This window comes from Sarcophilus harrisii, chromosome 4 (assembly GCF_902635505.1).
Source record: "Sarcophilus harrisii chromosome 4, mSarHar1.11, whole genome shotgun sequence".
NCBI lineage: Eukaryota > Metazoa > Chordata > Mammalia > Dasyuromorphia > Dasyuridae > Sarcophilus > Sarcophilus harrisii.
Window position 1 is genome coordinate 100,198,305 of NC_045429.1, and position 69,461 is coordinate 100,267,765.

At 37.9% G+C, this 69,461-nt stretch overlaps 2 protein-coding genes across 2 annotated transcripts; one reads left to right on the forward strand and one right to left on the reverse strand.

Moving 5' to 3' along the window:
- Positions 1-12,805: 12,805 nt before the first annotated feature.
- Positions 12,806-26,439, reverse strand: CTSE (cathepsin E). The gene is made up of 9 exons (XM_003767625.4): positions 26,375-26,439; positions 24,293-24,449; positions 23,190-23,307; positions 20,436-20,554; positions 19,772-19,971; positions 15,273-15,395; positions 13,842-13,983; positions 13,623-13,721; positions 12,806-13,181 (listed from the first exon to the last, which is right to left on the reverse strand). Exons 1-9 carry the CDS (start codon positions 26,437-26,439, stop codon positions 13,017-13,019), a joined length of 1,188 nt encoding a protein of 395 aa, XP_003767673.1. The 3' UTR covers positions 12,806-13,016.
- A 15,396-nt stretch (positions 26,440-41,835) lies between these two features.
- On the forward strand, positions 41,836-65,266 carry LOC111720422. Its single transcript, XM_023501932.2, has 6 exons — positions 41,836-41,942; positions 52,193-52,447; positions 57,725-57,770; positions 58,003-58,109; positions 63,460-63,509; positions 64,479-65,266. The coding sequence occupies exons 1-6, from the start codon at positions 41,912-41,914 to the stop codon at positions 64,653-64,655; spliced, it is 666 nt and encodes a 221-aa protein (XP_023357700.1). The 5' UTR covers positions 41,836-41,911; the 3' UTR covers positions 64,656-65,266.
- The last annotated feature ends 4,195 nt before the right edge of the window (positions 65,267-69,461 follow it).

The following is a 69,461-nucleotide window of genomic DNA, read 5'->3' on the forward strand; positions in this document are numbered from 1 at the left end:
GACTCAAATGAGAATAATCTAAGTCAAGTACTCTGTAATCTTGAAAGTATTTATTATTATTATTATTATCATTATTATATTGTAGGAAAAGATTGCTGTTTCAATTCAGGTTGAACAAAATGGTCTTTGTGGTGCTTTTCAGTTCTAGAGTTCTCTGGTTCTATGCTCGTCTGGTCTTCCAGACGGTATCCTAACTAACCTAGCCTCCCACTGCATCCTGAACCAATGCCACTCATCTTAACCTATGTCTTGACACTAGACACTGATGACTGTGGAGGAGAGAATGATGGTAATGACTTCTTACAGCTCTGTGTCACTTAAAACCAATTCACTTGCAAATCAAGACATCACCACTATGATGTTATTGATCTTCTTCAAGAACAAAGGATGAATAACAACTCAACATGGCTTAGTATAAAGTATGATGCATAAGCAAAATCAATACCATTACTTATGCTAATACAATGGAAATAATAATTAGATTTATGCTTCTCATCATTAACTTTATTAACCAAATGCAAACATTGGTTTACATTATCTCTTAGATAATGTAAACATTAACCACCAAGGAACAAATAAACATTTTGATTTCTTAGGACTTCCCAATAAGCCTGTCATGACACCCAATGGCAAGGTTCCTTTTCTGCCCAGCTGGAGGCCATTTGTCTGTCTCTGAGGTGGTTGCTTGGCAAGTCAGTAAATCTCAATCAGTCAATCAGCACTGCCCTCAGTGAGTTCCAGGGATGCTTCACTCTCAAGTGTGGGAAATAAGGAGACTTGGTTGTGATCTCAGACCATTCTGGGGACAGCTGGATAGCACAAGGCCTGAAATCAGCAATACTCCTCTTCAGACTTCAAATCTGGCCTCAGACACTTGCTAGTTGTGTGATCCTGGGCAAGTCACTTAATCCTGTTTGTCTCAGTTCCGCATCTGTTAAAGGAGCTGAAGGAAACGACAAATCACTTTAGTATCTTTACAAAGAAAACCCCAAATGGGTCACAAAGCGTTGGACATGACTGAAAATACTCAACAATAACAATAAGGTCAGTCTGAAGGCTGGGGGTCTCTGACAGTTTCTTATAGTTTAAACTGTGAATGTTACCTGGTTATATGCCAATTCTGATTAGTGATTAGTGATTTAATTTATTTACCAATTAATTTGATTGGTGCTGGATGAGATAAGGTGCACCAAACCTGATTTTCCCACTGGTGGTCTGTCCAATCTAGGGGTCCCAAATATTTATCAGTTGTTTTTGAACACACACATGTTGTTTACCAACCTGTACCACAAATGCTTATCTTAATATTGAAAAACAAGTTATGAAAGCAAATTGTAAGCACTGATGTCAAAATAACAAACTTATTCTCACTGAGTCTAAGCATATGGGATTTTCATTAGCTCCACACTCTAATTTGGCTATCTTTACCTATACATTCAGCAAGTTCTTCCTCACATCTGGTTTGATTCTTTTTTTTTTTTCCATATAAAGCTAATTTCTCTATTTTTCCAGGAAGAATCTTCTAAGATTTTCTAAGAAAGTATAGTCATATCAGATGACAGACATAGATCCTAGAAAAACTCAGGTACCAGATTTCCCAAAGGGCATTGTGGTTATGTGGAGAGGGCTTTCTATAGCTACCCTTCCCATCTCTACCACAGTCCTCAATCTGTTGTTGGTTTTGTCTTTCAGTGATATTAACTAAAACTTGGTCTATTCTCTGAGGACAGGCTTAATAAAAGGGGTGCTGTCAGTCTACTATAGCCTTTGGGGAATTTCAAGCAAGTTTCTCAAAAAATTGAACATATTAATAATACATAGTGTAATAATTTATTATGGCATAAATTTATTTTTTTTACCTCCTACAAGGAAAAATTCACAGTCCAATTTCAAATCTCTGGGAGTGGAAGCTCAGGATTGGAGGGGAGAGGCTGGAACAAGAAGGTAAGGATAAATGGTGGAGGTATCCACAGCCCCTGGAGGGGCTATCTATAGACTAGCCATATCTAGTGTCACCAGCTCTCTGTTACTCCTTAAAATGTGTGAGATACCTGCACCAGAGAAGCTCTCATGTGATTAGGATACTAAGGCAGCTTGGTTTTCTATCTCTGAATGGGTTAAATTGAGATAAATTTAAGAATCATCAGCCTCCTTGAAAAACATGATATTTTAAATAAAAAGCCTATTTCAAAAAATCAAATGAAAACTCCACCCCCTCTTAGAACCATAGGGTGAAATAAAAGCAGAAAAAACTTACTGAACACTTAAATTTTTTTTTAATTCCCCAATTACATGTTAAAGTAATGTTAAAAAAACATTTTTGAAATTTTTGAGTTCCAAATTCTATTTCTCCCTACTCCCTGAAATGGTACACAATATATAGGTTATATATGTGCGATCATGTTTCCATATTTGTCATTTTATACAAGAAAGCTCAAATAAAAAAGTGAAAAAAGTAAGTGAAAAATAGCATATTTCAATCTGTGTTCAGAGATACTTTTTCTGTTCTTTTTCTGAAGTGGATAACATGTTCCATCATTAGTCCTTTGAGATTGTCTTAGATCATTGTATTACTGAAAATAACTAAGTCATTCACAATTTTTTATTGTACAATATTGCTGTTATTGTATGCAACATTCTTCTGGTTCTGCTCACTTCATTATGTACCAGTTCATGTAACCCTTTCCAGGTTTTTCTGAATTCATCCTGCTTGTTAATTCTTATAACAAAATAATGTTCCATTACCATCATATACTACAGTTTGTTTAGCTAGTCCCCAAATGATGGATATTCCTTTGATTTCCAGTTCTTAGCCAACATTGATTAGGCACTGGAGAAGGAAGGACTAAATGACTCCTAACTTGCCTTGCATGAATCCAGAGTAGAAAATAGAGATTCATTTGAATAGTCCAATAAAGAGTTGTCCCAACAGTCATCTTTATGTGGAGGATGTAAAGAATAGAAGATTTAAATAGACAGGAGATATTCTAACCCTGAAAGTGTACAAATTTTGTAACATTGTCACCCAAGACTCCATTGTGTTTATTCCACAAGTAAATGGCTCATGAGATAGGGAGAAGGAAGCTGGATCTACTTGCTAGAGGAAAGCTGAATATCGGGGGGGAAAGCAAATCACAGAAGATACTATAAGTATAAAAGGTTAAATGATACCTATCAGGAGAGAAGGACAACAACATAAGAGTAGCAGAGGCCTGTATGGGAAGTATGGTGGCAGGAAAATTGCTAACAAAAGAGTAATGCTGTGTAGAATACTGATACTAAGGAGCAAGCTCTGGTTTTTCCCTTTGCTGAGGTCCCACTCAGAACAGTACTCCAAGTACCAGGAACTGAATAGAATCCTATGGGTGAGACAATTCACCAAGTAGGGATATTTCTTGACTTTTTGGAAATTAACGTGGGTCCTTCTATATTTTATTGTGGAAATACAACTTTTCTATATTTTGAAGCCTTGGGAATCTGTGTGCTTAAAAGGGAAACTAGTGTCTATACTTTGGGAATGTCAGATACTAGAGTTCCCAGGTTCCCAGAGAGAAACAAGCTAGAAAAATGAGTTGTCTCCAAAATGTATTTTTTCCTTTGTGTTAGGGGGAAGTCTTTGACACGAGAATTACAGGAGCAATAAGGCTTTTTTGAAGCAGGGAAGAGTCCAACTCTATGGAGGATGTGGAGAAGTTAGAGAAGTGGAGAAGCTTAGCTCCAGCAATTTCCAAGACTAGGTGAGAATCAAAAAGGGTAACAGATCTTTGCATATATCGGATCTTTGCATGTATTAGTCCAGCTTTGCAAAGTATGAATTATTACTCCCTTCAGATTTTCTTGCATTCTTCCTCACAGATCAAGAGTTGTTGAACTTGCCCCCTCTCTTCCCCTCCATTACAACTCACTATTTTGTACCAGCAGCATCACAACTACTCTTATTCTGTTTTATCACTGATCCTGGAGCATCATTCATAATAGTTTCTGAGATAAAATCACAGACTTTTGGAATTGGGAGGGATCTCAGAGACTGTTTAGTTCACTCTATACCTGAATAGAAAATATTCTCTACATCATGCCCTAGAAATAGTCACTTATTCAATCATTCGTGTCCACAATATCACCAAACCCTTATATTCTCCTCTATTTCTGAAAGTCAATCCACATTCATATTCATTATTTCTATGACACTATTTATCCATATCATTCTCTGCCATCACCTTTTTTCTTTTACCTTTAACCTTTCCCAACATCAGAGTCTTTTCCAAGGAGTCCCATCTTCTCATTAGATGGACAAAGTGTTTAAGCTTCAGCTTTAGAATTTGAATATTGCAATGAGTAACCTGAATTAATTTCTTTAAGTATTGGCTTATTTGAACTCCTTGTTGTTCAAGGGACTTTCAAAAGTCTTCATCATTAATGAATGATGACTAGCTAATCTCTAGTTAGAGAACTCTAAAGGAAACATCACTACCTTCAGATGTAGCCAATTATATTTTTGATAGCCCTTCCCATTAAAAAGTGTTTCTTTAAACTGAGTATTAATCTATCTTCCAGAAATTTCTATCCACTTTATTTCTGATGCTGTTATGGACTAGGCTTGACTCAAGCCAGTCTAGTGATTGAGGTCTAAGATTGGAATGGTCTATGAATTTAACCATTTAACCATGGTTAAAGGTTAAATAGTCCTTCATTTAACACTTAGTTAACAAAAGGAGATTTATTTAAGAATAACATGGAAAAGTTGCACGTCAAAGAACTTAGCAGTGATTCATTTGGGCACACCTTCCCAGCCACTCTGTTTGCATATTTCAGGTCCTTGTACATTGGCTTTTGTAATTAGGCAATTGAGAAGCTACATCAGTGTAGTTCCTTAGACTCCTCAACCAATTAAATCTTGAGAATGGTGTCAGTATTTTTAAAGGAAAAACTAGCCTAAGGTATATGGGTATACGTCACTCCTATAGCATTCCATCCCTTAGTGGCAAGTTTCTAAAGGTTTTCTAGAGGATCTTCCACTATTTAAATGACTCTAGAGCTATTATTGGACCTTGAGGATGCAAAAAGCCTGGTATAAGTAGAATTGAAGGAGTAGCTTAGTGCAACTAAATTAAGACTTGCACTTAATTTAGTGCAAGAAAGACACCCCCAAAAGACAAGAAACTATGTAAACACCCCCCTCAAAGAATGACTAAATATGGAGGGGAATGAAGGCCAGAATCCTAGGCAATCCTTTCTTCAGAATGGCTGAATCCTAGATCTTAATTGTCTCTATCATGTGGTGAGTGATGTCAAATCTTTGCAATTTGCTGTGGGTCTGAATAAAGGGGAGAAGATGAGCAGGTGTAGAACCAGGAACATCAAAATTACAGCCCAAATGATGACACTTTCAGCCCAGATTATCATCAAGGTCAGGACCATCTAAATTAAAGTAGCTAAAATGATTTCAATTTAAATTCTGTACAAACTCTAGTAATCCGTTAGCCCCTACAACTCCATTTATCACTTTGTGTCTCACTTCTATACTTGGAAGGTTACATTTTATATCATAGTTATTTATACATTTTGTTTTTGTGTATACTTACCAAATACGTAAAGTCACCAAAAATAGTGACTTAGCACAAGGATCTGCACAAAGTAGGTGTTTAATAAATGTACTTTGAATGAGATTGAAAAGTTAGATAGGTAAGAGATTATTACTCTCTTGTAAATATGCAGCCTTTCTTAGTGCCAGGCTTAAACTGAGACTTTCCCTGTATTACAATCCACTCCCTATTTCCTGGGACCTTCATGTGGGGAGTAGGGGGTGGGGAGAGAATGTCATATCTTTGTCCTTTTAGAGTTAGACTGAGAGACAACTTCTTTTTTTTTTTTTCAGGAGATAGACAGTTTTGCTCTTTCTCTGTCATTAAAAAGCAAGACACCTCACTCTTATTTGCACACCTTGGTCCTCCAAGTTATTTCTAAGAAGTGATCCCTTGAGTGCTGACTACTTTACTGGCAATAATGTGGAAGGATCTTAACAATTCTAGTTTAAGTAAAGAAAGGGTCATTCTTGGTCTACTATAGATTACATGGTTGGGGCCTATGCTATTGTCGACTCCTCCATCCTACAGGAGTGCTTCTCCCTTATGCTGGGGCTCTGTTACTTATTTATGCTATCTACAATCCAGGGCATCATTGTGTGTAGCCTGTCTACTACGTTTTAAAAATATATATATATTTTCCAATTACATAGAAATTAAAAAAAAATTAAGTTCCAAATTCTCTCCTTCTCTCTTCCCCTACCCATTAATAAGGCAAAAACTGTGATATCAGTTATACATACGAAGTTATGCAAAACAAATTTTCATATTAGCAATGTTGCAAAAGAAAACACACACATACATACACACAAAGCCAAGAAAAATAAAGTATTCAGAGTTCATCGATTTTTTTTCTAGAGGTAGATAGCATTTTCCATCATGGATCCTCTGGAATTGTCTTAGATTATCATCTTAATCAGAGTAGCTAAGTCTGTCCCAGTTGATCATCTTTACAATATTGTTGTTACTGTGTACAGTGTTCTCCTGGTTCCCAATTTTTTTTTTGTCATCCTACTTGTCAATTTTCACAGCATAATAGCATTCCATCACAAAAAAATGCTATAACTAATTCAGTTGTTCCCAAATTTATAGACTCTCAATTTCTAATGCTTAGCCGCCACAAAAAGAGCTGTTATAAATGTTTTTGTACAAATCAATTCTATTCCTTTTTTTTATCCTTTTGGGATACATATATAGGAATGGTATTGCTGGATCAAAGGATATGTACAATATTATGATTCTTTGGATATAGTTCCAAATTGATCTTTAGAGTGTTTGGGCTTGTCCATTACATTAATGAGACCAGGAACAACCACAAAGGAAAACGCAAGCAAAATAGAAAATTCTGGTCATCCAGGGCAGGATATAAACTTTTTTCCTCCTGTCAGTGGTTGTCCTCTTCAGTGCAGAAAATTCCTTCTGTTTCTAGTCCATTCCAAGTGAGGAACTTTCTAAGGCAAATTCCTGATTTCATGAACTCATCAGGCTGCTGCTAAGGTTCAAGATATCCACCTCAGAACCACTATTCCCTCACCTGTGCTCAGGTAAACAACCACAAAGCAGAAGAAACAGCTAGAAGCTTACCATGCACCTTGCACTTGCTTTTTCTCCCAGGAAGGGCGGGATCAACTATAGCCTGTTTTGAGCCTCACACTGCTGGACCCTTTTACTGGATATCCCAGCCAGAGAGAGTTATAGTTTAAAGTTCCAGAGTGAGAAAAAAGCCACCTCTCTATTTCAATTGAAGCAACCTCTTTGTCCTTCACAAATTATTTGGGGTGCTCATATTTATCTACATCTCCAATTCTGGAAATGTTCCTTAGTGTGCTAGACCTGGAACTGGTCAGATATTGTGAATATTCACCAATTTAAAAAATACAACCTTAGGAGGGGAGCTAAAGAACCATGTCAGAGTAAAGAGTGGAGCAGCAGCAGTTGGGCAGTGGACCAAGAGAAGGTTTGGCAAGAGAGCTGTGAGGAAGAAGGGACTTCCTGAAGGGTGTTATTGAAGAAAACAAGCTGGCAGCAAATGGTGACAGAAGATAACAAGAAACCAGCAAAGAGTCTATGGAAAGCATAGGACTATGTCAAAAGATGGTAATGACAAAAGACAATTGAGGGGAAAAAAGCAATGAAAACCAAACCAGAGAGAAAGAGAGGGCCAGTTACTAGTCTAGGACAGTAGGTGCCATGGATTTTGGGGGGATTGTGTGACTGAACCCTTGGTATTTTAGTAAAGGAAGGGTACTTATCAGAAGATAGGTTAACTACTTCTCTATTTTTAAATTTTTTTTCTCAATTACATATAAATAAATAATAAAGAACATTTGTTGATTTCAGTTCCAAATTCTCTCCCTTTCCACCTTTTTGAGAAGGCAAGCAATTTGAGGTAGATTATACATAGCTATATCTCTTTTCTTTACATGTATTTAATGAACCTCAATCTATGTTCCATACCTGATATTACTGAGACTTCTAAGTAGAGGTAAATGAGCCATAAAGGTATTATTGGGCTATTTTAGATTGACTCCAGTCCATGTAAGCCCAGAGCAAAAAAGGCCCAGGAATCATATAATTTTGAATCTGAGAGATTCCTCTATGACCATCAAGTTCAATGTCCACATCTTCCCTCTGAGGATACCAAGACCCAATTTAATTTAGCAAGTATTTGTTAAATACCTACTATGTGCCTAAGCATCAAGGATACAAAAAACTGAAACAATCCCTACTTGAAATGAACTTTCATTCTTATGGGATAGATAGTAATTAGATAAAAACAAATACAATATAAATACAAAATTATTAATTACATACATTTATTATGGATATTATACACACAAAATAGTTAAATACAAAGTAGTTTGTCAGGTACACGATTATTAGTTGTGAACATCAAAGAAATCTCCCTGTAGGAGATAATGTGTATTATATCTTAAAGGATGAGAAGGACTCTGTGAGAGGGAATTAAGGAGACAGTGCATTTCAGGTAGGGGACAAAGGCCTGAAAGATGGAAACTGGAATGTCATGCGTGAGATCAGTTTTTCAAAATCTCAGAGTATAGGAAAAGAATAGTGTTTAATGAAACTGGAAATATAGGCTAAGACCAAGTTGTAAAGGGCTTTAAAAACCTAAAAAAGGGTAGTCACAGTAATATGTATCATCTTAAAAACAATAGGAAGCCATAGGAGTTGGAAACTATGGGAAAAGGACAGATTAGTTTTAAAGAAATGTCCTTGGGTAGCATATGCAGGATGGGATAAAGGGGGAAGAAATGACCAATTGACCCATGAGAAGGCTGTTCCAATAATCTAGGTGTGAGGTGATGAATTAATGTGGTAGCTGTGTGAGAAAAGAAAAAGGATCAAATGTGAGACATATTTAGAAATAGAACAATTTGGCAGCTATATGGATATATACAGAGAGGGAAAGTGAGAACACCCGTATTATTCTGAAGTTACAAATCTGAGTTGGTGTCAGGACAGTGGGATGTTCACAGAACCTTCCAAAATCAATCTAAGTTCTTCTTAGCTGGAATTCTTCCACAAGACCATCCTTTCAAATATTTAAAGGTAGCTATCTGTGCCCCCTCCCCCCCTTCAGCCTATTTCCTAAGCTAAATGCTCCTAGAAACTCAGCCTAATTATCAGCTAATATTATTTTACAAGCTTTTACCATCCTGTAAAAGAGGCATTATATTCTTTTTCCTTGAGCCCAGAAGATAGGATTAGTGAAGGCAAATTGTGAAAGTGGAGGGGAGACAGATTTAGATTTCAAGGAGATACTTTTCTAATAAATAAAACTGGCCAAAGTTAGAATAATCCACTTAGGAAGGAGTGTATGCTCATCCACTGGAGATTTTTAAAGAAGGATGGATAACTTGGGATGCTATAGAGAACATTCCTATTCAAGCCAGGACTGGATCTTAACCTTTGTAGTCTCTTTTAATTTTTAGATTCCATGACAAAACAGAAAAAAAAATGAGTCTAATCTAATAGAATAAAGTTTAGTGGAAATAATCTTGTTTTGTCAACCCAACAAGGATAGAATGTTCATGTGAGAGCTTGTAGTCTAGGCAGTCAGTCAATTAGGGTTTATTAAATACTTACTATGTGCCAAGCATTGAACAGTCTAGCATTTGGTTCTAGATCCCAATAGCTTAAGAGGGAAATTAAAAAACACCATAGTTTAGAAATAGGATTGCAATACAATTACATAGTCCTTTAAAGCTGCAAAATATTTTCCATATTCCCTCAATCCTGTAAGGTAGTTAGTCCAATTTTTATGACCTCTGTTTTATGAATCAAGTTTAGAGGTTGTCATTTACCCCAGTTTACACAGCTTGTGAGTATTTGAGCAGAACTCACACCCTGGTCTCCTGATATAAATTTGTGCTCTTTCCATTATACCTAGTACTTCTGGACCATGAACCAGCAAAATTCCCTTGGTCTCAGTCAGTCACACCTATTTACATAAGGAAACATTAAGGATTCATTAATCTGAAGCCTTTGAGCCCCATGGCAAGACAAACTTTTGCATGACTTCCTATGGTGCCTTATTCTAGCAGCATTTCCAGATAAAATGCCATTAGCAAAGAAATATTTAGATATAACAGCTGGTCAGGGGAAGCTGTCTGGGATTCTTTAGTGATTTGTTTCCATCATTTCCCTCCAGACTACTTTCTTATTCTTTGAAAAGAGGGAGTGGAGGCAGCCTGGTCCATAGTGTATATATATTTCCTGAACTTAATATATTCATGACAAGAAAGCCTGAGGTGAGATTCCATGGGCTGGCTAAATCACAGAGTCAAAAAGGGCCCCAGGGCCATTACACCCAATTTACCCCTGAAGAAGAATCCTCTCTATCACTTGTATGGCAAGTGGTCTAATATGTGCTTGCAGATCCCCAGACAAGGAAAACTCATTACTTCTTAAGCAGATACTTTGGGAATAGTACTAATGTCAAGAAGATTTTCCTTAAAAATCCAGTCTAATCTTTTCAATGGCTCCTAACCATGGCACCTAGTTCTGCTTTATGAGGCCTATAAAAACAAATCTAAAATTCATTTTCCCCATCATGGTCATATACAGACAAGACTGTCTGGTTCCCTGGTGTCTCCTCTTTTCCAGGGGAACATCCTTATTTTTTTCAAATGATCTCCACATGACACTAATGCCTTATTGGTGGAACTGGGAAGTGATCCAACCATTCTGGAGAGCAATCTGGAACTATACCCAAAGGGCTATCAATCTGTGCATGCCCTGTGACCCAGAAGTGCCATTATTGGGTCTGTATCCCAAGGAAATCATAAAGGAAAGGAAAAGCTGTGGTAGATGAAGGTAATGGAATATCATTGTTCTATAAAAAATGATGAACAAGTTGATTATAGAAAGGCCTAAAAAGATTTATATGAACTGATGCTGAAGGAAAATATGATAGAAACACTGATAAAAATATGAAACCATACAATGTTAATCACCAACGCCTGGGGCACTCCCACAGTACCTTCTTGCCATTATCATTGATCATTGAACTATCCTTTGAATACAATCGTTTAGATAGCTCTAAATCCATATATTATCCTTTAATCTATTCTAGAACACTACCTCCATTTCTTCCTCAAGAATAATAAGAGATATTGTATTAAATGCTTTGTCAGAAACTAGATATAGTATATTTTCAGCACTACACTGTTTTATTAGTTTAGCTAATAATCAAAAAAGGAAAATAGACTTAGTGATGAGGAGGAAGAAGAGGAGATAGGTTAATGATTTCCAAATATTCAAGGAGCTGGCTGTCTTAAGACAGAAAGCTGAAATTACTTCTACACAACTTGCTTGTGGGCACCCTCTCTAGGTTGTAGATAAGGGAGTCAGATTTTGGTTTGATAGAAGGAAGAACTTTCTAACAGTCAAAAGTTGTACAAAAATGTGACAAGTCTTCTTATGAGGGAGTGAACAATACCATACCTGGCATATCCCTCATTGATTGATTGTACCCTCTGAAACTTTGTAAAAAAAAAAAAAAAAAAAAAAAAGCTTTGCAGCATTAGTGTTCCTCAGATTTTGCAAAGGCTGATGCAGCCCTTCTGCCCACTTCTTGTCATTTACTAGCTCTATGAATAAGTGAATTTAGGTGAAAATTTAGATGAAACCATATTACAAGGTTCCATACTTTTTATATTTTATGATCTTGTTGAAGTTCAAAAGGAAACCCCAAAAAGTTGGGGTTGCAGACCGGTGTCACGAGGTATCTCAAAAGAATTTGAAGGATGAACCCACCTCCAAGTCAAGGGGCAAAGTTTATTGTAATTGTAATATCAATCGAAGAAGATCAAGTTCCAAAAGGATTTAGCAAAGAACCCAATGCAAGAAGAAAAATATATAGGAAAAGACAGAGAGATCTGGCTCTTCATGTCACTAATATGCTAATTTTATGGTCCAGTGGTAGAACTGAGAAAGTGGTATGCACTTTACCATTTGTCTCAGAAACCCTGTTATTACTGACCAACAGATTGTTATCTGGCAGTCAGTAAAGTTTCTAGGACAGAGACTTTAGGATCACTGACAAACAGATCATTGGAACAATAGCACTCCTAAGGTTTGGGGGCCTCAGGATTACTGCTATATTTCTCCTAGAAGTTGCACTCCCATACAACTGATACAGGTTTTTTGCTATTCCTTGAATAGGACATTCTAAATCTCTGCCTTTCCACTGAGGCATGGGGTATTTCATGCCTGAAATGTTCTCACTCCTTATCTCTACCTCCTGTCTTTCTTCAATTCATTGCTGAAATTCCATCTTCTGTAAAAGGATTTTCCACATCCCCTTCAATGCTAGTGCCTTCCCTCTGAGAATTCCCCCCAAATTATAGTGTTTATATCTAGTATGTACATAGTTGCTTGCATGTTTCTCCCCCATTAGAATGTAAGTTCCTTGAGGTCAAGGAACACAATATTTTTGCCTTTCTTTGTAAGCTCAGCTCTTAGCGTATTGACTTTACTTCAAAAGCAATGCCATACATTTTCTAAATGGGAGATCATTCATTTGATTGATTGACAGTGGTCCCATTATCAGTTTTCGACTTTGTCAGAGATGGTATAGGGTAAATTTTTATGTTGGGGTTATATTGGGTAACATAAAATCTTTTCTAATTTGAAAAGTCTATGCTTCTATATATAAAAATCCCCAACACATAATGATTTTGTATCCTCTAAAAGTTTATTCATTTAGAACCCCCCCCCCAACAAATACACAATTTAATTCTAGGAGATAATTAGAGTTTTCCCATGCCCACTCTGCTTTTTCCAAAATTAAATAGCTGCAATTCTTTTTGGAGGAGGGAGAAAAGGATCAGATGGGATTCAAAAGAAATCTTGCATGTGGCAATCTCACAGGATCTTTATAAAGTATCTCAGGGAACAGGAAGCCTTGCTTTAGGGGACAGCTGGGGCCAGTCCCACAAGGTTGTTGCCACGGTCAAAGACGGAGTAAAATTGACCAATGAACACATCTCCAAGAATCCAGAGTGGCCCAGCTGGGGGATGGATGTCAAGGCCCTGGAAACCACTGGTACAGAACTCCATTCCATCCACAAAGTCCTAAAGTTGAAGAGTGCCAGAAATGAAGAAGAGGAAGCAGGAAGTCTCAACTTCCTCAGAGTTTGCCTTTTGTGGTTAATGGTGGTACCAGAGGCTGAAAGCCCTTATTTAGGTTTGGAATGTTAATCCTTTCCTGTCCCACCCCACACATTGGGACTTATGAAAGTGGGCCACACATAAAATCATACAGTGGGTCAGACTTAGAATCATGTTTGGGAAGAGCTAGAAGGAATTTTAGAGATCACTGAATTCTAACTTCTTTGTTCCAAATAAACAGAGGGCCAGAGAGTTGTGGAGAATCAGAGTAGAAAGCTGGAGAGGGGCTTCTGGGATTTATCTGCAGCCCAAATTACATGAGTATAGCAGTTGCCTAAGAAGGAGGAAATAGGAGAACCATGAAGAAAAACCAGTGTGTTGGTGAAACAAGGAAAAAATACCTACCGTCAATGTGTAGGCTTTAGGGGGGAGGGTGTAGGGGATTCCATTGATGGTGAAGGTGACGTCTGGCATCACATTTAGGTTGTTACATTCCATGGCATACTAGGAAATGACATGAGGGGAAATGCCGACATTTCTCTTTCTGTTCAATGGCCACAATATACCATATAAGGAAAATCCCCATTCCCTTTCCACCCACTCCTGTCCCAAGCAGGCACTCACTTCTCCATCTGTGAGCACGGCCCCAATGGCATTCTGCAACTGCTTGATCTTGTCAGATGGTCCCGTGATGAGGGATGTCCCTGTGTCCACTATGGCTTGGCAGCCCTCTGCACAGAACATGATTGTGCCTCCCACCTGAATGCTGGGGGTAAAGGTAAAGATCTAGGAAGGGCAAAAGACCATGGAACAGAGGGCCGTGAAATAGAGTTTGGAGATATGGCCCTCTGGACAGTGAATCTGTTCCTTATTGTCTTAACAACCAAAGAAAGAAAGAAGAGAGAAACAGAGAGAGAGAGAGAGAGAGAGGGAGAGGGTGGGGAAGAGGAGGGAGGGAAGAAGAAAGGAAGGGAAAGAAAGAAGAAAAAAAGGAGGAAAAGAGAAAAAAGGAAAAGGGAAGGGAAAAGAAGTAAGAAGGGAAAAAAGAAGAATGGGAAGAAAATAAGGTATAAAAAAAAAGAGGAAGGAAAGGAAGAAGAAAGAAAAAGTCAGAGTAGTAGACTTTCCAACACATCTCAAAGGAGACACTGAAAAAAATAACTTTCTTTACTAGTTTGTTGTTTATTAAATCTTTCTAAATGCTAAGGAGTCTAGACAAGACTTTATTTATTTCCTCCATCAAAGTTCTCCCCTGATGCTTCATTATGTTGTAGAGTTCACTTTGGATTCTGAAAGATGATACAAGTAGAATGTAAGTGGTGGCAGACCAGGTAAGGGCTGAATGATGGGTTTTAACATTTCCCATTTAAGGATCAGTGTAGCTCAGAACAGAAAAGTTCATTATCAGGTTGGTTGGAAGGTGATATCCTTTTTTTTTTTTTTTTTCTTTTTGCCTATAGTGATTCCTAAATACAGTTTATCTGGAAGGATTGCAAGCTGCATTGATGAAGGGAATACTCATACTCGTGAATTCAGAGGTGTATGTGATATGCTACTAATTTTTGCATCATTATTCTTGAACATGCATCTACTATGTCAAAATACAAGTGTTAATAAAAACAATAACTACGATTCAGACACAACACAGAATCTCAAATCTAGGACCGGAAGATGTCATCCAGTCCAACTTTTTAATTCACAGATGAGGAAAGTGAATTTCAAAGACAGAATTAGTATTTGAACTTAGATCCTAGACTCTGTAGTCAGTACACTTTCCATTCTACTATATTGCCTTCTAATTTTTTTTTCTCTTTTTTTTTTTTTTTTTGGAGAGGTAATTGGGGTTAAGTGACTTGTTCAGGATCACATAGCTATTAAGTGTTAAGTGTCTGAAGATGGATTGGAACTCAGGTCCTCCTGATTCCAGATGCTCTCTTCATTGAACCATCTAGATGCCCCTTCTTTTTAAAAGTATGTTTTTAATCTGCACCTCCTATATAATCATTGCTGTGGCCCAGCTAAGTTGGTCAGTGCTACTCCAGGGAAAACACTCACTTGTCCAATGCTATCTGCCAGTAGCCCTGTTTGGTGACTGGGACCCAGTTCAGGCTTCCAGTGAAATGAGCATGATCATAACCTCCAAAAACCAGCTCACTTCCTGTGGGGCTATCTGGATTCCTGTTGGGAGAGAAAGTCAGACAACCAGTGAGGGGAAGACTTCAAAAATCCTCCCCAAGTGGATCTGTGTTGCTGCCTATGTCATTTTCTTGTGGATGCCCCAAGTGGAATATCTTACCTTATTCGATCCTTATAATAACACTAAGGTTCTCTTCTTGTTGTACAGGTGAAGAAACTGAGGCATGAATGGGTGAAATAATTTATGATTATTGATTTAAAGCTGGAAGAAAACTTAAAAGTTGATCTTTATTTTATCTCTCCCTCCCTCCCCCCCATTTTTTAAAGAAGCAATCAAGGACTTGCTCAGGTTCACAAAGCTAGTTCAGTGTCTGAGGTCATATTTGAACTCAGGTTCTGACTCCAAAACCACACTCTATTCGCTTACCTGCCCTTATCTCTTTTGTTTAGGATAGGGAAAGTGAAGTTCAGAGAGGTTAAGTGAAGTGGTCAGGCCCACACAGAGCCTAAGTGGCAGAGCTGGGATTTGAATCTATGTCCTCTGATTCAACTCTAGAAGCCTTTTCACAATGCCATTGCTAACTTTCAAAAAAACCCACCACTACCAACAACAAAGTCACCGCCTCATGTTCCTCCCCTCCCTAGCAAAGATCAGCTTCATAAGTTCTGAATTATAAGGCCATTGTTCTAAGGGTTCAGTGAAAATATCACAAAGGGCTTTTTTTTTTCCATATCTAATGGCTATTCGGTACAAGAGTCAAGACTAAAATTAGGTTTTCTGAGTCTAGATCCTAGGGATTTTTTCTTCTCTGCCATGATATTTTAATTTTGTATTCTTCTCTGATTTTTTCTTTTGGTACCAAGTCTCTGACACTGAATCACTGCCTAAGGCATGGCATACAGATTATAGTAATGTAGCTAGTATTTATATATTGCAAGCATTTCATAAATATTATGTGAATTTTTTTTCAATGAGCCATTTGGGGTTAAGTAACAGGATCACACAGGTAATAAGTGTTTAGTATCTGGAGCTGGATTTGAACTCTAAACAGAATGAGTTTATGGATAAAAACACAGATATGAATTTCTTCTTCCCAAGGACTAGAGAAGCAAGTCTAGACTCCAAGATTAGTGCTCTATCCACTGAGCCACCTCACTACCTCCTCTATAAATATTAACTCATTTTTACTCTCATAACAACTCTAGGAGCTAGGTGCTATTATAATATCTGTTTTATAGATGAGGATAATGAGGCAGGCAGTAAATGACTGCCCAGGATCACACAGCTAGGAAGTAGTCTGAGGTCACATTTGAACTTAGATCTTTCTTCTGGATCCAAGTTGCTGCTTCTAACCATTTCTGGAAAGTCATAGTCCCACTTTGCTCTGACCAAATCACATTTGAATTATTGCTTTCAGTTCTTGATATCCCATTTTAGAGACATTTAGACAAGCTAAAAGGCATTCTGAGGAGGAGGAAGAGGAGGAGAAGGAGGAAGAGGAAGAGGAGGACAGGGAAGAAGAGGTGGACGAGGAGGAAGAGGAGGAGGACGAGAGGAAGAGGTTAGTGAATATCCTGGAACCTGTGCAATAGAAGGATCAATTGAAGAAATTAAGCATGTTTAGCCTAAAGGAGTGAAAGTCTTAGGTGAAGGTTAGTCTCCAAGGGTCTAAAGGAATAGACATGTTCTAAATAGTTGCAAAGAGGCAAGTTGAAGCTTGATATAAGGGAAGAGTTGACAACAATTGTAGCTGCCCCACCTAATGAAATGTTTTATCTCAGGAGAGAGGAAGGTGCCCCGGGGTCTGTAGTAGAGGCTGGTTGACCACTTCTTGGGCTCTTATAGAATGAATCCTTGATCTGTGGGTTGGGTTACATGACTTAGGAGTCATCTCTTGATCCCTGAAAGTTTGTGCTTTGATGAGTCTCCACTCTATGAGTCAGATAATCTCCTGAGCCTCAGGAATAGAAGGTTAAAAACATCCTGGTTGAACAGGATCTATGTGGAACAGAATGAGTTTATGGGTGAAAACACAGATCTAAATTTCTTCTTCCCAGGGTCTGGAGAAGCAGGGGGAGATTCATGGTCTAAGGAAGAATATGCATAAGTTTTGGCACCAGATACCTGCCTACCCAATGGGCAGAGGGAGCATCTACATGTTGTTGTTATTCAGTTAATGTCTTATGGTTTATGACATCATTTGGGGGTTTTCTTGGCAAAGATACTGGAGCAATTTGCCATTTTGTTCTTCAGCTCATACTACTGATAGGGAAATTGAGGCAAACAGGGTTAAGTGACTTGTCCAGGTTTACGCAGCTAGAAGTGTCTGAGTCTAGATTTGAATTCATAAAGATGAGTCTTCCTGATTTCAAACCCAGTTCTCTGTCCACTGTGCTATCTAACTGCTAAATACCTACATAGAATCCTAGTGCAGGAAGCATCTTCTAGATTTTCTAGTCCAATCCCTGATGCAGGAATTCCTTCTAAAATGGTCTTCTCAATAAGCTCTGCTTGAATATCTCCAATGACGTAAAATTCTCTACTTCATGAGGCAGTCTGTTCCATTCTTTTGAATACACATTTTATTAAACATCTACCATGTGCCAGGAACTCTGGTAGGCACTGGATGGATGGATACAAACAAACACTCAATGATTACCTACTTTATTCCAGGTACTCTTTTAAATACTTTGCAAATATCTCAAATTCATGACAATTCTGTGAGTTGGGTGCCATTATTGTCCCCATTAACTTTGGATAGAAAACTCCATCTGCAGCCAGAAAGAAAACTGTGGAGACTGAATGCAAATCAACACATACTATGTTCACTTTTTTCTCTTTTTCTTCTATTTCTTTTTTTCTCTCTCATGATTTTTCCCTTTTCTTCTGATTTTTCTCTCCCAACATGATTCATAAAGAAATGTATATAAAAATGAATGTACATGTATAATCAGAAAAATAAAACAACATAACAAATAGAATAAAAAATTGGGGAAAATGACTTCTCTAGGAACAGATAGTAAGTACCTGAAGTTTTATTTTAAATTAGATCCTCTGGACTCAAAGCCCAGAGCTCTCTATCCACTAAAGGTTCCAAGACAAAAAATGAAATATTTCCTGTTTTCAAAGAACTCATATTCTACTAAGGAAAAACAAGATCTAGACAACTCAGAAAATATGTAAAATATGAAATAAAAATAAATTTCTGGAAGATGAAGAGGGAAACTAATAAATGGGTGGATGGGGGAAATCAGAAAACGTATTTTGTGGAAAATGGCACTTGAACAGAATCTTGTGGAGAAGAAGGAGCCCATTAATTTAGCCCAGAGTAGACCTTGATCAAGGCCAGCAAAGCCTGGGCCAATGCATATGGGACATAGCAGATTTATCATCCATATGAACATATATTTTATCATCACTGGGATATAACAAAAAAGAATGTGTTTACACTAAAGTGGGGGTACTACATCTCACAAAGAGGCAAAGGAAACCTATTATATCTGAGAGAAAGAATGGAGGGGGATGAATATAGTGGGTATCTTACTGCCATCAGAATTGGCTTTAAGAGAAAAATTTTAGACATATTCAATTTATGGTGAAACTTCTCCCACCTCATTGAAAAGTGAGAAGGGAAAAGTGAAAAGGGAAGGAATAAGCTAAGCAGAAGGGAATATGGAAACTGTGAGGGAAAGGAGTAAGACAGGGGGAGGAATTCTAAGGTGGGGGGGAGAGATACTAAAAAGGGAGGGCTGTGAGAAGCAAGTGGTGCTCACAAGTTTAATACTGGGAAAGGGGGTTAGGAGGAAAGAAGGAAGAAAAGCATAAACAGGGGTTAAGAAGATGGCAAGTAATACAGAAAAAAGAATGTGTTTACCCTGAAGTAGGATAGATTTAGGTTAGTTCTAAGAAAGAACTTCCTGACTGGGAGGGGCTAAATGAGGAAGGTTATAGAATCTCTTTTGTTGACCTCAGAAAATAGAATGGTACTTCATTCTCATTCATTCATCCATTTGCTAGACAAAAACCATTTGTTAAGGGTAGGCTGCCATCTTGGATAACTTAAGTGAATATATGTTTGGAAATAACCTATATCACCCATTCAATGCAAATATTTTTAATGTATTTGACAGTAGGGGGCCAATATGTTGATAGGGGAAACAAAAGTAGTATGATGAAAAGAGTACCGATTTTGGAGTCAGAAAATCTGGGTTCAAGTCTCTCTTCTGACACCTATTACCTTATGCCTTTGGGTAAATTATATCACCTCTGAGCCTGAATTTCCTCACCTGTAAAATAGACATGAAAATTCTTCCTTCCTTGCTTCACAGAGTATTGTAGGAATTAACTAAATGGACCTTAAATGTTGTATACTTTGGAAACCATGAATTGATATAGAAATATGAACTGCAATTATTACCTGGTCATGTAGACAGAAAATATAGGCATATCCACCAGATTTTGGGCTATCATATTGTCGAACACTGGAGTGACTCCTCCCACAGCCAACGAAGGATATGCCAGCCCCAGGATGCCATCAAACTCTGCATTCACAAAAGTGCTTCCTGGCTCGCTGACACTCTCTCCAAACTGCTGGTTGGCTACTGTAATTCCTTCTACCTGGCATGAAAAAAAAAATCCCCAAGAGAGAGATTGTATGAAATCAAAGTTCCTGGGTTCTAATTTTGGTTGTCATCTGCTTTGCTGGATGTTCTGAGGCAATTTCCTTCCCTTCTCTGTTTTTCCCTGTGCTAAATTTACATAATGATTTTAGCTACCCTTCCATAAACTTCAAGTGAGGATTGAGGGATTTTTGAGGTTGAACTACTTGAAGGAATATGAATCAGGTAAATTAAAATGCTGTAATAGTCATTGTTATGTGGGCATTTCTTTTTTTTTCTTCTCCCTCCCCATCAATCAGTTCTGGAGATAGCTTACCAACTATGAGAAGAAATTAGGTAGGAATTCACAGATAGGACTAGGAATGAAAAGAACATAGTGTTTATCAAGCCTATCAAGGCTTTAGATTGAGAGAAATAACAACTTTGAGAAAGGAGAAAACAGTAATCCAAATTTTGTCTTACGGAAACTTGGTCCATTCCAATGATTCCGGACAAGCTCCCTGTGCCATATTGGATGGAGAAAGAGTTCCCATTCTCCACATAAGTGCTGGACTGAGATGGGTAGAAGCGATTGTGATTCTCTGCAATGTGAAAATATGTCAAGGATCAGATGCCCCCATTACCTGCTAGTCATTCTTCAAAGATATCCTGTTGGTTAATCCAGTTGAATCCAATCTAATCCAATAAGTATTTATCGCATGTTTCTTATATTTTGGGTGCTGAGAATATAAAGAAAAAAAAAACAAACCCAGCTCCTTCTTTGGAGGAGCTCACATTCTACTGGTATCCCATATCACAGGGACCTTGTGGCATCCTCATTCTTTAAATCTTCAGAATGGTAAGGCAGCTGGGGCATAGTTAAAAGAGTTCTGGATTTGGACTCAGAGAACCAGGATTGGAATATAATTCTGCTACTTGGCTACTTTTGTGACTTTGGGTCTCTGGCTCTCAGTTTCCTTATCTAAAAAATGGGTGACTAAGAAAGAACCTCAGAAGACCTCCAAAGTCCCTTCTAACTCTCCTTCCCAAGAATTTAGGTGTGGAGCCCCAGGTCATCTCCTCTGTTCCCTCCCTCAGTAAATCACATTGTCTATGATTGTCCAATACGTGAGTCACTAGCCACACAGTAGCTCATGGGTTTGTGGCCACATTGTGGAAAGCTGTTGTTGAGTCAGAGGTTTACAAAAGTGATGTCATTAGTATGAGACGTTGCTACACATGTATGTGCTGATTTGGACTCTTCCTGTTTCTAAAATTGCCAGATAAATGGGTTCTTTACCAATACTCCTATTCTTGTTTTTTGTCATCTTCCTCCTCCTCCTGACTCCATATGACATATCCCCTCATTAACTTGAACTAATGGGATGAACCAATGCCAACAAAGCACATGAAACCCTAGATTTGAATGACAACTAATAATTACAACATCTAGTGCTTTAAGGTTTAAAGAATACTTTGTAAATATTATCTTTATTTAACTTTACAACAACTTGGAAGGTAGGTGCTCTCATTATTCCCATTATAAAGATGAAGAAACTAGAGGCAGAGAGAAAGGTCTTATAGCAAATTAGGGATCAAGTCAAGACTTGAATCCAGGTCTCCTAATCTCCTGTTTCACATTCCCTGTATTCTGCCACACTGGCAAGCAACATTAATTTAATGTAAACAAATGAATGTACTTCATCTCAGTCAGGCAGGGGCCAACTTGAGTGTGAAATATTCCCTAGAGGAGGAAATTCCAGTCACTCTTGGTCACGCAGAATTTCACCTTAATTCTCAGGCTACAGTCAGGCAATTCTAAACAAAGGAGAAGATCTGCACCCATCGCTGTGTTGCCTCTGATAATAGTAACCCACATTTGTATAGCACTTAACATTTGTAAGGTGGATAGGTACCAATCTACCTTGGTAAAGGGAAATCCCCACCTGCAAATGACCAAACTTTTGTCAAGTGCCTACTGTGTGCCAGACACCATGTTAAGTATTTTACAAATATAATCTCACCTCATCCTTGACAACCCTGGGAGGTAAATACTGTATCATCATCCCCCTTTTACTTTTGAGGAATCAGAGTCAGGATCACATAGCTAATAAGTGTTGGAAACTGAATTTTTTTCTGATTGTTCTGATTCCAGTTTCAGTGCTCACTATCTACTGTGCCACTTAGCTGCCTTGGTTACCTTTTTATACTGTTGCTTTCATAGTTTTGGTTAAAAAACAAAAAACTTTGCTTACAGTTCTTTCTTTATAACCGCCCTATGGGGTAAGTAGTACTATCAGCACTCCCATTTTTTATACATTAGATAACTCAATATGACCATAATAAATGACCTTTTTTTTTTTCAAATTTAACAAACATTTAAGTATCTACAAGGTGCCAAATATCAGACTAACTCAGACTTTTCCCTCCCATTCAACAAATATTCGTTAAGTACCTACAATGTGCCAGGCACCAGGCTAACTCAGTATTTTTTTTTATTCAGCAAACATTCATTAAGTCCCTAGAATGTGTCAGACACCAGAACACTTCAGTTGGGAAAGTTGTACAACTTGGACTCCAAACAACGCCTCTAGCCCTTTAACAGGGCTCCTTTCATCGTACCTTCCTCTCTATGTGAATTTAGTAGTCTAGACATGGTATTTAAATGAGGCTGACCTTCTTCTTGAATAAAATGTTCTGAGAAATTAATTTGATTCAATTCTGCTTTTTTTTTTCTTAGTAATAATAGTGACAGTCATAATAAAACTAAAAACTAAAAAGGAAATTTCTTATGAAGAAGTTCTCTTTCCCAGGACCCTAGAGCAGCAGAAAGTCTCTGGCTTGAAACTGATCATCAAGCTCAGCTTTGTTGAATACTTCTGCCTGCCTACCCTGAAATATTCATTTCTCGTTCAATCCTCCCATTCTTCCTTTAGAGATTCAAAGGTTTCCATTTGGGGCTGCTGAGTTTTTCCTCAGTGATTCCCATCAGGATGAAAGAGTTTACCCCAAGTGTGGCCAATGTCCAGAGCCCCCTCCCCTGGCATTATCTGTGGGTGATCCTGGCAGAAAGAGAGATTGTGGGATGGATGGAATAATTAGAATGGGAAGGGGAGATTATTTTTGGAGACTGAAGCTTCTTGGTCTGTGAATTTCCCGGGTGAACTTTTGCAATCACTCATACCCAATAATCCTAGATTCCTTCCCATATCCTTCCCTCTTCCCAGTTCCACTTACTGCAAGCTGGGCTGACACAATACACCGAAGGAACCCAGAGATTGGAGGAACCCGTGTCAAAGATGACAGTGAAATTCTGAGGGGGCGAACCAATGGAGATGACGCCATAGTATTCCATCTGAGAAAATGGGAAAAGTATGAGAAAAGAGAGAGTAGTTGGTTTTTTTCTCCCCCCAATGAAATGAAGGCTAAATAAAGGGAGAAGGAGTCAGGCCATATTGAAAAACAAGTATTACTCCTAACGTCTAAAAAATAGTTTATTTCAACCAAAGTCATTTTTCAATAATATCATTATAACATTATAAATGGAGTCCATCAGATCATCATGGAACCCTGACATAAAAGTACTTGACTCCTTATTCATTAGAATATTTGTGACATCATTCCTAGGAAGCTAAAGTCCCTAATGATGATGTCACCTAATGTTTTATATTCATGAAAGTGATTCCTGAAATGAAGTAGGCTGTCAGCCTGTATCAGACTTTATAAAGTCAGGGCCACAAATATTCTACAAATCTTTAAAAAAATGTGCATAGTCTTAAAAAGGCAGAAAAAAAGGCCTCTAAGAAACCAAATAATAATGCCTTTTATTTGTGTAACAGTTTCCAGAAAGCTTACATGTACATTATCCCATTTGATCCTCACAACACTCCTATGAGTTAGACAAGGCAAGCATTATTATTCCCATTTGACAGATGAGGAAATGGAGGCTTTGAGAGATGAGGTGACTTGCCCAGATTTCTAAGCCAGTGAGGTCAGAACTAGAATTTAGGACTGGAATTTAGGGGGTTTTTGTTTGGGATGTTTCTATGTACACTGGTTCCTTTCCTCCACACCTTTCCCCTTCTCTCTACTGGAATTCAAACTCATCCACCCTGTTCTGAGAAACCCTTTTTGTAAGTTGTAAATAGAATTCAGTCAGACAAAGATCTGCTTAGCCAAGGCAGAGCAGAAAAGGGTGCAATTATGCCAGCATTTGGGATTACTCATCTGGATGGATCTAGGGATCAAAAGTAGCTGGAAGTCAGGTCCTGAAATTAACAGTGTCCACTGCCATCCACCCCCTGACCCTTTCAGTCATTCTCTCCACCTCTTCTCCTTACGTCCAAGTAGTTGATGAGGGGCTCATTCTCACTCTGGTCTTGGGAGCAGAAGTCAGTGAACTGGAGCATATCCAACTTGTGGGTCTCCCAGAATTGGGAAAGTTGTCCCCTTTCCCTCAGGGTTTTCCGTAGGGATTTATGTCTCTTCAAGGGCAACCTGAAGGATGAAGAACCCCACCACCACCCTTTGGGTAAGAAGTGTTGATAGTATTTTATCCCTTATGTCTATCTTCCAGCATTCAACCTCTATCCTATCCCATTCCAACCAGCCCAATTTCTTGTCTAGGGGTTCTTTCCTTGAGGTTCACAGACCCCTACTCCAATGAAGGGTCCATGGATAGATTTCAGAAGTGTATGAACTTGAATGGGAAAAATTATGTTTTTTATTTCACCAAACTATAACTGAAATTTATCATTTCCTTCAATTGATAAATATAGAATAGCAAACCCTTATTCTGAGAAACGGTCTATAACTTTCACTAGACTCCCAAGGATACCTTGTCATACAAAAAAAAAAAAAAATTAAGAACCTAGACTAAAGAATTGCCTAAATAACAGTGAACTTGACAGAGAAGATTCTTGGTTTCACTTGACTCATGAGACTTCATGCTTGCTTCCTTTGCCTCAGTTGCTTCTCCTATAAAAATGATACTTTATATTTAAGGTATAGGTAAAATACTTTGAGAGCATTTATTCATTCATTCATTTTCCTCCTCCCTCTCTCCCTTCCTTCCTTCCTTCTTTCTTTCCTTCCTTTCTTCCTTTATCCTTTCCTCCCTCCCTCCTTCCCTTCATCCCTTCCTTCTTTCTTTCTTTCTTTCTTTCTTCCTTCCTTCCTTCCTTCCTTCCTCATTAAAAGCTACAATTCTAGGTATTAAGGATACAAAGAAAGAAAAAAACAGTTCCTGCTTTGGGTCATTCAGGAGATCTTATAACAAAAGGAAAGAACTGGAATGTTACCAGACTTGTGAAAGCTAAATTTAATTCAGCAAACATTTATTAAGAGCCTCCTCTACGCAAGTCACTATTCTGGGGAGACAAAAAAAAAAAAAAAAAAGGCAGTCCTGGCCTTGAAAAAAATTATATTCTACAAAAATGATTAATTTAATTATTCAAAAGTGAAAGGCTGACCAATTTTTTTACATTTAGGGAAGACAGAGAATTCCAGAGAATTCCCTGGGATGAAGACTGCAGGCTAATTGTTTTTTTAAGGTCCTTTTCAGATCAGAATCCTATGAAGCTTCTTGGTGAGGTACTTTGAGCTATAAATCGCTGAAGAATTTCATAGAATCTCACAGTTGGATGACTAATATGGAAATAGGTTTTACGTGATTGAACATATATAACTCATATCAAATTGCTGATCTTCTTAAAGATGAATAAGAGGAGGGAGGGAAGGGAAAGATTTGGAACTCAAGATTTGTAAAAAGAATGCTAAAATTTGTCTTTATATGTAATTAGAAAAAACAAAATACTATTAAAAGATTTAGAATTGAAAGAGGATTAAAGGTTAAATATTTAACTTCTACCTTAAGCAGAAATTCCATTTATTCCATTATGCCATCTAACCTTTGCCTGAAGACATCCAATGATCAAGAACTTACTTCCTCTTGATCTATTTCCCACTAACTAATTAAGAAAAGAATCATCTTATCTTCAAGAATAAACCTGCAGAGATTGGAGAATAGATAAGCTGACCTTTAGAGAACCCACTGGTTATTTCAGGTATAGGATGGAAAGAATCTTGGATATTATCTAAGCTGACTACTTCTCTCCCATTTTACAGATGAGAAGACTGAGGCTTAGAGAAGTTAATTTGTCCAAGGTCATATGGGTCACATGATGGTAAAACCAGGATTCAGAATCAGGTTCTCTGGCTTTAAACCCATTTTTCTTTCCATGGCAGCATTCTGCATCCTGTTCTAGATAACATGACCCACAAAATGACCTCTCGACAAAAAGGCTTTCATGAAAATTTCCTCACCATCATTTTCCTACCAGTCTTTCCTTCTAGGGGAAGTCAAGAATTAGGGGACCTTCTGTGTGTCTCACCTAAATAGAAGACCAAAGCAACATGCTCACCTGAGAATTCCCTGGACTAATCCCAAGCCAAGCAGCAGTTGTAGTAAAAGAGGAAGAGTTTTCATCCTGGTTCCCCTGGATCTGACTCTACCACTCTCTCAATGGTTTCTTGAAATCCTTCCTTTCTGTTCTCATATGGGGCAGTTAAAAAAGCAAGTTTTACCTCACCCAGGCAAGGACAACCCAACCCAGATTTGAGGGACTGGTGATAAGGTCCCCAAAAGTCAATAGAATTGGATAAAAGGTAAACAGAAGGCATATGTAATAAGGCGGTCCCATTTTCAATCATGGCCCTATTACTTTCCTGAAGGGAAGGGCATGATTGCAATGATAGAGAACTCCATTATTCCATTTTCTGCGGTAATGTCCTTGGTTCCCCCATCTGAATGAACACAACTTTCTCCTCTACCTCCAAAAAGCCATGGTTTCCTTCCCTAAAACTTCTCAGGTGATAGCCCCTCTTCCTCAGGGGCTCTATTCATGCCTTCAGTTATTAGTGCAATCTTTTTGGAGTGTGGAGGTGCTCAGGGATGATTAGCACTTTTGGAGTGAGGGCTGCTGAGCTCTTTTCAAGGTTGCTTTCCGCCTTTGGTGTCTGCCTGATCTAAAGCTCCCTTTGGCTCTGAGAAGCTGCAGCAGGCATAATAGCCTCACCCTGGTAAACCATTATTTAGTCTGTGGGCAGACAGATTAAACCAGGGTGAGGGCAACCAAGGGGTCTCATGCTGTTAATGAGTTAGGGAATGGTCTACCTCAAGCATGTAGACTTCTGTTGGAATGGTAGAATGGGTGCATGAGAACAATTTGTTCAGTCATGAAGGCAGCTGGAGTAAGAGCTGTGCATTGTTGCTTCAGCTTGGTTAGACATGGAAGTCCCCAAGGTCATCCACTTCATCTCAGACCCTGCCCAGTTGCCTTGACTCTGTCCTGCCACTAGAAAGGTGACTTGAGATGGGAGAGAATGAGAACAATGACTTCATGCAACTCTGCCTCACTTAAGTTCAGCTTACTCACAATCAAAAGACATTACTCATATCATCTTATCATTTCTACTTATTTCAAAATCCTGTGGTGACAGGCAAGTGATGAAGCAGCAGGTGTGGATGCACTGGGAGCTGTAACCCTGCACACAGGTAGCTCAAGCCAGAGGGTCATCTTCTTACTTTAAGCAGCAATGGATTTGGCAGCTTCCGGCTAGAGCAGCCCTTTAAAGATCCCACCGCTCACCTCCTGGTTTGAAGAAGCTAGAAAAGGTGTCCTAAAAATTGTCTGCTTACCTAACCCTGGCCTGACTACCATGGCAGGTGGGTATCTCACCCTGAAGTCAAAACCCAAAGCAATGTAGAAAATGTTCTGCAAAGATGATCTATTCACCATCGACACATACCATGTTATAGACAACACAAAATCCAGTAGGCCAAAAGACAAATGGCTTTTGTTGCAAAAGAACTGAGCAAGGATCACGGTCAAATCGCGACCCTGACTGAAACAAAGCTGGCAAAGAAGGCCAATTTGCTGAAGTCAGAGCGATACACAATTTTTTGGAGTGGCTACAGTGAGAGAGAGCAGTGAAGCTGATGTAGGTTTTGTGATCAAAACTAATCTAGTCAGCAAGCTTGTTTCTCTACCAAAAGGAGTGAATGACAGGCTCCTGACAATGAGATTGCCACACACCATGCCACCATCATCACTGCCTATGCTCCCACCATGAAGGACCCTGATGGGGTCAAAAAAATTTTTTATAAAGACCTGGAGACCCTTATTATCGATATGCCTAAAGAAGATAAGCTTATAGTTCTGGGTGACTTTAATTCTAGAATAAACTTAGATTACCAGATATGGCAGAGAGTCCTTGGGAAGAATGGGACCAAAAACCACTATAGCAGCAGCAATGGACACTTACTACCAAAGACATTTACCTATGTGCAGTAAAACTTCATGGATCACCCTCAGGGCATCTCTATTTATTTGTTTGCTTTCCTGAGGCAATTGGGGTTAAGTGACTTGCCCAGGGTCACACAGCTAGAACATGTTAAGTGTCTGAGACCATATTTGAACTCAGATCTTCCTGACTTCAGAGCTGGTGCTCTATCCACTGCACCACCCAGCTGCCCCCAAACAATAGCATTTAATAGATTATGTGATTTTTAAGGGGAAGAGACAGGATGGGAGAGTGACAAAGGCATTGTGTGGAGCAGAATGCTGAACTGACCATAGATTTATTCTCTCCAAGCCAAATATTCACATTTAACAAAAGTGGCGGTCCAAGGCAAAAAGTCTACCAGAAAAATTAATGTCAATATCTTAGAATGCTTCTTTGAATGGAAACAAATTGTGACTAAATTAGAGAGAACACACAGTTGGCAACAGTGGAGCAGAAAGGGCATAGGCTGCTTTCAGAGATTTGGAGAAAAGCATTTGCTCATCTGGGTCAGAACACTCACAAACATCAAGATTGGTTTGGTGAAAATGATGGGGAAATTCAGAAGCTGCTAAATGAAAAAACGAAAACTTCACTGGGTGCATCAGGAAAATACTTTTTCTAAGAAGGTGGCATTTAATTCCATCAAAAGTGAAGTATAAGGGAAGATTAGATAGGTGCAGGATTCTTGGCTCCTAAGAAGGCAGATGAAATTCACTTTTATGCTGATAGTAAAAGTGCTTTTATGATGTCCTTGTTATTTATGGGCCAAAGGCCTGTGGTATATCTCAACTATTCAATGCTGATGTAACCATTGACTAGTGATAAGAACAAATTCCTAGAGAGATGGACTGGACACTTCCATAATATTCTTAACAGACTGTCATCAATCAATGCTGAAGTCATCAATTGTGTCCCTCAGGTTGAAGTCAATCCCTCCCTAAGTGAAGTTTCAACTGAAGAAGTTTTCATTGCTTTAGGCTCCTTTTGTGTGGCAAAGCACCTGAAGCTGATTCATTCCAGCTGAAATTTGTAAGGTAGAAGGTACATTGCTCATACGAAAGCTGATTGAATTTTCCAGGTTATATAACAAGAGGAGGTTACCTCCCAGGAGTTCAGGATGCCTTCATTGTTCACCTTTATAAAGATAAAGGAAATAGATTGTCCTGTAACCATCACAGGGGAGAGGGATCTCTTTTAGTTAGTTATTGCTGCTCCTTCCCTTGGAAGATGGCTATCTACCTGAGAGCCAGTGTGGCTTCACAAGGGACTGAGGAACGGTCAATATGATGTTTGCTGCCAGGTAACTCCAGGAGAAATGCCAGGTGCAGACAGAGGTCTGTGCATATTTGTAGATCTGACCAAGACCCATTAAGGCTTATGGAAAATTATGTCAAAATTTGGTTCCCTGGAAAAGTTCATCATTACCATATATCAATTTCATGATGGCATGCTTGCTAGGGTTCTGGATAATGGATAATAACTCATCCTTTCCCAGTCATTAATGTAGTGGAACAAGGCTGTCTACTGGCTCCCATGCTTTTTAGCATGATACTTTCAGTCAAATGCTTTCAATGAAGCAAACATGGCATCAAGGTCAGCCATTGCCCTGTTAGTAAGTAAATTCTTCAACTTGAAAAGCTTACAAACCAAGACTAATGTGGAGGGAGTGTTGACACATGATTTTTTTGTTTGTTTGTTTGTTTGTTTGCAGATGATTGTATACTCAATACAGCTTCTGAAACTGAGATGCAACAAAATATGGATCAATTTTCTGCTGCTTGTGCTATTTTCGCCCAATTAACACCATGAAAACACAAGTGTTCTACCAGCCAGCATCAAACCATCCATTCGTGGAACCATCAGTTACAGGAAATTGTGAAGTTTTGGATTCTGTGGTAAATTCACTTACTTTAGCAGCATACTTCCAGAGATGTCCACATTGCCAGAGCTAGCTCAGTGTTTGGAGGCTCCAAAGTAAAGTGTGGTAGAGGAGAGGGATTAGACTGATTATCAGACTGAAGGACTACAGAGCTCTTGTGCTGATTTCACTCTTTTATGCTTGTGAAACCTGGACAGTGGAGCACCCCACACCAGGAAACCGAATCCCTTCCATTTGAATTATCTTAGGAAGATTCTGAAGATCACCTGGCGATTCAAGATACCAGATACCAAGGTTCTTTCTGGAACTAAATTGCCAAGCACTCAAACTCTACTGCAGAGAAAACAACTCTGATATTTCTAGCCACATTGTTCCAACGCCAAATATACATTTGCCAAAAAGACTATTTTATGGAGAACTCACATGGGAGTAAGTGCTCACTTAGTGGTCAGAAAAAGAGATGCAAGGATACTTTCCCAGTCTCGCTTGAGAACTTTGGAATTGATTTGCAACACTGAAAACACTAACACAGGACTGCCCAGTAAGGCATGCGCTCAGCAGAGAAGGTGCTATGTTCTCTGGGCAAAGCAGAATTGAAATAGCTTAGAGGAAAGGCGAGATGGGCAGTTTTAGAGAATTCTACCCAGATATTTACATGAGCTATTTGTATCCAATTCCGAGTTCATATTGGTCTGTTCAACCACAGCGTGACACATTGTAACTTGATTCTAACATAGTGGTATCATTTTGGTGCTCTTCTAGAAAAAAGAACAAGCAATAAACCACCAAAGGCAGGATCTGAACCCATGTACTCATAGAATTGAAAGAATTCTGGGGGCTAGAATTCTCTTAATACCAAACAAGGGTAGCAGCAACCCCAAAATCTCAGGCTAAAGGAGCAGAAAGTCCCAGAAGCTTTAGTTCTTAACCCATGTGGACTTTTTCTTGACTCTCTTTTCCTTATGGATCTCACTAATCAGAACTATGGGATTAATTGCCAATTGGGATTCATGGTTTTGGTCTTTGTCTTTGTGTCTCTCTCTCTCTCTCTCTCTCTCTCTCTCTCTCTCTCTCTCTCTCTCTCTCTCTCTCTCTCTATCTCTCCCTCCCTCCCTCTCTCCCTCTCTCTCTCCCTCTCCCTCTCTTTATTTCTTTCTCGCCATCTCTCTCTGCCTGACTATCTTTATCTCTCTGCTAGTTATAGGTCTTCCAGTCTCTGTGGAAATCTGCTTACATTACCCAGGAGGAGGAGCCTAGGTCATTGTATTAAACCATTATTTGGTTGTAGAACTAGAGTAAGAAACAGCCCAGGTTTCTAGACATAGCCATAACTTTTACCAACCTGTATAACCCTGGGCAAAGTATTTTATTTCCCTGTACCTCAGTTTCATCACCTGCAAAATGAAGATAATCATGTTCACACTTCTTGCATTGTGAAGAATGCACCCACTTTGTAAACCTTTAAAAGTTTTAGTTTAGTAAGGTAAAAAATTACATGAGACAAATTATCTCACGTAAAAGAGTCAAAAAGCTTTTATACTGGAGGGGAAGATGGGGGAGGAGAGATAGAGTGAACTTTCCTCTCATTAGAATTGGCTCAAAGAGAGAATAACATACACACCCAATTTGTTATAGAAATTTATCTCAATCTATAGGAAAGTAGGAGGGGAATGGGGATAAGAGGAGGGGAAAGGTTGATAGAAAGGAGGGCAGATTGGGGAGAGAGAGACAGAGACAGAGAGAGACACAGAGAGAGAAAGAGAGAGACAGAGACAGAGAGAGGGACACACAGAGAGACAGACAGAGAGAGAGACACACACAGAGACAAAAAGAGAGAGATACAGAAAGAGAGAGAGAAAATAAAGAGGAGGAGAATAGGATGGAAAGAAATACAGTTTAGTAAAAGTAACTATCAAAAAAGCCAAATATTACTGAAAAATGACTGAAAAAATTTTTTAAAAATTAGTAATCCCACAATTAGTATCAGAAGGACCCACAGATGGAAAGAATAGTTTGGGGAGAGATTATGGAAATTGAGTTTTGATTCATCATTTAGATCTGGGGGTAGTGCACAATGATAGTGCTGAGAAGGGGATACATGGAATTGTAAGGTGGTGATACACAACTTGTTGCTGAGGAACCTACTTGGAATATGCAGCAGAACATATATTTCTGACCGCTGTGCAAACCTGAGACCAGAGATGATGTCAGTATGGAGGTTGAGTAGTGCCATCTGCTGGAGAATTATGCACAGAATGATGGCACTCAGGATGCCAAATTGTAAAGAACCTATGGTTTGTTCTTCTTTCTTCGAGAAGACCAATGACATTGTGAGGGTGATGTCTTCACTTGCATGTCAATTGGACTTAAATGAGCAAAGTCTCCAGGATACTCTCCTCCAGTGACATCAGAGTCCCATGGCAAGAAAAAGGTCAAGTAGAGAAGGGATAGTCCAGGAGAACCTTTAGAAATGTGTACTGAGGTCTCAAAGTACTCTCTATCCCAGATGCAGATAAATCAATTAATCAATAAACATCTATTAAGTGTCTGCTATGTGCTAGGCACTGGGAATATAAAAAAGAGACAAAAGACAGTTCCTGACTTCAAGGAGTTTACAATCTAATGAGTGTGAATATAGGTCTCTGGAGAAGAGATGGTGTTATTTCTGTGAGTTCTGCCATTTTCTCTGAATTGCCAATAAATTTCTCCATCTTTTGAGCCTTGTGAACCATATGCTTGCAAAGGGAATAGGTGACAACACATGGAGGTGATAAAAAATAATGAAGTTTCCAGATTATTTAGGAAGGAAATAAGCCAGGAAGCTGAGAAATGTCCTCAGCTGTGCCGCTACGTCTTGTGAAAGCCTCTGATACTAGGTTTACAGCAGTATGTTGTATAACTTTGCCCTCTCAGCATAAAAATATTGCAATTTCTGCAATAAGAAACCTTGTTTTTGTCTGAAAATTATTATTCAATGACACTCAGGTTCATTTTGAACTGGCAATGCCGTAGTATAAAGGAAAGAAAACTGAATTTGCATTAAAGATTCTAGTACTGATTCTGCTATTAATTAGCTAGTGTGACCTTGAGCAATCACTTTTTCCTATCTGGGCCTCAGTTTCCTTATCTGCCAAATAAGGAATAGTAGTAGAATTATAGTTATATAGATTGTGCAGCCCACAATCTCCCTTCGTGTGGACCAAACCAGATCAAAATATAGTTTCTATCTGATTTTCACATATCAATGTATTTTAAAAAAGAAATATATGAATATATGGCACTCTAAATCAATATGTAGCCAACAGAAATCCTTATGCAGTTCCAGGGATTCCATTTTTATTTGAGTTTGACGCCTCTAGACTAGACCATTTCTAAGGACTAGGCAATCTCTATGTGTTCTTCAACTAAATTCATTCTTGGAAGAAATAAGAAAATTTCTTGTTATATTGGAGTTGGCTTCTACTCCAAGAAGCAGTGTGGTTCAGAGGGGAAGGTACTGGCCTAGGATTCAGGAGATCTGAGTCTGAATGTCAGCTCTGGATGCTATAAGTCAGCAAACCTTTCAGAAATTTAGTTCCCTCGTCTATAAAATGAGAAGCGTAATACCAGCCTCTGCATACGTTAATGAGGAGTTGTGTGGGTTTTGTAAGCATTTAAGAAACACAAGCTATTATAGGGGAGGGGGTCCTGGGGATCTCCCTATGTGTGCATTGGATGTTTTTTTTTTTTTTTTTTTTTTTTTTTTTTTTCTCCACCTGGTTTGGTTTTCTTTGGTTTGGCAGACTGCGCTTTTCTTTCCACAGCATCTGAAACAAGTACTATCAAATGTCTCTGCTGCATTATCTTGCCAAGAGATCAGTCAGCTTGGGTGTGACTTTCCCCAAACAAACCTGTATCAAAAAATCAGATTAGGTAGAGGCTTTTAGCTCCTGGTAACAGCTATGTCTCCAGAATGCTAGGAGTCCTTGAATTTGGGAAGATTCATTTCAGAGGGTAAAATGCCTTCAATCCAACAGCAGAGGGCACTTCATGCAGGTGCAACATGGCTTCAAGCCCTGTCCAATTCTGCCAATTAAGATATCTGTCTATTTATGCTGTTCTGTGGTTCTGCAAATGCTGAGGGTGTGTGTGTGTGTGTGTGTGTGTGTGTGTGTGTGTGTGTACAGCCAATCAATCAGCAATCAACAAATATTTATTAAGTGTTCTCTATAGGCTCAGTGCTGGGAATACTAATTTTATTGTTTAATTGTTTCAGTCGTGATGAACTCTTTGTGACAGCCTTTGGGGTTTTCTTGGCAAAGACACTGGAGTGAGGTGCTATTTCCTTCTCTAGCTCATTTTACAGATGAGGAAACTGAGGTAAACAAGGTGAAGTGACTTGCCCAGAGCCATATAACTAGTAAGTGTCTGAAGCCTGATTTGAACTCAGGAAGAGGAAGATTCCTGATTCAAGGAGTTTACATTCTGGTGGGGAAAGACAAGACATAAAAGGAAGATGAAAAGGGGGTTAACTACTTATTCCTGTGCCTGTGAATGATGCATTTGATTCTGTGTATAAAGTATCTTCTGTATGTGTGTGTGTGTGTGTGTGTGTGTATCTTGTGTGTGTCTGCGTTTGTATATGTGCATTAAGTGCCAGGACAGATGCCACAATTTGTTCCTCCTGAATCAGACTGACTAGGAAGTATACAAATCACTAAAACAAACTCAGAGAAAAAAGTATTTGTGTCAATAAGTTGCAAGAGGTCTAGTCCATTTTGGACTAAAGTGAAAAGGGAAGACTTTAGAGGAGGTGACATTTCAGCTGAACCTTAAATGATAGGAACATTTTCTTTTTTTTTTTCTTTATTAAAGATTTTTATTTTTCAAAACATATGCATGGATAATTCTTAACATTAATCCTTGCAAAACCTGGTGTTCCAATTTTCCCTCCCTTATCCCATTCCCTCCTCTAGATGGCAAATAGTCCAATATATGTTAAACATGGTAGAAATATGTTAAATCCAATATATGCATACTTATTTATACAATTATCTTGCTGCACAATAAAAATCAAATCAAACCAGAAAAAATGAGAAAGAAAATAAAATGCAAACAAGCAACAATAAAAAGACTAAAAATGTTATATTGTGAACCACACTCAGTCCCCACAGTCCTCTCTCTGGGTTCAAATGGCTTTCTTCATCAAAAGATCATTATAACTGGTCTGAATCATCTCATTGTTGGAAAGAGTCACAGAATTGATCATCATATAATTTTGTTGGTGCTGTGTACAATGAATGATTTTCTGATTCTACTCACTTCACTCAGCATCAGTTCATGTAAGTCTCTCCAGGCCTTTCTGAAATCATCCTGCTGGTCATTTCTTACAGAACAATAATATTCCATAACATTCATATACCACAATTTATTCAGCCATTCTCCAATGGATGGGCATCCATTCAGTTTCCAGTTTCTTGCCACTACAAAGAGGGCTGCCACAAACAATTTGCATATGTGGATCTCTTTCCCTTCTTTAAAATCTCTTTGGGATATAAACCCAGTAGTAAAACTGCTGGATCAAAGGGTATGCACAGTTTGATAACTTTTTGCACATAGTTCTAAATTGCTCTCTAGATCTGTTCACAATTCCACCAACAATGTATTAATGTCCCAGTTTTCCCACATCCCCTCCAACATTTGTCCTTGTCTTTTCCTGTCATTCTAGCCAATCTGAGAGGTGTGTAGTGGTATCTCAGAGTTGTCTTAATTTGCATTTTTCTGATCAATAATGATTTAAAGTATCTTTTTATATGATAGAAATGGTTTCAATTTCTTCCTCTGAAAATTGTCTGTTCATCTCCTTTGACACTTATCAGTTGGAGAATAGCTTGAATTCTTATAAATTGGAATCAATTCTCTATATATTTTAGAAATGAGGCCTTTATCAGAACCTTTGAATGTCAAAATGTTTTCCCAGTTTATTGATGATAAGAATGTTTTCAGAAGGCAGAGAAGCTATCCCACATAGGAAATGGATTTAGTAAAAGTATGAGAATGGCAAATAGACCAGTTTGTATGGAGAGAGTAGAAGATGAAGCAAGTTGGTTGGGGGCCACATTGGCGAAGCGCTTGAGATTAGAGTTTATTTAGTAAGCAATGGGGAACTATGATGGAATTTTAATCAAGGAATGACAGAATCAAAGCCCTGCAGGATCGATTGCATCAAGGAGAAATTAGAAGCAGAGAGATAAACTAATAGATGATTGCAATAATACAGGCAGGTCTTAATATAGGACTGAACTGGGATGCTGGCAAGAACATGCAAAGAGAAAGATTAATGTGATTAATATTGCAAGGACTCTTGAAGAATTACAGAAATGGAAAACATTTTATGTAACATAAAGAATCATGAAAATTACTAATTAACTGCAATAGACAGAAAATTCTTCATGGGTTCCAATTATATTTTATGCTATAGTTTGAGCTTCATTTTACAGATGATAAGACTTGGACAAAGTGAACAAGACTGAGAATAAATTTGTGCAATTAAAAAAAGGATTTGTTGTCAAATGTTAATATATATGAATGATAATAATGGCTGACACTTATATAGCACTTGTAAATTTGCCATATGCTTATGATACATGATCTTAAACTGAGGCAGCTAGGTGGTGCAGTAGATTGAGCATCAGGCCTGAAGTCAGGGAGATTTAAAGTTTTAATCCAGTCTCAGCCACTACGAACTGTTTAATCTTGGGCAACCTTGTTTGTCTCAGTTTTGTCAAGTGTAAAATGGAAATAATAATAGTACCTACTTTCCAGGTTGTAGTAATGATCAAACATGAGATTAATTCTAAAGTGTGTAGAATAGTACCTAGCACACATGATATTATTATTTATTTATGGGACACATACTAAACACTATATAAATGTTAGCTATTATTATTATTATTATTATTATTATGGATCAAATAGGTGGTTCAGTGGATAGAACTTAAAATTAGGAGGACATGAGTTCAATCCAGTCTCAGATGGTAGGTAGCTGTGTGAACTTCACCCTGTTTATCTCAGTTTCCTCATCTGTACAATGAACTGGAGAAATGGCAAACCACTCCAGTGTCTTTGCCAAGAACACCCCAAATGGGGTCACAAAGAATCAGACACAACAACATTATTATTATTTTAACTAAATCTTGAGACAACCATATCAATGCAATCAATATATAGCATGTCACAAAACCTATATATTTGTGTTGGAGAAGCTACAATTATGATTATTTTTCTTGCATGTGACTAATTTCATGTGTCTTGTCTCTGAAACATCCTAGTTTTATGATTTGGGGAAATTTGTCACATGACTTTTTAGCACCCCAAACAACAAACCATGGTTCTCAGGTTGTAGAGTAGTTAGCTATTTGCACTGGTGGAGGGGTTTTCCTCCTCTGGAGCAGGTCCAATTATTTTCTCTATGTAAATGATCTTTGTAGGCAGTTCTCATTTCTCTCAAGCTCATTTCGAATTTTGTACCTGTTGGATATCTCAATGCAATGTGTCTGGAAAATAATTTGTTATCTTTCTCCAACTTCCCTCCTTCCAAACTCCCAATTTGCTATCAAGGGCATCATCATATTTCCAGTCCTGTAGGTTCATTCTCAGTCTTGAGTTTTCTTCTCTCACCTCACATAACCAATTGTAACTTCTATTTCCACATCTCTCCTTTATTTCTCCATCTCTCGAATCACATGGCCACCCTCCTCACTTTCTGATGAGACTATTGGGACAATTTCCCAATCACTTTTCCCATCTCAAATTTTTCTCCCCCATCTCCAATCCATCTGTCACATAGCCACCAATGAGATTTTCCTAAATACAGGTCTGAGCATGTCCCTTCCTGTCCATATATATATTCTATATATATAAATCGACTGCAAACTCTGCTTTCTACCTTTTAGTCTTCTTGCACACACACTACTATGGGTAGCAGCTAAGTGGCGCAGTACTGAGACTGGAGGCTGGAAAACTTATCTTCCTGAGTTCAAATCTGGCCTCAGACATTTCCTAGCTATGTGACCCTGGCCAAGTCACTTTGCCCTTTTTGCCCCAGTTTCCTCATTTATAAAATGACCTGGAGAGGGAAATAGCAAACCACTTTAGTATCTTTGCCAAGAAAACTCCAAATGGGGTCATGGAGAGTTGGATATGACCGAAACAACCCAACAACAATGACAATAAAAATAACAGCAACAACACACACATTAACTGTAGATCTACTTACATCTTTGTACTGGCTCTACTGTGTTCTCAGAAGACATTCCTTTCTCACCTCTGCGTCTTAGAATCCCTGGTCCTCACTTTCTTTTTTTTTTTTTAATTTTTAATAGCTTTTCATTTGCAAGTTATATGCATGGGTAATTTTACAGCATTGGCAATAGCCAACCTTTTGTTCCAATTTTTCCCCTCCTTCCTCCCACCCCCTCCCCTAGGTGGCAGGATGACCAATACATGTTAAATATATTAAAGTATAAAGTAAATACAAAATAAGTATACATGTCCAAACCGTTATTTGCTGTACAAAAAGAATCAAGCCTAATTTCTACATGAATTATTTGAGTGCCCAAATTTGTCGGGCAAATAGGTTGTACGTGTACAATTATGTTAAATATATTTCTACATTAGTCATATTGTGAAAGAAGAATCAAAACAAAAAAAGGAAAAAAACATGAAGAAGAAAAAGCAAACAAAAAACAAATAATAAAAAAATGAAAATGGTATGCTTCATTCTGCATTTGGTTGCCATGGTTCTTTATCTGGATTTAGGTAATTTGAGTGCCTTCCAAACTTTTATTAATTTTTCATATATGTGTGCAAAAACAACACCTAAATTAATTTACACATGTACATGTGAGTGTGCATGCATGTACATATATATGTATACATAAAGTGAATATATGTGCTCTGTTGCCTACATCATCTACGTCTACATATATTTTTACATACATATACAATATGTGTGTTTAAAGAGCACTGGATTGAAAGCCAAGACCAATAATTTCTAGGACATTTCCAGTCTCATTTCGTGCTCCTTTCCTTTCTGTTGGGAACTTTCTCTTCCAATGATAATGGCCTGCTAGTTCCCTGTATTTGGCATTCCCTTTACCTCCCTGCCTTTCCACAGGTGGTCCCTCAGATATAAGGTGCCCTGCATCTTTACCATTGCCCCTGTTAGAATACCAGCTTCCTTTCAAGTACAACTCACCTTCTCAATGAGGTCTTTCCTAATGTCTTTACCTGTAACTTCTCCTTCCTTTTTTTGATCACTTTGCATTACTTTGGGGACGATACCTTGCATTTATTTATCTGTGTAGTCGCCACCTTTTTCCTTAAACCTAGACAATCAACAACAATTGAACCCTGACTTGTAAAGTGTGACCATCATTTCTGCTGCAAATTTGACAGATGGCCCACTATAGCCAACAAATGTGGGCTCCAGCATTCCCCTGGTCCTAGAGCATCACATTAGCTTGTTGTGTTTTCCAGTCTCTAATGCCTTACACAATGCCTTGCACAAAACAACCACTTAATTATTATTTTTTGAATCAAGCTGAATTTGTGGTCCAAGCTCTAAAGCAAGCTATATCCCTTCTCTGGGCCTCAGTTTACTCATCTATAAAATGAGAAAGTTAGACTGGAAAACTTCTATAATTCTAGCCTATTCTGTGACTTGAAGCACTCCCAGTTATACCTTGGGGTCAAACTAACCAGTCTAAGAAGGTAGAAGAATTAGTTATACAGGTTGTACAGGGAGTTGGCATATGCACAAATTCATATATTTTGTATTTTAATCTCCAGTTGATTTTCTTTCCAAGATTATTATCATTTAATTCTGTAATGCTTATTGCTTTATTTAAAGTAAAGTGATCTCAGTAAAAGCAATAATGTGTGATGCTCAGTTATGAAAATTTAGCTCTTCTCAGTAATACAATGATCTAAGATAATTCCAAAAGACTCATGATGGAAAATATCATCCACATCCAGATAAAGAACCATGTCAAACAAATGCAGATTGAAATATGCCATTTTCACTTTTTTATTATTTGTTTTTTATTTGCTTTTTCTTTCTCATCGTTTTTCCTTTTTTGTTTTGATTATTCTTTCACAACATGACTAATTTAGAAATATGTTTAACAGAATTGTACATGTACAACCTATATTAAATAGCTTTCTATCTTGGGGAGGGAAGGAGAAGAATCCGGGGCTCAAAATCTTACAAAAATGAATGTTGAAAATTATCTTTGCATGTAATTGAAAAAAAAATGCTGTTAAGGGCAACAAAAATAAATAAACTAAATAAATAATGAATGAATAAACAAAAAAGAGAAGAAAGGAAGGAAGGAAAGATGGGAGGGAGGGAGGAAGGAAGGAAAGAATGAAGGAAGGAAGGAAGGAAGGAAGGAAGGAAGGAAGGAAGGAAGGAAGGAAGGAAGGAAGGAAGGAAGGAAATGTAATGCCAGAGAAACTGAGGCAAGATAGAAATTAGAGAGTATTTAATAATTTATTTAAAAGTTAGAGATTTACTGGGACCAAATGGATCCATGGTTTGGTCCCAGGGCTGAATGAAACTATTGTCTCCAAGAATCCAGCCAACAATGTGAGTTCTCAATGACCTATATACACATGGCTCAGACTCAGGATATACTGAGGTGGGGGCAGAGTCAGGGTGCTGAGAGCAGGAACAGGACTCTGATAGAATGGGATGAACTACCAGAGATGGGATGACATAATGGGGGGAAGAACCCCGGAGATGGGGAGAGGCGTCTTGATAAGAAGGTATTTAATATTCTGATAGCTTGGGATGGGGGAGGCATTCTGATATTCTGAGTATAACATTTTATCCTTATCAAATATTCTGATTAAGAGGGAAGAGATTAATTCTTCTTTAATTAAGAAATTAAATCCCACAATTGCTATGTGTCAGGAGTGGGATGTGGATCCAGACCTTCCTACCTACAATCAATCTGCAGGATTGAGCAGAAGAATTAGGGAAACCTAGGCAGGACAATTTAGGGAAACTGAGTCAGGACAATAAAAGAGAACTGTGCATAACAGAAGGAAGGAAGGAAGGAAGGGAGGGAGGGAGAGAGGAAGGAAGGAAAGAAGGAAGAAAAATTAAAAGAAACATGACCTATTCAACTCTCTGATTCAATCTCTAATCTAGGCCTTATTCAAGTGTCATCTCATCCAGTATTGTGACTAGTGTACAAAAGGAGAAAGGAATGAGAAATGTGTTTGTCGCATTGTTTAAAGTGAATTCTCTTTTGTTCCTGACACTGTTTTTGTCCAATTGCCAAAGCCCCTTAAGTGTCCTACAGATTATTAGGAAGAAGAAGCTTACAGAGAGAAGCAATTGTGACTCTATGATTCCCAGACACTGCCTTCTTGACCAGATTTGTTTTCAAGGTGAGAATGGGAAGAGAAATAAAAAACAAGTAAAACAAAACCAAACCATCCAGTCCTCATTTTTCAGATGAAGAAACTGAGGCTGGGAGCTAGTTCTTCCACAAGCCCCATTAAGTAGTAATTTGCATGTCTCCCTCTAGGCTGGAGGCTGACTTCAGGAAATGAAGACGTTCCCTCATCGAGAGGGAGGGGCCTGAGAAAGACACTGGGGATGAGGGGGGATGGAGGAGAATCCATCACAGCACAATTTGTGGTGAAGCTCCTTCTCTGGAACAGACTTGTTCTCCCGGAGCCGATGGCCCTGCTGCTCCTGATGCTGGTGGCAGGTAACAACTTCCCTCCTCCCCTCCTCAGTTGGGTTCTTTTTCCTTGGGGTCCCACTCCTTTGGGATTTGGATTCATTTAATCAGACTGGGTTGGATTATCAAGGTCTCTCCCTGTACTGAACTCTAAGGGTCCTGAGGAAAAAAGAGCCGAGTCTCAAGTATAGGGGCTTCTTCTGAGACAGGGTGCATGGTGATGCTTTCTTACATTATTGCTTATCTTTTTGGCTTCTGTGATCCTGTCTCTTTCCTCTTCATTGTAAAGTCAGCAAAGGCAAAGCTCTTTTTCTGCTCTTTCTTCCCACAGGGCCTACTTAGTTTAGCTAGCATCATCTTTTAAAAAATTAAATTAACTAAAAAAGTTAATTTTTATTAATGAAAATGTACTTTTTCTCCATTGCCATTCCCCAACCCTGAATGCAAAGGGAAAGGAAACCCTAATAACAAAATGTGGAATCTCTGAGGGGATTGGCTTGGATCTCACTCCAATATGGTGCCTGATTGTCTAAAATAAATAGCAAAAGCAAGCTTGGATGAAGGGGAAATTGAAGCTTTTGAGAAGAGAGCAAGCTATTTTAAATGGCTCTTGTAGGTTAAATTAAATTTCAGATTAGCCTCTTTATTAGTGCAGTCTCACCAAGACCTCTAATTAGTAATATTCATTTGCATTTAGAGAGGAGCTAGGTGTTGAAGTAGGCAGAGGGCCAAGCCTGGAGTTAGGGAGACTCATCATTCTGAGTTCAAATCTGGCCTCAGATACTGCCCAGCTGTGTGATCCTGGGCAAGTCACTTCACCCTGTCTGCCTCAGTTCCTCAACTGTAAAATGAGCTGGAGAAGGACGCTCCAGTATCTCTGCCAAGAAAACACCACGTGGGCTCACAAAGATTTGGACATGGCTGAAATAATTGAACAACAACATTGGCATTTAGGGAGTTGTTATGAGTTCTTATAGAATAATAGAAAGTTGGAGTGCAAGGATCCTTAGGAAATAGCTAGACCAATCCTCCCATTGTACAGATGGAGAAACAGAAACCCAGAAAGAGGGGATTGACTTCCTAGGGTCACTAAGATACTTATTGGCAGTTAGGGAGTTTCATTGTATCTTTATAGAATCAGAAAGTCAAGTTTTTGGTTCTCTCTATTTAGCTTGATGATTTTGGCCAAATTACCCTGTTTCTTTGAACCTCAGTTTTCTCTTCTATACAATGAGTTGAACTAAATGATTTCTATCATGTTTCCCAGGTCTAAGAAGCCTGGATTCCAGCTGCTGTGGTATTTGGCTCTTCCTCCATGCTTCAGGGAGTGTACACGCTGAGAAGTTTACAGTGAAGCATTGTTTAGCAGCCCTGGTTTGTCCCAGTGGAATGAACGGAGGGAATCAATTGATCTGTGAACAGTTACACACCTGAAAGGTGTCGGGCACCATGTTGGGCGCTGGGGACAGAAAAGGACCAGTGATTTTTCGTTGGTGTAGGGCACTTGAGTGAGAAAATCTGCTGCTTTGCAGAGTTACCCAAAGAGTACCAGTACCTAGGTCTCAGGTCTCCACAATAGCTATGTGTCAGGAGTGGGATGTGGATCCAGACCTTCTTACATACAAGCAGCCCTCAATGCTGCAAAGGCAAAGTGAAATGAGTATATATATATATATATATATATATATATATATATATGTGTGTGTGTGTGTGTGTGTGTGTGTGCGCTTGTGGGTATGTATATTTATATGTCTATACTTGTATATAACACACATACATCTCTGTGTATGTATGTGTATATATGTGTGTACACACATAAATACATGTTTATATGTGTATGTTTCTATCTATGAGTGTATATATGCTTGTGGGTATATGTATATATTTGTATATGTGCACTTACATACACACACATACACTGTGTGAATGCATGTATATTTATATATATGTATATGTATATATCTTTGGGTATGGATATTTATATGTGTGTGCACTTATATACACATACTTCTGTGTGTATTTATACATGTATGTGTACCTATGTTTATAAGTATATATTTATATGTGTTCATATGCATGTGTACAAATACAGCTGTGTGGATGCATATATATAAGTGTACATATGTATACACAAAACATGCATGTATATATGCTTGTGGGTGTGTGTACTTGTATGTGTAGGCACATGCATCTCTCTGAGACGGTCTGAACTTTAGGAATAACGACTGGTGGCGGAATGGAGTACGATCTAGAGAGGCAGGCGGACCCCCTAGCAGGCTGTTGCTCTGGCGCAGAGGGGAAGTGATGAGGTCCTGGACCAAGAGAGGCGGCAGTATCTGAGGAGCGGAGGGAGCATGATGCAAAAGGAAAGTGAGGGATGCAGGACAGCTCCTAGGCTCTGAGCCTGAGGAACTGGGAGGACGGTGCTGTCTTGTGCAGTAATAAGGAAGAGAGGAGGAAGAGCGGGATTGGGGAAAAGATAACAAATTCTGCTTTGGACATGCAGAGTGTGAGGTGTCTGCCGAGTCTCTAGTCTGAGATGGCTGGAAGGCAGTTAGTGACATGATGTTGGAGGTCCACAGATTGGGACGGGACAGGTAGGTGAGGAGGGAGAACATTCCAGACATTCCAGACATGGAGTGCTGTGTATAAGAGAAAACTCGGTTTAAATTCCACCTCTGCCTCTTGCCCAAGCGTCTTGCAAGACGTTTAATGTCCCCGATCCTCCCATACCTCATTCGTAGCAGAGTGCTGGAACTATAACCAGGAATACTGGGTTCATTCCTGTCTCGAATCATTCACTAGCTGTCTTAAGTTACTTAGCTTTTCTCAGATATCCCTCATCCGTAAAATGAGAATAATAAGAACAATATCCAACATCCTTACCAATGGAGGAGTTATTGTTGAGGATCAAATGAGATCATGTATATAAAGCAATTTACTGACCTTGTAGCATTATGTAAATGTCAGTTGTTATTAGTAAATGATCTCTCAGGCATCTTCCAACTCCATATTCTATGATCTTTGAGGGATTTGCTCTAATAGCACTGAAGCCCAGATGCTTTTTCTTGAGGCTTTGGAGTGCTCTTTGGGGAAAAGCATTTCCTAAAAGCCTTACAAGATGAGACACCTTCAGAAGCTCACGTCTTAGGCTTTTAACTAACAACCTTTATCTTTCTTTGAGATGAAATTCCAGAATAAATAGAACTCCATTTAACCTCAAGGGCTGTTGAGATCCATTATGCATTTCACAGTAGCCAGTCTGATTAACCTAAACAGAATCACCCCCTTTCTCTCTCCCAACTCTACTTGGCTCTGCTCAAAACCATTTATTTCCCGTCTGCTGATTACAGTTCACTTTCTCTGTATCATCAAGTAAGCCTATGAAGATTAATTTTCCAAATGAGTTGCTCTCAGGATCTCTGGAGAGTAAATCTAAGTGTCCTGTGGTAAATGAATTTTTAGAATGGGATTTCAGGATGAATAGTGTGTTTTCTTTCTTTATCATCCTGCAGAGACACACATGAATTAGCAAATCATCTTTAAACCTTCTTTTTCTACTTCCTTCTCTTCTTCTTCTTCCTCCTTCTCCTTTTTCTCATCTTCCCTGCCTTACTTCTCTCCTCCCTTTCTCCTACAGTTTTTCTCTTCATCCTTTTTTTTTCCTTCTATCTCTGAGGGCGGGGGATGATGAACAGAAGAAAAAGGACCTTTTTATTCACTAGCTGCAGAGAAGTCAGAGCTAAGTAGAGGCAGGCTTCCCTTCTAGAGATGGAGGAATGAATAAGGATGATTAGTATTGTGCTGCTTTAATCAGAGGTGGAAAACCTTCTATATTTACAAGAATCCAGCTGAGCCTCTAGCTATAATTCCCCCTGAATTTATAAGGCTTCCAATGGGAGTTCAAATGGAAAAAGCCCAAGCATTTATTAGCCTTCAAATCCATTCTCTCTGTGGAAATTTACAAATAAAGATAACTGGGGAGGAGTTGAAAGTGTCAGTAAATAGTTTTGATGATAAATGATCACAGGAACACAAATGATAACATTTCCCGGCTCCAAAACAAATTACTCACTCCTTTCTAAAAAAGCCCCCAGGCCCTCAGAGCCAGGAGCTGAACTGGCATTACAATGGGGGACCACAGAACACGTTAGGATGCATTGTTAACCTAAGCCAGAGAACAGGCTTCCCTGGCAGCCAACAGGGTAGACTTGACGTTCAATCAGAATGGACACTTAAAATAAAAATTGAGGCACAGACACAAGTTATCTCTTTCCAAAATTTTTCTTTTCCTTTCCCCCATCCCAGTCCATTAAAAAACAAACAAACAACTGTCCTCTCTCCTTCTTTTGTATATGTGTAGGCAATCAGGGTGAAGTGACTTGCCCACACCTAGTAAGTGTCTGAATTTAAATTAAAGTCCTCCTGACTCTAGTGCTGATGCTCTATCCACTGCACCACCTGGCTCTGCCTTTTCTTCCTTCTTTCAAACCAATTCAATCCTGTCAGTTGACAACCTATATGAGGAGCACCACGCCAGGTGATGGAGTATGTGCGACAATCACAGAATTGTATTTTACAGATGAATAACTGCCTGCCCTCTGGAAGACTACATTCTAGTCATCATAGAGTGGCTTTGGCTTTCCTCACTATATTACTGAAAGATGGGCAATGTAAGAATTTTTTATTCTTAAAATTCCCATTTTATAGATGAGGTAAATAGGACACAAATTAATCAATCACAAGCATTTATTTAATGCTTACTATGTTGGGTGCTGGAGATTTAAAAACAAAAATAAAATTATTCCTGCCCTCAAACAACTTATGTTCTTTTAGAAGAGAGTACATGTAAATATACATGCACAATACATACCTACATATATGCGAGTATGTATATTTGTATAAGTATACAAAAAATATGTGAACAAAAGGTGAACGATTTGCCCTGTGTTTTGAAATGATGCCCCAGGAATACTAAAAACATTAGCCCAAGGTAATGCAAACAAGCAAACTTAATGGAAAGAGAGAGTAGAGGAGAAATTGGGGTACATATTCAACTGAGAATCATCTGCCAGCCCTTCAGAGCCTTAGCTTACTTTTTCTGAGGTAGGGATATGGACTTAGGGAGTTCAGCATTTATATTTATAAGGTCGCTTATCTGGGTTGTCACTTAGCCTAAGTAGGACATTTTTTCCGTGATTGACTCTTCACAACCCCATTTGGGGTTTTCTTGACAAACCACTGGAGTGGTTGGCCATTTCCTTCTCCTGCTCATTTGGCAGAAAACTGAGGCAAATAGAGTGAAGTGAGACTTGCCTAGCTAGAATCACAGAACTAGTAAATGTTGGAGGCCAGATTTGAACGTAGTAAGATAAATACTCCAGACCCCAGGCCCTGTGCTCTATCTACTGTGCTCTCTGGCATAGGTTTCAGCTCATGCAGCTGTTAATGACACATGATGGTCCTCAGGTGCTTTTAAGTGTTAAAGTCAAGACAAAATCCCTGGAACTTCTTGGTGCTGTGACCACCCAGAGTGTCTCTGTACTGCGGGTCACATAACTAGTAAGTTTTGGAGCCAGGATTCAAATTAAGAAATTTAGTAGAATTAAATAGAAAATCCTAGACTTGGGTACAACTGTACCGATACAGAAGACTGAGGTGTGGCATTGCTAGAAAGAGTTTGGTGTGAAAATGATCTTGGTTTTAGTGGATTTTAAGCTGAATGCAGGGCTACAATATATCATGGCTTCCACCAGAGCTAATCCCGGAAAGAAATATGGTGTCAAAAATGATGGAGGTGAGAGGTATTGGGCACTCAGAAACAACAGTGAAAATAGTCCCTGTTTCCTAGGAGCTTATAATCCAGCCAGGGAAGGCAATGCCTACAGACACAGCATGTTGCGAAAGTCCTGGTGCTTTTAGAATCTTTGATAGCCTTAAGCTATTAAAAGTCAGAGTTGGGATTCAAAACCAAACCAAATCTCAGATTCAAATCTTTGCTCTGCTATTTACATGCCATTCGGGTGATCTTGGGCAAGTTACTTCATCTGTCTGTCCAGACACCTTTTTCTAAAAAATAAGAAGGTTGGGCTACTGCCTTCCAAACTTAAGCTCTAGCTCTTGGGTGTCTATGAATCCAGGGAATGTGCCCCGAGAGATTTTTTTTTGGCATTAACACCATTTCAGGATGATTTACTTTCTGTCTCGGGTTATAATGATGTTTATCTAGCCAAAGGACAGCAATACTTCTCAATCAGGGTTATTTCCAGTCGAATCGTCCATCTGCTCCTGCTATTCCTCCTTCCCCCAAGGTAGCAAGGGAAAGGTGACCCTCTGCAGGTCTCTTGGAATAAAGGCATTTTGCTTTCTGCTGGCAGATAAATATTAAAGCAATCGCCTGAAGGCTGGGGGATAAATTTTAAAATATTCTAGATAGATAATACCTTCCTAACATCTTCCAGCACACAGGTTACCATTTTAAAAAGGAAAAAATTGCAAGGGAAGGAGATCCTAATAAGGCAAAAGTCTTTGTTTTCAAGTGCCAGAAATGCTATGTGCATTTTAGTGGGAGTTCAGGTGCTAGCTTGAATGAACCTCTCCCCAATCTTCATGTCTCCTATTAAGGAAATCATAACTGACTGAGGAACCAGTATTCCAAATGTCCACAGCTCTGGGCTGCTCTTGTTAAAATAATGAAGTCTATATTCCCTACCTCATCAGCTATTCCCCCTTTTTTGTATTATTTCTTCCCTACTGGATCCCTCTCTCCTTGTTGGTGGCTCCCTCATAACTGGATTCAGTTAGAGAATCTGGGTTCAAATCCTTCACAATCACTTCAATTACCTCAGTCAGAGAATCTGGGTTCAAATCCTTCACAATCACTTAAGTCACCTCAGTCAGAGAATGTGGTTCAAATCCTTCACAATCACTTAAGTCACCTTGAGCAAGTCACTTATACTCCCATCTTTATGTAATATATATATGGACTATAGAATAAAGGTGGCCCTAGTGTAATATGGATGATAATGATAATAAAAATAAGGATAATGATGATTTGCATACCACTTTTAAGGTTTGCAAAGCACTTTACAAATATGATCTCGTTTGATCCTTACTACAATTCTGGGAGATAAGTGCTATTATTATTCGCATTTTACAGATGAGGTAAGAAATTAGGGGATTTGCTTAGTTAGCAAGTAACTTAGTAGCTGATATAACTAGTAAATATTTGCAGTTGGATTGAGCTCAGATCATCCTAATTCCAAATTCAGTACTCTGTCCACTGAACTACCCATTTGTCACAAAATAAAGATAGATGGAATTTACTCTATGGCATATCTCTGGGGAGATTGGCTATCTAGCTTTGGGGGGAGGTGAAGGACTGAATTGATTGGGGGAAGCCACTTCCTCGGTCTCCTATTTTTAACAATTTGGGGAAATTGTGTCTATTATCAGATTTGTGACATAGGAAAGAAAGGATGGTGTCAGATTGTGGAAGATCTTGAATGTCAAACAGAAAAGTTTAAATTTTGTAAGCAGTGGGAAATATCTGAAGATTTTTGAGATGAGGAGTGAATGACATCAGAACTATCAATATCCAGACTTTATTTTCTCTTCATATAACCGCTATCTTTGCCTCATGACTTTCTGCTGGCCTGTATCACTGTATGATACTATCACACAGAGATGTTCTCATTGTACTATCCTTCCAGGGGTTTGCCTTCTCACCAAACCCCTGAAGGGTTTTGTACCCAACTTTCTGGGTACTCTCTCTCTTCTGCCTGATTTAGAGGCCTGTTTACTAAATAAATTAGATTTCCATTTAGTGACCCAAGGAAAAGAGAAACTAATCAGATACTCCTCTGCATATTACATTTTCCATTAACATCAACTACCCTCCAAATGAATGATTTGTTGATAAACTAAACACCACACCCAGAGAGGAAAGACACAGGCCACATCCTGACAAGTGACACAGCTGAAGTAGCTGTATTGAAAAATATATATTAAAAGAAGTGTTGCATAAAAGAAATTCACAGATTCATGTACAGCCCCCTCCTTTTCTATAATGCATATGGAAACACTAATTTTATTTAATGTTTGTTAAATTCTGATTGAACTATTTAAAAAAAAAAAAAAAGAAAGAAAGAAAGATATTCTTTGTAGGTAGCCATCAGAGCCATGAGTAAAGTACTAGAAGCAGGACTGGAGTGGTTTATATTTTTCTAGGTCTCAAGGTGAGTCTACCAAAACCTCTATCAGGTTATGAGAACCAGCCTCTGAAGCTGGTGTATATGTGTGGAAGGATGGGGAAAGGTGACAGTTCCCCCGAAGGCTAGGGGAGGGCTTTGACACCAAAGATGGTGCAGTAACCCTCCAATTTCCAGGTCAAAAGAGATATGGCAGTTCTTTAGATGTCAGTACTGGGATTTCCTCTTTTTACGGAAAAGATATCTCAGACACTTTAATAATGATCCCATTTTCTTGTTCCCAGACATTGTAGGACAGTGGTTGGATAGTGATGTAGGCTCAGAGGACTCAAATTTAGAAGGCAAAAAGTTATTATGTAGAATCCCAGGAATTAGTTTTCTTCAATTGGGCTAAAGTGTGCATTACCATTATTCTAAAAATAGGAAGAGATCTTCCCAAGAGGTTAGGTTGTAAGGCAAAATAATGATGGACAACAGATTGTATAGGTAAGCAGATTAACCCATAGGTAGGAACCCAAATCCTAAGAGAATTAATTTTTTTTTCTTTCAAGGTAATTGGGGTTAAGTGACTTGCCTAGGGTCTAGGAAGTATTAAATATCTGAGACCAGATTTGAACTCAATTCCTCCTGATTCAGGGCTGGTGCTCTACCCACTGCACCACCTTGCTGCCTCCCTAACAGAATTCTTTTATGCTAAATAACTCAGCCACTGCCAAGGGGAAAGATGTGTTCTTTTGGAGAAGAGAGAAGAAAAGTTTTGCTTTAAGAAATTAATAGTATCAGATTTAGAGCTAAAAATAACCTTAGAGGTCAGGTGGCTCAATGCATAGAGCCAGATTTGGAAGTCAGGGACATCTGAGTTTGAATCCTTCTTCTAACCTCTTACTTGTATGACTCTGAGTAAGCCTTTGAACCCCTCTCAACCTTGTTTTTTTCTATCTCTAAAATGAAGGGATTGAATTTAGCACCATAGATTTAAAGCTGGAAGGGCCCTTAGAGTCCAATATCTTGATTTTAGAAATTGAATAAACTGAGGCGGATGCTCAATGACTTGACCAAGGTCACACAGCTAGTAAATATATGAGGTAGGATTTGAACTCAGATATTTCTGTCTTTGAAGTCCAATACACTATCCCTTAGTCCAACTAGCTACCTCTTAAATTACAACTTTCCCTTTATAAAGAGCAAGATTTTTTTTTTTTTTTTGGCTGAGGCAATTGGGATTAAGTGACTTACTCAAGGTCACACATCTAGGAAGTATTAAATATCTGATGCTGGATTTGAACTCAGGATCTTCAGAGCCTGTGCTCGATCCATTGGGCCATATAGCTGCCTGGGGAGCACACATTTTTATACTGATTTAAGGTTTGCAAAGAACTTCTACATATAGTATCTCTTTTCATTTTCAAACCTCCTTTCAATCCCATGAGGCTGATCCACTATGCCACCTAATGACTACATTTCCAACAAGCAATTTCAATTTATTTATTATAGCATTTGCAATTGATAAATGCTTTTGCATTTTTTCATTCATGTTTTAAAAGTCCTAATAACCAACATATCCAGCATATACATTTTAGGCAAAACCATACAAACCTGACATAGAATTTATTTTTTAGAAAACAATATTTTATTTTTTCCAATTACATGTAAAAACAATTTTAAATATTTTTTTAAGAAATGGGAGTTCCAAATTCTCTTCCTCCTTCTCTATTCTTCTCCCTGACTCAGATGGCAAGCAATTTGATATAAGTTTTACATAGTCAATCATGTAAACTATATTTCCATATTAGTCATAGACATGGAATATATTGTAGTAGTCAGAGTTCTGTTGGCAAAACTATATCCAAGGTCAAACTGTTCCCCTCCCTGCTGTCCAGACTCTACTTTTGCTCTGCCTTACCTGAATTTGCCTCAGGCACAAGAATTCCTTATAATATCTCTGAATGGCTTGACCAGATCTATCCATAATTGGTACTTAATAACTGCTTGCCGATTCTTTGATTAATTCTGACTTGGGGTGGACCTCCCCTAAATTCTGAGGGTTTATACTTCTCTCTATTCCAGCAGGTCCCCCTGGAGCATCTGGAGCCATGGAAGAGAAGAGAATGGAAAACCCCCTGGTATGGTGTGTCTGCTACCCACTACACAACACCTCAGAGCACCTTCCATGCAGATTAGAAGGGAAAGATTGTGTTAGGAGCCTTGAACTCTGGGAAAAGACCACAGCTGTCAGTGGAAAGAATTGCACACAGAAAAATAGGGCTGAGGACTTCCAAACCCTCAATGCTTCACTGAAGAATGACTTCCCATTCTGTAGAGGTAAGACAGGCTAAACCAAGGGTCCTCAAACTTTTTAAATAGGGGGCCAGTTCACTGTCCCTCAGACTGTTGGAGGGCTGGACTATAGTAAAAACAAAAACTTTGTTTTGTGAGCCTTTAAATAAAGAAATTTCATAGCCCTGGGCGAGGGGGATTAACGTCCTCAGATGCTGCATCTGACCTGCGGGGCATAGTTTGAGGACCCTTCTACCCATAGGACCACCCTTAGCAGTTTAGCAGCACAGACAGTCAGATTACCCAGATTTGAGTTCCAAACTTCTTTCTTTCTTTCTTTTCTTTCTTTCTTTGTTTGTTTCTTTTCTTTTCTTTCTTTCTTTTCAAACCTGGTTTGATGGTTACTACCCAAGTGAGCTTCATAATCCTCCATTTCCTATTGTTAAGGGCTGAACTCAATGCTCTTTGAGATCCCATGATAATATTTATCCTTTCAAGGCAGATAACTTCTAAATCTATTTTTATCATCTTAATCTTGTTCTTTATCTTTATTGTACTTGCTAGACATTTCTACTTGGATGTCCCATAGGCATCTCAAACATAGCTTGTCTAAAACAGGATTGCTTATTTTCCCCCTCTAAACCTTCTTCTTTCTGTTGAAGGAGCCTCTATCCCTTTAGTCATCCAGATTCATAATATATAACCATCTTTGACTTATTGACTTCATGCAAGGGGCAGCTAAGTGGCCCACTGGATGGAGCACCTGCCCTACAAGGAGGAGGACCCGAGTTCAAATATGGCTTCAGACACTTATTAGCTGTATAACCCAGGACATTACCTCTTAAAAAACCCAACCAACCAACCAAACAACAACAACAAAAAAATCATGTATTTTAGATCAAAATGGTCTAAATTTAGCTTTCCAGTTCCCACCTCAGTGCTTTTGCAAAGGCTGAGACCTATTCATGGAAGGTATCTTCTCCTTACCTCTGCCTCCAAGAATCCCTCAATCTCCCTTTTGACTCAGATGTCTGTTGTGAAACCCCAGAGCATGGGGCTCACAACGATGTTAGAATCCTAGTGTCAGCTGGTGTCAGTCACTTGCATTAGAACTAAAGGTACCATCCTTCTGGGCTCCCACTTGTCAGTGATCTTTTCCTCTTAGTATTACCTTATGTTCATCTGCATAAATGCTCTCTCTCTCTCTCTCTAGGGGAATGTAAGCCCCTTAAGCACAGGAACTGTTTTTCTTAAACCCTGTACATTGGAAATAATAATTGGATTGAGTTAAATCCAATTTAATCTAATAAACATTTGCTCAGCATAAACCAGCTTCAAAACACAGTCCTTGCTTTTAAGGAGTTGACAGTCTTATGCCCAGACACAGTAGCTACCCTGCTAACTTCATGCTGGGATGCTCTCCTGACATGTAGCTATTCAATTCAGTGAAACAATCATTGATTAGGCTTCTACTCTGTACAAGGCATGGAAGCTAAGTAGTGTAGTGGATAGATCACAAGGCTTGGAGTTAGACTTACTAGCTGTGTGATCCTGGACAAATCACATCACTCTGTTTGCCTCAGTTTCCTCACCTGTAAAAATAAACTGGAGGAGGAAATGGCAAACCACTCCAGTATCTCTGCCAAGAAACTTCAAAGGGGCTCATAAAGAATTAGGAATAACTGAAAAAAACTAAATAACAACTGTCCAACACTGAAAAATACAAAGCCCAAAATACTGAATCAAAGAAATAATTTGAAAAAAAAAAAAATCTGAAAAGATAGGCTTGAGCCAGAACATGAAGGGCTGTGAATGTTGAATATGGATAAAAGTTTATATTTAGCTCTGAAAGCTTCTTGACCAAGGGAGTGACAGACATTTTATCACTTCAACATGGTCGTAGGAATATTGCTTCAGCTGCTATGGTGAAGATGAATTGGAAAGAGAAAATGATTGAAAGCAGGAAGGCCATATAAAAGACTATTGCAATATGACAACAGATTTTTTAAAAATTATTAATGTTTTGCTGATTTTTTTCTCTTTTTCTTTTTTTCAAAAAAAAATCTTGGATATAATGTATGACTCTCTGGTGCAGGGTGAAGGCAGGGAGGGGAGGACTCAGGCTGAGAAAAGGCCATTAGGGTCCTTTTTGTAGCTCTATAAAGTATTTTTGATAGTTCTATTGGTATGATTATCACTGGCACTGATTAAATATATTAGTTTACATAGGATTGTCATTTTTATTATGTTGGTCTGGCTTTCCCTCTGTTCTCTGTTCACAAAAATATGAGTAACTGGGTCAATTATCTCAGCAGGAAGGCAGGAAAAAGGCCAGGAGGAAGTATGAGTGATAGCAATTTCAAAGTTATTAAGGAAACAAAAGGCTCAATAGATATTGGCGTTTATCTCCTGATGTCATTTATTTCCTGATTGATCTTAGATGGCTTCCTTCTTTCCCAACAACTTCTCCATTCCACTCCACAATGGCTGATACCTCTAAACTAACTTATTTCTCTGAGAAATCAGTTCCAAGTACCAGAAATCTTGCCTTTCCACTTTACTGGAAAAGAATTCCTGAATGCAAGTGATAAATCATTCATCTCTATTTTATAAAGGGGGAGAAAAGGAAATTAGATTGCTGTTAAGAGCAGCTTTTTTGTGGCATCCATGCCCAGAGGTCATAGGATAAATTCTATTGCAATGTTAATAACCTGTCATAGTGAGTCATGGCCTTGGTACTTAACTGGAGGGAGATCAGACTTACACCTCTGACTCTTCATCTTCTGATCTCCCTACACAATATTGATCAAAAGCAGGCATCATTTCCCACCAGAGATGTAATAACGGTAAAGGAATCAGGACTTTTTCTTGGGGCACCAAAACTTAGAGGGCAAAAATTTTTTAAGATATACATTCATTCAGCAGGTGAAGAAATCACTATAATACCTAATTCTCTCTTCTACACAGCTAAATTCATCATAATTGCTCCTTGTATTATTTTGATATCTTGTATTATAAAATTGATCTGAAGGCACCTTTCCAGGAGGCTTGCCCCACAGATATTTCCTACTTCTTCACTTGGCATCAAAATGACTAATAATAGCTCCATCTCCTATATACCTTCCTTTCTGTCTAGCCAATTTCAAACCTTTATGTGCTTCCAAATGCTCAAATAAATGTAACAAGCATTTATTAAACACCAACTTTGTGAAATACAGCATACTAAGTGCTGAGGGCAAGTTTAAAAAGTTAGTTAAATATGGCACTTCCTCTCTTGAATCTTGTGACCTAATGAGATGGCAAAATGCATGCAAAAATTAATTTCAATTCAATTAAAAGCCATTATTAAGCACCTTATTTATGCAAAATACGTGCTAACTTTTCCCACTAGAATACCTTCCACAAAGATGTTGTTTAATTCTTGAGAACTGTATCTTTGTTAGGGATATATTTAGAGGGTGTAGTTATAATTTGACTTTATTGTGATACAGAAAAGAAAATCAGAGTGGAAAGGGGATTGTACTGGAAGAAGAGGAAAGGAGAAGTAAAATGGGATAAATTATATCAATGAAGAGACAAAAAAGACCTATTACAATTGAGGGAAAGAAGGAAGGGATAATGAGCATTATGTGAACCTTAATTGCTTCAGATTTGGCTCAAAGAGAGAAATCATACATATATAGTTTGATAGAGAAACTCGTCTCACTCTATAGGGAAGTAGGAGGGGAAAAGTGAAAGGAAAGTGGGAACTAATAGAAGGAAGAACAAAAGTAGAAGGGAAAAGGGATAAGAAAGGGGGGAAGGGCTGTAAAAAGAGAGGGCTGATTGAGAGGTGGTGGTCAGAAGAAAAACACTAAGAGAAGGAAAAGGGGGAAATAAAGAGAAAAGTATAACTTGAGGAAAATAAGATAGTGGGAAATACAGTTAGTCATTTTAACTGTGAATGTGAATGGAATGAATTCTCCCATAAAATGGAAGCAGATAATAGACTGGATTAAAAGCCAGAATCCTACAATATATTGTTTACAAGAAATATATTTAAAGCAGAGTGATGCATGCAGAGTAAGGCTAAAAGGTTAAAGCAGAATCTATTATGCTTCAGCTGAAGTTAAAAAAAAAAAAAAAGCAGGGGTAGTGATCCTGATCTCAGATCAAGCAAAAGCAAATATAGATCTAATTAAAAGAAATAAGGAAGGAAACTACATCTTGCTAAAGGGTACCATAGATAATAAAGTAATATCAATACTAAACATATATACACCAAGTGGTATAGCATCCAAATTCCCAAAGGAAATGTTAAGACAGCTGCAAGAAGAAATAGACAGCAAACCTATAATAATGGGAGATCTCAACCCTGCTCTATCAGAACTAGATAAATCAAACCACAAAATAAATAAGAAAGAAGTTAAAGAGGTAAATAGAATTTTTGAAAAGTTAGGTATAATAGACCTGTGGAGAAAATTGAATGGGGACAGAAAGGAATATACATTTTTTTTTCTTGATAATACATGAAACCTACACAAAAATTGATCATGTTCTAGGGCATAAAAACGTCAAAATCAAATGCAGAAAGACAGAAATAGTATATGCATCTTTTTCAGATCATGTAATAAAAATTACATGTAATAAAGGGCCAGGAAAAAATAGATCAAAAATTAGTTGGAAACTAAATAATCTAATTCTAAAGAATGAGTGGGTAAAAAAAACAAATCATAGACACAATTGATAATTTCATCCAAAAGAATGACAATAATGTGGCAACATACCAAAATTTATGGGATACAGCCAAAGCAGTTCTTAGAGGAAATTTTAGTGTCTTCCACACCCTCCCTAATTCAAAATCATGCTTCTACATCTTCTAATAATAACACCTATCTAATCATATCCATTTATCTAATTGCACCTTCCATTCTTCTAATTGTTCCATTTTAGAGTATCATCCATTTATTGATGATACTATCCCCTCTCAGTTCCCCTGTCCCTGATGAAAAAGCACTGAATTTGAAGCCAGAAATCTTGGAATCTGATCCTGGCTTTTCCTCTTAATAATTGTATGAACTCAGGCAAGTCATTTTATATCTCTGAGTCTTAGTTTTCACATCTGAAAATGGGTTAATGATATTTACACTAGCAACTTTACAGGACATTTTAGGTGATGGTTTTCCTATATGGCTGGCAATGAAGTATTAGTTATTTTAAACATATGTTTCCCTTAATATGATTATAAGAATCTTAGGACTTTAGATCTGGTGAAAGATCTAGAGATTGCATATGCATATTTGAACTTCAATCAGGCTACCACATTTTCTTTTTTCCTTCTAGGAGATAGCAATACCACCATCAGGCAAAAAATTAATGACAACACCAGGTAAGTAAGAAACCAGTATGTAAAACTGGGAATTCTAAGAGATTAGCCATGTAAGAGAGGGCCATATGGTATCCATAGCCTAAGAATAGATGGACTTTGGAGATTGGAGCAAAGGGAAGATGAAGGAGTTGAAGCAAGGAAAGTATAGAAGCTAGATAGGGTCACTTCATGGCATAGTTACTGAATCCAAATGGGGAGGCTTTGCTCATTTCTCCTCTTTGTCTCTCTTTAGTTTTATCATAGTTATCACCACCCTTACCTGTTCTGCTGGTGTGCTCATTCTCATCCTGCTCTCTGTTGGTATCATGTCTATGATAATGAAGAACTGGAGGAACAAGAGTGAGTTTCTTTGGCATTTATCAACTATTTATTAAGTGGCCACAATGGACATATGGTAATAAATTGGGTCAGCCTACCTGGGAAGAAGAGAGGGAAAGAGCTGATTAATTGGAATGGTATGCTTCTATAGAGGATAATAGACACATGGGCTGAATCTGAGACATACTTGGATACCTCTTGGACATACTTTAAACTGGTTGTATAAATTGTGTAAATTGCAAGCACTAAGCAGATTTCTAATATAGGATCAATTTTTTAGGACTTGAATTTCTGTTTTATTGATTGTCTAGACTTAAGAAAATGATAATAATAATAAGGTTAAACTTAGAAATTTTTTTGGTTTTTCAGAGGTCTGGTTGTTAAAAAAAATTAGCAAGACACTCTTGGTTGGATCACATAGCTTTTTCTTTTAAAAAATACATTTTTATTTCTTCTTTGAAATTTTCTCAATTACATATAAATTTTTCCTTTAATTTCTTTTTTTTTCCTTATTACTAAAGCCAACATTTCTGGTACAATGTTGAATAATAGTGGTGATAATGGCCATCCTTTTTTCACCCCTGATCTTATTGGGAATGCATCCAATTTCTCTCCTTTACAAATAATGCTTGCCATTGGTTTTAGTTACATACTGCTTATTATTTTAAGGAAAACTTCTTTTATCCCTATTCCTTTCAGCATTTTTAATAGGACTGGGTACTGTATTTTGTCAAAAGCTTTTTCTGCGTCTTTTGAGATTGTAACATGATTTCTGTTGGTTTTGTTCTCGATATGGTCAATTATGATAATCGTTTTCCTGATATTGAATTGGCCCTGAATTCCTGGTAGAAATTCTACTTGGCCACAGTGTATTATTCTGCTGATAAATTGCTGTAATCTCTTTGCTAATATTTTATTTAAAATTTTTTCATCAATAATCATTATGATGATTGGTCTGTAATTTTCATTCTCTTTTTTGGCTCTCCCTGGTTTAGGTGTCAATACCATATTTGTCATCGAAGGAATTTGGCAGGACTCCCTGTTTTTCCAAATAGTTTACGTAGTATTGGAATTAATTGTTCTTTAAATGTTTTGTAGAATTCACTTGTGAAACCATCTGATCCTGGAGATTTTTTTCTTAAGGAGTTCATTAATGGTTCAATTTATTTTATTAAAATAGCACTGTTTAAGTAATTTATATCTGTTAATCTTGGCAATTTATATTTTTGCAAATATTCATCCATTTTGGTTAAGCTGTCACATTTGCTGTCAGACAGTTGAGCAAAATATCTTTCAATTATTGCTTTAATTTCTTTTTTATTGGTGGTAAGTTCATCCTTTTCATTTTTAATACAAATGATTTTTTTTTTCTTTCCTTTTCCTAAGCAAATTAACCAAGGTTTATCTGTTATGGGCCAGAACTCTGTACTTGAAACAAGGATTCTTACAAGGTGTTAAGTCAGTGGAATTGATAAGATAAGGTTATCTAATTTAGCATGGTGATTAATAGTTCTCTAGTTCAGTACATGTACTTAGTACTTAATATAGTTCTACAAGATTGACACCTATGATAATGTAATAGAGCATATAAGCTGGGACAAACTCAGCCAGACAGATTCAGTCTATCTCACACCCCCATGGTGACTGGCCTGTCCTCCTCCATTTCCTCCACTGAAACCAAGCTAGCCCAGGCCCCAGGCAAGAAGAAATAAGGAATTTGGATGTTAACACCTGGCTATTCTCATGGTGATTACTCTACTGAAACGAAGGCTGGTCCAGAGACCTCCAGAAAACCAACCAGAACATTACATTTATCTAATAAGACTTCCTAGCTGTGTGACCCTAGGCAAGTCACTTAACCCCAATTGCCTTAGCAAAATAAATAAATAAATAAATAAAATAAAAAGATGTATTCCTTCTGTCTATATTCAGTTTTTTCCAGAAATGTTATTCTCCAAGAGCCTCCACAGCTGTGAATCATAACATCTGAAGGACTTTGTTGACACAAGTGTTTTAGACTGGGAATGAGATAAATTGGAGGCAGAGGGAAGAGAGGTCAGGTCAGACAATGCAACAGTCTCTCAGTCAGAGAGTCAGAGAATAGTAACTACCTCTCACAAGAGGAGATCTGTTCTAGGTTGGATCTCCAACAACCCCTGTCACGTGGCTCCTATGTATTTCAACAGCTCTCCGTGTATTCCAACATAGAAATCTATCATATCTAGGTTTTCTAGGATCCGATTAACCTCCCTAACTTCTTTCTTGATTATTTTGTGGTTAGACTTGTTTGATTTTGAGAGGGTAAAGTTGAGGTCCTCCACTTATATAGTTTTGCTGTATATTTCTTCCTGTAACGGGCTTACAGGAATTTGTATGCTCCACCACTTGGTGCATATACATTTGAAGATTTAACTTTTTTTTTTTTTTTTTTTTTTTTGCTGCAATGGGGTTAAGTGACTTGCCCAGGATTACACAACTGGGAAGTGTTAAGTGTCTGAGATCAGATTTGAACTCAGGTCCTCCTGATTTCAGGGCTGGTGCTCTATTCACTGTGCCACCTAGCTGCCCTTGGTGCATATACATTTAGTATGTTACTACTTCATTATTTGTGATACTCTTTATCAAGATGTACTTTCTTTCCTTATCTCTTTTAATTAAATCAATTTTTTACTTTTGCTTTATCTGAGATCAGAATTGCTGCTTTTTTTACTTGTGTTGAAGCATAATAAATTCTGTTCCTTCCTTTTACCTTACTCTGTATGTATCTCACTGTATCAAATGTGTTTCTTGTAAACAACATATTGTAGGATTGTTTTTTAATCCATTCTGCTATTTGCTTTCATTTTATAGGAGAGTTCATTCCATTCACATTCACTACGATTACCAACTCTGTATTTCCCCCATCCTGTTTTCTCCCCTATATATATATATTTGTTCTCTCTTTCCACACAGTCCTTACTAGTGGGGGGTTTTGACTGACTTCACCCACTACATTATCTCCTATCACCCCTTTCCCCTTCTCTTACCTTTTTTCTAAGTATTTCTGCCCTCCCTTCTACTCAACCCCTCCTTTTTCTTTTCTCTTTCTCTTTCTACTTCTTTATTAGGATTAGACAAATTCCTATACCCAACTGAATAATTAAGTTATTCCCTTCTAGAGACAAATTGATGAAATCAAGCTTCAGAAAATCCTCATTCCCCTTTCTTTTTTCCCTCAATTGTAATAAATCTTTTGTGCCTCTTCATGTGATCTAATTTGGCTCCTTATACCTCCCCTTTCCTCTTCTTTCAGTACAGACCTTTTCCCACCCCTTAACATCTTTTTCTTTGATATCATCATGTCAGAGTTCATTCACAACCACATCCTCTGTGCATGTGATGCCCTTCTCTGTTTGCCCCAGTAATAGATACAGTTCCCAAGAGTTACAGATGTCACTTTCCCTCCTAGGGATATTAAAACCTTTAAATAATATATATTTCCCCCTGTTTACCTTTCTATGTTTATACTCTTGAGTCCCGTGTTGATAAATTAAATTTTCTGTTTGGGTGTTGCTTTTGTTCAATAGAAATGATTGAAAGTCTCTTACTTCATTGAAGATCCATTGCCTCCTCTGAGAAATGGTGCTCAGTCTCACTGGGTAGTTAATTCTTGGTTGTAACCCTAGGTCCTTTACCTTCCAGAATATGCCATTTTAGGTCTTCTGATCCTTTATTGTAGAAGCTGCCAGATCCTGGGTAATCCTGACTGTTCCTTCTTGATAATTGAATTGTTTTTTGTCTGGTAGCTTACAGCATTTTTTCCTTGATATTATAGTTCTGGAGTTTTATAACAATCTCCCTTTTGGGTTTTCCTTATAGGATCTCTTTCCAAAGGTGATCAATGAATTCTTTCAATAACTATATCCCTCTCTGTTTCTAAAATATTGGGAGCAGTTTTCCTTGATGATCTCTTAAAGAATGCTATGTAGGGTCTTTTTTTGGTCTTGCCTTCAGGTAGACCAATAAATTTTAAATTGTCTCTTCTGCATCTATTTTCCACGTTGGCTATTTTTCTAATGAGGTAGTTCACATTTTCTTCCATTTTTTCATTCTTTTTAGTTTATTTGACTGATTCTTGTCTCACAGAATCATTAGCTTCCATTTTCCTTGTTCTAGTTTTTAATAAGTGATTTTCTTCAGTTAGCTTTTGTATCTTTTTCCATTTGCTTAATTCTACTTTTGAAGGTATTGTTTTCTTCAATGATTTTTTTTTTTTTTTTTTTTTGCATTTGGCCAATTGTATTTTTTTTTAAGAAATTGCCTTCCTTGTTTAAGCTGTTGACTCTCTCTTGCATATATCTCATTTCTTTTCTCATTTTTTCTTCTATTTCTCTTATTTGCCTTTTAAAGTCTTTTATGAACACTTTAGAAGAAGCCTCTTTGGGCTTGAGGGCAATTCATATCACTCTTTGAGATTTCCTCTGTGGACATTTTATCCTTGCCTGAGTTGGTATTTTGGTCTTCCCTGTCACCATAGTGGCTTTCTATGATTAAGGTTCTTTTCTGTTCATTGCTAATTTTCTTTTCTTTTCTTTTGGTTTTTTCTTTTCTTTCTTTTTTTTTTTTTTTTAACTTTTATGGTTGAGCCCTCTCGTGAGATAGAGGGGGCACTGTTCCAAGCTTCCTGTGCTGATCTGAGCCTTGGCTTTGAACAGAGGGGCCCCTTGTGTTTGCAGGAGGTAGCTTTGTCTGCTCTTTTCAGGAAAGAGCTTGGTTTCCCAGAGTTTGCCTTCTGAAATGGGACTAGGGGCTGCCCTACTGATCTGATCCTTTACTGAGCCAGGACCCAGGATCTCAGTTGCCGATTTCCTGTGATTAAGAACATCTTACCTGCTTTCCCAGAGTCTTTTGGAGCTGGGCTGAACACAATTTTCGCCTAATGAGACTGACCTTTCTTGAAGTTTTTCCAATATATCTTGAACTGGAGAGTGGTTTCATTCCATCAGTCTCTATTCAAGGCTTGGTTTATGTGCTTTTTGAGGGAATGTGGGAGAGCTCTAGCAATTTGCTGGCTTCACTCCACCATCTTGGCTCTAGCCTTGGAAGTTTCCGATTACATATAAATTTTTAAAAAATTCTTTGTTTAAAATGTCAACTCTCCTTTCTAGCCCTCCCTCACCTCTTGAGACATTAAGTAACATAGTACCTATTATACATGTGAATTCATACAAAATATATTTCCATATTATCAGAGCCAGAGAGCTGCTTTTCCTTCTGAGAATCAGGAATTAAGAGGAAGTTCCAAGTTAGTCACACTAATGGGGTAGATCAACATATTTAAGGAATGAGCTTTCCCTTTTTTGTCTGACTCTGGGCTTTGTTTATTTTTTAGGGATATTTAAGAAACAGAAGGGATGGGACAACTTTCTCTTCAAGTCCAAGGTAAGAGCTCTAAAGAGTAAAATGAAGTACTCCCAAATCTTTAAGTCAAGCATTTTCATGCTATTTCTTAGAGACTCAGGCATGAAAAATGGACAAACAAATTCTAGCTAACCTCACCTAAGATCTTTATTCTAAAGAAGTGACAATATACTGGCAAATAGTTCTATAGGAATTATTTTACAAAAACTTACTAGTGATTGAACAATGGCACTTCCTAGTTTGGGGATATTATAATAGAGTGGTCATTATTGTTATTTTTGGTCTAAAGCTCAGTGTTGGGAACTCTTGGTATGGAAACTACCTGCACTGAGAAATTTGAGTGCTTATCTATAAGTTATAGTCTTAGCTGCTTTGAACAGTGGGAAGTAGGGGACTTTTCAATGGTTATGCAGATAGTTCAGAAACAGTGATATATTGGAAGAATATTGGATTTGGAGTCAGAGAATTTATATTCAAATTCCACCTTTATTATTTACTATTTGTATGTCCTTGGATTGCTTAATTTAGTCTTCTGAGCCTCATATTTTTTTTAATAAAGTGAGATGGGTATGGGGATTATATGGTCTTTTGAGGTCATTTCTAGCTCTAAACCTTACATCTATAAATCAGAGTCAGAACTTTGACCAAATTCTTCTCCACTACACTAGGCAATTATTATATATTATGATGTATTAATGATTTGTTATGAAATGACATGAATAAGTTTGATGATATCCATTCAGGAGTTACCTGAATATCATTAAGTACAACTGAACAACCTTGAAACAAATGGACTGATTAATTCCCTCTGACCAACCAAATTTATCTGCCTTTCCCTTGCTCTTTTTTCTCATCCCCAAAGTTAACCCCATCCCTCATAATCACACATTGAGATCTCAGCATTTCATTTATCAAACAGATAAATTAATGTGGTTTTGGGAGACCAGAAGTTTGTGATGTTCTATCTAACCAGATATTCTCTCTTGTAAGACTGTACATTACCAACCCGATGCAATCTATTCCAATGTGATCAACCTGGTTGCCCAGAAGGAAGATGATTTTGCCATTTATGCCAACGTGCCATGCTTCCAGCTGCTGAGAAAAGTCTCACCTGTTGTCACTTATGCTCCTGACCAAATGGAACATGCTTCTGTTGTATACCTCTGATGGGAGACCAGAAAACTATTCTGGAATGAGAGAACATAGAGATGAAAAAATCCAGAGAAGGTAGTGAAAGAAGGTTGCCAAGCATAGTATGATGATATATACTTTAAACTGCTCATCAATCCTCATGCTTATAGGGACAGAGATGAGAGCATGAATATTTTTAGTGTCTTGGAAATACAGGAGACATTCTTTGAAAGGACAGACAATCTAACATGCCTCATCAGGGGCCATGAGAGGACTGAGGCTATGGACCCACATCATCACTCATGCAGCCCCAAAATGCCCAAGCAAAACACTGTTCTGTTTCCAAGCTGGAAGTCAGCTGATGTGATTCCCTCTTCAATTCTTGCCATCCCAGGGCAAGAAATGAGAAATTGGGGCTATGGGAAGCAGCACAGTGCAGTGGAAAGAAATGCTAGATTTAGAATCAGTCTTCAAATCCTTAGGCACTCCTGTAACTTCAGTTACTTTAGCTCTCTGGGTCTCAGTATCCTCATCTATAAATTAAAGTCATTGGACTAGATCTTTGTATGTATGTTACAGATCATTTTGGGAGTCTGGCAAATTTCAGAATAATGATTTTAAATATAAAATATTTTAGCAATGTGAAATAAAATACTTAGGATTACAAAGGAAACTAATGATATTGAAATAAAGATGTCTTTTTTTTTTTTTTTTTTTTTTTTTTTTTGGCAATTCAAGTTCATGGATCCCCTGAAAGCTATCTATAAGTCAGGTTAAGAATCCTTGGACTAGGTAAGAGGTATCTTGGACTAGATTAAAATGTCATTGGGAAATAATTGACAAAATAAATGAAAATAAAATAAAATGTAGCTAACATTAAATTTTAAAATTAAGCCAACATGCTTGCCTTCTGGGATCCTTATGTATAGTATCTGACAAATGATAGACACCAAATAAATGATTATTGGTTGATTGATTACTGGTTTCCATTTCTATTTTAATTTGGTACCACTGGACTAGATGACTTTCAAGAATCTCTTTAGCTCTAGAATAAAGAGTCTATATTCTCAGCAACCTTGCTTCTTTCTTCTTGTCCTAGAAAGTATTGCTATTGCCTAACAGTAGCCATCAACTACAGCTACCACAAACTTCAAACAATAATGCCCCAAGCAAGAAATGAGAGTCATTGAATCAAATAAACTATCCTTCCTGAGATTTTCCATACTTCATTTACAAGCCCAACTCCAGAAGTGTTGGGATGATGGTCTCCTTTCTTCTATTGCTGCTACTAGTCCTTTAGGGAGAAGAAAACCAGTATTCATTAAGCATTTACTCTGTCAGGTGCTGTGCTAAATGCTTTACAATTTCATCCTTACAACAAACCTGGGAGGGAAGTACTATTATTATCCTGTTTTTGAAGAAACTGAAGGTCTGGCAAATGCAACCTGTCCAAGGTCTCACACACACACACACACACACACACACACACACACACTGCATTTGTAGTCCTCACTTCTGGAATGAGGGGAGAGAAGGTGTGCATTTCTCATCTCTTCTCCAAGGACAACTTGGATCTTTCAATTATATAAGCATTTGATTTGGGTTTTGGCTTTTTCCATGTATATTGTCATCATAATCACTGTGCTTCTTGTATACCTGGTTCTGCTTACTTCCGAATATATTGATTTATATGGACTACATGCTTCTGTGCTCTATATCTATTATTTCTTACAGGAAGGGAAGTATTTATGCCAGTTACTGTGCTAAAAGCTGGAGATACAAATATAAATATATTCTACCTTCAAGAAGCTGACATTTTCTTTCTTCCTCAATAGTATTTTATTTTTCCATATATATGTAAAGATAGTTTTCAAGATTCATTATTGTAAGACTTTGTTTTCCAATTTTTTTTCTCCCTCCTTCCCTTCCCTTCTCCCTCCCCAAGACAGCACGTAACCTGATATAGGTTAAATATGTACAATACTTTTAAACATATTTCCATATTTGTCATGTTGGGCAAGAAAAATCAGAACAAAAGGGAAAAACTATGAGAAAGAAAAGTCAAACAAATGAACAACAACAAGGTGAAAATACTATGTTTTGATCCACATTTAGTCCCCGTAGTTCTCTCTCTGGATGTGGATGGCATTTCTGTACCAAGTCTATCGAAACTGCATTGAATCACTTCATTATTGAAAAGAGCCAAGTCCATCACTATTGAGCAAATGATATAAATATTAAAAAATAAGACCAAAAAGGAAAAAGCCACAAGAAACAAACAAACAAACAAACAAAAATGGTGAAAATACTATGTTTCAAACTACATTCAGTCTCCATAGTTCTCTCTCTGAATGTGGATGGCATTTCCATCCCAAATCTATTGGAATTGCCTTGAATTACTTCATTGTTGAAAAGAGCCAAGTCCATTACAGTTGGTCATCATGTAATCTTGCTGTTATGGTGTACAATGTTCTCCTCAGTCTGAAGCCCCAGGATCTCCATGGGTTGCTTATAGATCTCAATATGGGAATTAACTAGTGATGATTGACTACCTAAGTTTAAGATGAAAGGAACCACCAAACAAAGATAATATCATTAGCAAATGTTTGTCAGTTTTTTACCTTGGGAGATACACTTATCATTATCAAATCATATCATTCTAGTTGTTATCTTATTATAAAAAATCAATTTACATGATAAACCACTGAGACCCTCCCCCCAAAAAATTTCATATAGATAACAAGTAGTAGAGTTGGAATCAAACCCATGTTCTCTAAATATCCGTCACCCTTTTGGATATCACAATAGCTTTGTTATCAGCACATCAAAGACCTAACCTTCTAATTCATTTGTCACCATTTTTTAAACCTTGAGACTCATTACAATATTTCATGCACATTTAGAGTTCTCCACACAACTGAGAATGTTGAATATTTATATTCCTTGCAGAAGCAGAAGCTAGGGAAGTTGAAAAGGTGGAGAAGTAAGAAAACTCACAGCAGATCTGATGGCATGTCTCAGTTAAAAGAAAGTGAAGAGTATTTGGGCAGTTAATATGTTTAACTCTGAAGGAGGAAGAAAGGGAAAAAAGCATTTATTAAACATTTATTATGTCCCAGGCACTGTGCTAAGAACTTTATAAATATTTTCTCATTTAACCCTCACAAGGACTCTTAGAGGCAGATGCTTTTATGATTCCTTAGGAAACTGAGATAGGCAGAGATTAAATGTCTTTCCCATACAACTGTGTCTGAGATCAGATTTGAATTTAGTTCTTCCTCCCTCCTAGACCAGTATTCTTTTTCATTGCATCACCTAGTTGAAGGGGTAAAGAACACGATAAAGAAATGAGCACCGGGATCTGATTCAAACTCCAGTGTTCATTTCTTTCAAGTTCTAATTATCTGAACTTTAGTTGCCTCATCTGTAAAATGGATGTAATAATTCACTACACAGTTTTTATGAAGACAGTAATCTGTAAATCTTAAAGCCTTTTAGAAATTTGATTTATTATTATTGTTACTGAATATGAGAGAGCAGAGTACTTGAAAGAGACAAGAAAGCATGATCTTAAGATTTTAAAAGAGAAATGAATGGCCCCTTCCCCCAATTAGGTAATGAGTTGTCAGTGGGCATTTCCTGTGGATGTTCCACCAATATTTATCTTCTCCCAGATCTTCCCCATACTGATTTCTAAATCTTACATCAAGGGGGTCTGTGTTAGCTGAGCTAGATAATTCTTTTTTTTTTTTTTAAGAACAAAACTTTGCTATTTATTTTTACTTATTTTAATGTATTGCCAAGTAATCTTAATCAATATTCTTTGTTCTCCTGTTTCCAGTATCTGTAGAACTCTTTTATTTTATTTTGTTTTTTATTTATATTATAGCTTTTTATTTACAAGATATATGCATGGGTATTTTTTCAGCATTGACAATAACAAAATCTTTTGTTCCAACTTTTCCCCTCCTTCCCTCCACCCCTTCCTCCAGATGGCAGGTTGACCAATACATGTTAAATATGTTCAAGTATAAGTTAAATACAATATATGTATACATGTCCAAACAGTTATTTTGCTGTACAAAAAGAGTCAGACTTTGAAATAGTGTACAATTAGCCTGTGAAGGAAATAAAAAATGCAGATGGACAAAAATAGAAGGATTAGGAATTCTATGTAGTGATTCATAGTCATCCCCCAGAGTTCTTTCGCTGGGTGTAGCTGGTTCAGTTCATTACTGCTCCACTGGAACTGATTTGGTTCATCTCATTGTTGAAGAGGGCCACGTCCATCAGAATTGATCATCATATAGTATTATTGTTGAAATATATAATGATCTTCTGGCCCTGCTCATTTCACTCAGCATCAGTTCATGTAAGTCTCTCCAGGCCTTTCTGAAATCATCTTATTGGTCATTTCTTACAGTACAGTAATATTCTATAATATTCATATACCACAATTTATTCAGCCATTCTCCAACTGATAGGCAACCACTCAGTTTCCAGTTTCTTGCCACTACAAAGAAGGCTGCCACAAATACCTTTCCCTTCTTTAAAATCTCTTTGAGATATAAGCCCAGTACTAACATTACTGGATCAAAGGGTATGCTCAGTTTGATAACTTTTTGAGCATAGTTCCAAATTGCTCTCCAGAATGGCTGGATGTATTCACAATTCCACCAACAATGTATCAGTGTCCCGGTTTTCCCACAACCCCTCCAACATTCTACATTATCTTTCCCTGTCATTCTAGCCAATCTGACAGGTGTGTAGTGGTATCTCAGAGTTGTCTTAATTTGCATTTCTCTGATTAATAATGACTTGGAGCATCTTTTCATATGGCTA

Coding starts and splice junctions, on each gene's coding strand:
- CTSE (XM_003767625.4), bottom strand. CDS start 26,439: ATGAAAACTCTTCCTCTTTTACTACAACTGCTGCTTGGCTTGGGATTA. Junction 20,555..23,189: donor TTGTGTCAGCCCAGCTTGCA/GTAAGTGGAACT, acceptor TTCACATTGCAG/AGAATCACAATCGCTTCTAC. Junction 13,984..15,272: donor TGGCAGATAGCATTGGACAA/GTGAGTGTTTTC, acceptor CTTTACCCCCAG/CATTCAGGTGGGAGGCACAA.
- LOC111720422 (XM_023501932.2), top strand. CDS start 41,912: ATGGCCCTGCTGCTCCTGATGCTGGTGGCAG. Junction 52,448..57,724: donor TGACTTCCCATTCTGTAGAG/GTAAGACAGGCT, acceptor TTTTCCTTCTAG/GAGATAGCAATACCACCATC. Junction 57,771..58,002: donor AAAATTAATGACAACACCAG/GTAAGTAAGAAA, acceptor GTCTCTCTTTAG/TTTTATCATAGTTATCACCA.